Here is a 72,089-nt window from a genome sequence, read left to right as displayed (position 1 = left end):
GGCCCAAAAGGTGCTATAACATGAAGTATATAAAATAATCACCAAACATAAAAAAAGTGTGAATGAAACATGAAGTATAGGCCAAAATAAGGCCACTTTCAGTTCGGACCAAGGTCCAAAAACAGAAACCAAGAGGGCTATCAACTCATGCAAAAATGAGGCCAAATAAGGGATTGAACTATAAGTGACACATGGAGACACCAAACATTGTTGAGCCCTTCTCCAATGTTGAAGAGGGGCTCAAAATAAGCCTTATATCAGTTTACAACATGCTCGAAAATGAATTGATCATGGGTCAAAAATAGCATGCAAAACTATGACATACAAGATGGTCAATGAAGCAAGTGTATTATGGAGGGCTCAAACAGGGTTGAGCCCTTAATGAGAAGTGAAGATGAGCTCAAAATATGGCCCTCTTCAGTTAGGCTCGGAGCTCAACACAAAAAGCATGCATGGCTTACATATTGATTAAGAAAAAGGGTCAAAAGGGTAAAGGTGTTACTTACCCTTGAAGATCCAAACTTTTGTTGCTTCTTAGGTTGATTTGGAGCTTCTTTAGCCTTCAAGAATCCTTCCTTGTTGCTGGAGAGGAGATGGTGATGGTAGAGCTTGGTGGTGTAGAAGGATTGATGATTATGGAGTTAGGGTTTTTTGAAGAATTGAGAGAGAAGAAGATGGAGATGGCAATGGAGTCTTGGAGATGATTTTTTCTAACCCTTGTAGAGAAGGCCATCAGCTGGTTAAAAGGGCCAAAAGGGGGTGTAAAAGGGGGGTGAATTGGAGAGGAAAACTCTCTCCCAAAATATCCCCCGGATACAGAAAATATCTGGGGGATATTGCCCAACAGCTGGAAAGGGCACAGTGAGGAGAATACGGCCGGCCTCACACTTTTACAGGAGGTGGCCGGCCGGCCACACCCCCTAGCCGGCCGGCTAGGGGTCAAAAGGGTCACGGAGCTTTTCTGGCCGGCCATATATTGGGGAGGTAGCCCTATGTGTGTACAACACAACCATGTAATTAAAATTGCAAGAAAGTGGGTCCAAGGGGTTCAACAATGGCTCGGAAAGAGGGGTTCAAAAGGGTCAAGTTGAATTACTGGCCGGCCATGAACTTTTAGTGGCCTCCCAGATGTGTAGATCACAGATATGTGGTTCAAAGTTCGAGAAAAAAGGTCCAAGGGGTTCAACATTAGCCCGGAAGAAAGGGGTCAAAAGGGTCAGGTGACCTTAATGGCCGGCCACCAACTTTTAGGGGCCTCCCAGGTGTGTAGATCACAGATATGTGGTTGAAAGTTGGCAACACTACCCCTAGGGTGTTCAACATTAGCCCGGAAGTTGGAAAAACGGGCGCCGGGAGGCTCCGGAGGAGAGATAACTGGCTGCCGCAACAATTGCTGGCCTCCCACCCTTCAGTGACCTTCCCTGTGATAAAACAGAGGTACCTGCCAAAAATGAACGAAAACCGTTGCAAAACGAATGTTCCGGGGCCAAAACACGCAGTTCGGGGTCCCGAAAATGGGCTGTTAAGCACCGAAAATGGTATTCGACCTCGAAGTGGGTTTCTCAGCCCCCAGTGTCCCTCAAAATGGATGAAATAAGATGCATGCTAAAAATCAGAGCAATAGGAGATGGTTAAGCGGTCCCGAACCGAGGCACACGGCCTGACGGCTCCGAAAAACCGGAAACCGGGCTCCGAAATGGGAAAAATGGCCTACGGCCACCAAATGTAGCCCACGGGCATTGAGAGATAGTCTACGGGACCTCTCCCTTCCCTCAGGAAAAGAAACAGAGAAAACCGAGTCTGGTTCGCAAACCGAGACAAGGCACAGAAGAGGGTTCGGAAATCCGGAGGCGGGGCTCGCAGCCAAGACTCTGAAACTTCTGAACGAGCACATTATGCAATATCACCAAGTGCTCAACTGGTGACGTCTGAGTCTCAAGGTCGGTCAAAAATGGGGTGTCTACAATGGGTTGTTCCACTGCTAGTCTCTAGCCATTTTCGAAATAAATTCTGAATTAAATTTGTGAATGCACTTATCAACCACACAGGTAAAGCTCTGTTCAGATTCGTAAAACACTCTGTTCTTCTTTTGATTTTTTTCTTATATTTATAAATTTTAGACCAGAAGTTCGAATTGATGACAAAATCCTGAATGAAATCTGATTTATGAAATTGCTGTATACATTGTTCCATTGCTACTCTGTACCCATTTTTGAAATAAATTCTGAATGAAATCTGTGAATGCATGTCTGATTATATTAAATACCTATTGACTTGTCATGAAATCTGAGTCTGTGAATGAATAAGGAAAACTGAAATGGGTTCTGTGATTTTTTAGTCAATGATTTTTGTTATATTTTTTGTTATACTCAAGCCTAAATTTTTGGGAAGGAAATGTTATACTCAATACTCAATTTTTGTTATTTTTATACTCAAATGCTGAAGAGGATGTCCAATTTTTTGTTATTTTTATACTCAAATGCTGAAGAGGATGTCAATGATGATTCTGTTAGGACATTTTTTTTACAGAAAAGTATGTCCAATTTTCATGTGCATGTCAATTCTATTAAAACAGGATGTCCAATTTAAAAAAAAGTATAATCTTGTAAATTATTGATATAAATAAAGTATTCTGTGATTTTTTAGTCAATGAGGGAGAAAATGTCCAATTTTTGTTATATTTTTTGTTATACTCAAGGCTGAATTTTTGGGAAGGAAATGTTATACTCAATACTCAATTTTTGTTATTTTTATACTCAAATACTGAAGAGGATGTCCAATTTTTTGGTATTTTTGTTGTTTTTTTGTCCAATTTTCATGTGCATGTCAATTCTGTTAAAACAGGATGTCCAATTTAAAAAGAAGTATAATCTTGTAAATTATTGATATAAATACAGTATTCTCAAATTTCAAAAACCAACTGAAAATAATAAAACAGAAATAACTAGGATAATAATAATAATAATAAAATTAATGGTTACAAATGTAATCTCTGCAAGTGCATATGGGTTAATAAATACACTTAATCTGCTATACGTAAATAAAAAGATGCACAATACTTTTACAAAAATTCAATTTCGTTAATGGAATGAAAAATGGAATTGCGTTAGTCTTTGTACGTTTTCAAGCTGATTCATGTAAATTTAATTGAAATGCCTATTGATTACGGCTTCATATTTGACAATGTTTTGACTTAATTTGATCATGAATTCTTCATTCCAGTCATGTAAATACACGGTTACGTAGCCCTTTAAAATAGGATAAGGTTTGTAAAGGAAATTAGATCTCTGCTTTTCTATTATCACCTTCACACTGAAACCATGATAATGTAGCTTGCTTTTTTGTAAAATAAACTGAAGGAAGTTGATAATATACCTATCCAATATAGAAATGTGCTTAACGTATTTGGTTTACATAGCCTTGATATATGGATAACATAAACTAATTACTTGTATGCTTCATGGTCACGTCCCAATGTTTGTAAAGCGTAGCATGGCTTCATTCACCTCTACTGCAACTTCCAGTACATGGCCACGACGAATGTGTGCCTGTGGACATGGCCCCTGTATTGTTAAGATTTCCAGGTCCACCAAAAATCTAGGGCGTCCCTACTTTGCCTGTCCCCGCCTTGTGGTGAGTGACCCATTATTTACCAGTCATAACTGTATGAACATTAACTACCCATGAAACTAACAGTTCCATAATTTGAACTCATCAGCCCTGTGTCAGCTGCATTGGTTGGTGCGAAGAACCAAGGCGAGAGAACCAAGACTATGCGTCACCCAGAGACGAAATTGTCATGCAATTGCGGGCTGATGTCATAGACATTCAACAATCCTTGCGTGTCCTTAAGACCATTGTGTATGTGCTATGCATTGTCGTTGTCATTTTGTTGTTCTGTATGTAAGCAACGTTACGATGTTGTCAGTATGTAGAAACACATTAGTATGTTGGTACTATTCTTAGTATGACTTTAAGCTGCCTTTGCCTTCCTCCACTTTGAAACGGTAGACGTATTAATGACTATCATAACTATGTCCACTACTAACTTCCATGGAACCTGTGTATGTCTGTTATTAATGTGCGATGGTTATATGCTGGCTAATTTAGCATCCTATCTCTCTGTTTGTTGTTATTAATTAGGAGTGAGCATGGTCTGGATTGGACCGGATTGGGATAAAATCACGACCAATCCGTTATCTACGATTCCTAAAAAATCAGAACCAATCCAATCCGTTTAAATCTTGGAACCAATCCGTTTAAATCTTGGAACCAATCCGAACCAATCTATTTAAACATGGATTGGATCGGTTTAGGATCACGGATTCACATAATTAAATAACAAATATATATATATAACACTTTAATTTTATAAAAATATAAACATAGCGCTATATTAGTTCTACAATAGCAATATGTTTTTTCTAAAATAGCGACATAATGTTCTAGAATTTAAACAATCATAAAAAAACTGGTTTCACCATAAGTATTTAGACCATTACAAATTAAAACTAAAAACTAACAAACAAAAGTAATAGAAGAAGATATTATACGGGGTTTAGGTTTGAGTTTAGATTTTATATAGAATAAAAGAAGATACTATGAGGGAGGATGTATAATAAAAATATAGACTATTTGTATACGGTCCGGATCAGTTCCAATCCGGAACCGTGGGGTTCAATCTGGAACCAATACGTGGACTATGGATTTTTAATTCTTTAATCCGGAACCGAACTACGGATTCAAAAAACTAATCCAAACCTATCGGATTGGACTGGACTGGATCGGATTATGGATTTTACGGATTTCTTGCTCAGCCCTATTATTAATGTGTAATGCCATATGAGTTTGTATATAACAAGTCAAGTTTGCGATGGTAATCTTTTGTAACCGTACATTAGTAATGGCTTCCATACGTACTTCTCCGCGTACCCAATCCAAAAGCAAAGGCATTGTCACTGACAAGTCAAGCAGTGTTGAAGAAACACATAATCAGTTCAGTCACAAGGCCTCATGGGACAGTGACTCAATCTGAGTTTTCCTACTGTTGATTGCAAATGAGATTACTAAAGGAAATCACCCATTCATAGTCCTCAGCCAAGTAGGGTACAAGTCCTTGGCAACGAAATTTGAGAAAAAAACAAGAAGAAAACATGGGCCGAAACAGTTGAAGAATAAGTACATGAGTTTGAAAAAAGAGTGGCAAGCGTGGACAAAGTTGATGGATTCAAGCAAAGGAGTGTCAGGGATAGGGTTTGACTGTGACACCGGTATGTTTCAGGCACTTGAGGAGTGGTGGGACAAGATGGAATCAGTAAGTACATGTACAAATAAGTTTCATATTTGTCATTTAAAAGTACATTTTTAACTTTTTTAGTTAACTTTTAATTAATTATATGAAATGTAACGTCTTTCTCTTTTTTATATCTCTATTTCTGCAGATAAACAAGGTGTGTGCCAAGTTCAGGAAAAAAACCTAGGAACATCGTGAGTTTATGGAGACGGTCTTCATGGGGGCATCAGCTACTGGTAAGCACCATTAGACCCCGGGGGAGAAACTTCCTGAAGCTGCTGATGACTCATCTGATTCAATGCATAGTTTGAGAGCCCAGCCATTTGCTGATCCGATACCCGCAGGAGTACAAGACGTGGATTCAGATTCTTCATTGGAGCATGTTCCGATTGAAAAAGAGAAAAGGAGAAAGACACCATCAACAAGTGTTTCAAAGTCGAAGAAGGCAACAAGTGGAGCGTCAGTTATTGCGGAAAGCGTGAACAATCTGACAGATGTGGTGCGTACGAAGAATCAGCAGGTTACGGTGAGGCACCTCACAGACAACGAATCGCTGTATACTATTTCGGAGTGTATGCATCGCCTGACGAGTATTCCATCCTTGCTTGGTACGCTGTTATTCCACTTCGCCTCGACACTTATGGATAACGCCGATTACCGGGAGGTGATGATGTGCCAGCCTGATGACGACTCTATCATAGGGTGGCTTACACAAAAGCAGCTCCAGTGTACTGCGTCGACGCCTTTTGCAAACCTATTTGGGGCTCACCGGATGTGATCTAGCGGTGTTACGAGTGTTGAAGATGCCTGTCCTTTTCTTGCTTTTGAAAACTTTTACTTATGTTATTGTTGGCACTGTATTAAAACAGGATGGTTATGTGTGCATGTTTTTATTCCTTTGTTTTTGTTTTTTTCTTGCTAGCTATGGTGAACAAAACTTTTAGTTAAGTGCATGGGTTGACGAAATGGAAGCATGGTTGTGCATGGTTTTTGTGAAATGAATGGGATGCTTCTGTTTAAATTAAATGTATGGCTATTTTTTAGACAGGCATGGATGGATTTGCTTGGTAGCTTATGTATGTCTATATTTTGCAAATTTAACTGTTAGTTTACTTTGACGTCAACTTTTCTGGTTGTTACCGCTAGGGTCCCCATGATGCTTTTGTTTGAACAAGTTTACAATTTGTGCAATTTATATGAAATTATGCGTTACTAATGACATTGGTGACGACATTACTTACATTAAAAACAATGTCGGATTTTCTAATTGCAATATTTTAAATAATTTGAGTCAATGAATCACGTGCATTACTTACAGAAAGGGTGCCACTCTTGTAGGTTTCGCATCAATGAAGACGTGGTGAATCCTTGGGATGGAAGCAACAATGATGACTTAAGGGAAATGCTTAATCAAATAGCGGTCCATGTGCAACAAGAACACAACTGCACATTTCTACAAGCATGCCAGTATGCGACAGAATGGTACCAAAAACACTTGGCTAAAATGCCATGTCGCACTTCTATACTGACCGGGAATGCATGGATATATGAACTATATGCGGGCCATATGGGTTGATTTGAGAAAAATGTTTGCATGCCGAAGGAAGTTTTTGTCGCCTTGTGTGAGACATTAGTAAATGATTTTAGGTTACAAGTACCGCAACGTCCACATGGCTTAGCTGTTGAAGAAAGCGTTGCAATGTTTATCCATGTGTTAAAAGGGAAGCAAAATCGGAAAATCCAAGAATGGTTCCAATATTCGGGGGATACTGTGTCTCGGCACGTGCATAACGTATTAACTTCCATGAAAGAGTTCACTGTTGTTCATTGCCGGCTCACATACAATCAGCATCGTATACATCCATACGTGCAATCTAGACGGAAATACGTACCGTTCAAGGTACTACTGAAAAACATTATTGACATATAAATAAAGAGTGTCAGTTACTTTGCTTTTATTATTAACTGGTCGTCACGTACGGAAAAAACTATTGGTGTGCCTTCGTTTTAGCAACAAAATAATTGGGTTGTTTGCAAGACTGCATTGGAGCAATAAACGGAACACATGTAAGTACATGGATTATGGGGCAGATGCGGCAACATATTTCGGTAGGAAATACTGTCACATGCAAAATATCATGGCCGCGGTCGATTTTGACATGTGTTTCATATTCATTTCGTGCAGATGGGAAGGAAGTATGCATGATAGTCGCATCTTCAACGAGATACTAACAAATGACAATGTCTCATTTCCACATCCTGACGAAGGTAACACATGGCCATGAATTCTGCATTTATGGGGCAATAATTTTTTCTGAAACAGCGTAACTTGATCCAAAAGCACAATGTTTGTTTTGGGTGTCATACATTGTTGTCCTGTCCGCAGGCAAATATTATCTTGTGGATTCAAGCTACCTAAACCGGATAGGTTACTTAGCACCATTCAGAGGTAGCCGTTACCACCAACAAGAATACCGACGTATTCCACGGAACACGACGGCAAACACGCCAAGGGAAGTATTTAACAAAGTTCACTCTTCGTTACACAGTGTGGTGGAACGCACTTTCGGTGCCTGGAAAAATCGATGGGGGTTTATTCGAGACATGCCTCGGTATGACTTTGCAAATGTGCAAGTTCAGTTAGTAGGTGCGTCAACGGCATTACATAATTATATACGGCGAAACACAGGTAATCCAACAACTGTTCACCCAATTTGTGACGAGGAAGAGGCTATGACAATAGTAAATGCCATACCAGAAGTTGAACATGACGATGATGGTTTAATGGTTGGGGATGAGGACCCGCATGTAGCATTGGTGCGCCTTCGCATACGTGACAAGTTATGTTACATGCGTAATAACGGAATGTTAGGAAATATATAATAGTCGACCTAATTTTCGTAGGGTTGTAACATTGGTAACACATGTGGAACAGACTGTATTCAAATATATTATCATGTATCAGTAGAATGTGTTTACACGGGAATATATCCCGTTTCTGTTGCTGACGTGCCTAATTTTGAAAAACCAAAAACTACATAAAAAAGCCTTTTCGAAAAAGAAAACAAGGTGAAACAAATAAGAAAAAAAAAAACTAATACAGAAATTATCATGTGCGATGTCAATTAAAAACATAAAAACACAAGTTCAAAACAACAAAAAAACCAAAACAGACCTCATTTTTTGTCATGTGCCACGGCAATATATGATTTTTGACATCATTTTAAATAAATGACCAAAAAAAAAAAGTTTTTCTAAACAAAAAAAAAAAAACCGAAATTAGCATTTGCCACGTCATTTACAAATAAATAAAACATGTAAAAACTCATTTGTCAAATATAAAAACAAATTAATGTATACAAATAAAAAAATATTACAAAAACGTAAATTTAAAAAAAAAAAGAACGACAAAAATAGGCCTCATCCAAAAAAAAAGGAAAAAAAAACAAAAAACAGAAATTAGCATTTGGCACGTCATTTATAAATAAATAAAACACATGAAAATCCATTTTTGAAATATAAAAACAAATTAATGTGAGTGAATAAAAAAACGACAAAATCGTAAATTTAAAAAAATAACTACAAAAATACGCCTCATTCAAACACATTTTAAAAAAAAAAAACATGAAAACATGAAGTACCATTCGCCACGTAATTTACAAATAAATGAAACACATAAATAAATAAAAAATTTATTGTATACCAATAAAAATAAATAAGGCAAAAAACGTGAATTAAAGAAGAAGAACTAATTAATGTATAACAAAATTAAAAATGACAAAAACATAATTTTTTTTTTAAAAATGTAAGCAAAATACGCCAAATTCAAAATAAAAAAATAAAAAAATAAAACAAATTTAAGCAAAATACGCCAAATCCAAAAACAAATTAATGTGTAAAAATAAAAAAAAATGACAAAAACGTAAATTAAAAAATAAAAACGACAAAAAAATGCCTCATTCAAAAACATTTAAAAAAAACACAAAAACATAAATTACCATTTGCCAGGTAATTTATAAATAAATAAAACACATGAAAACTCATTTTTTTAAAATAAAAGAAATTTATTGTATACCAATAAAAATAAATAAGGCAAACAATGTAAATTACAGAGGAAGAACTAATGTATAAAAAAAGAAAAATGACAAAAACATAAATTTAAAAAAAAAAATGCAAATATGCCAAATCCATTTACCAAAAACAAAAAAAAAAAACAAAAACAAAAAGCAAATTCGGTCCAAACGGAGGCTGATGTGGAAGAGTTGGTTAATGTTGGTGACATGTAATGATATATGAAGGGTAGTTTAGTAATTTAATAGAAAGACACCTCACAAAAAAGTCAAAAAGTCAACCTACTTATCAAACGGAGGCTCTATCAACGTATTTTCTCTACTTTTTTACCAAATTTCTCTACTTTTTTACAAATTTTTTTTATAAAAAATTAAAAAATATACTTATTTAGAACTTTACAAATCACCCGAGTTTAGAATTGTATTTTTTATTATGAATTTTAAAAATATTTTTTTAAATTATATGCTTAATTATGAATTTTGAAATTTTTTAATTAGCATCACAATTCTAGCCTCGTTTGTTTCCAGAGATAGAATGGAGGTAATTGATAGTGAGGGGATTAATAGTGAGGGGATTGTTAGTGAGGGTTGTTTGTTTTCAGACATAGAATGGAGGAGATTGATAGTAAGGGGATTAATAGGCCCCGTTTGGTGTAACTGTTAAAATAGATTATAGATTATAACTTAACAGATTATAGATTATGACTTTAATCAGAAGCTGTTAATTTGTTTGGTGTAGCTGTTGGATTATAGATTTAAGTTGCTGAGTAGTGTTTGTTAAATAAGCTGTGAAGTAACTTTTTCAATTAATTTTTATTTTTTATTATTCACTACTTGTTTATATTTCTCATAAAAAATAATAATAATATTCTATTGTCCATTTGGGTCTTTTTCTATTTTTAAAAAAATAAAAAATAAAAAAAATTAAGAGTATAACTGTAAATTAACATGTCCACAGCAGAAGCTGATAATCAGAAGCAAGGGGTGAGTAGTTTCTCAGAATTAGCTTTTTTGACTTAAAATAAGTTGTTAGAATCAGAAGCTGTTTGAAATAAGTTTAACCAAACAGTCCAAAATAGCTTTTCAAAAGCCAGAAGCCATAAGTTGGCTCAAAAAAGCCCAAACAAACACCACCATAGTGAGGGAATTGTTAGTGAGGGGATTGATAGTGAGGGGGATTAATAGTGAGGGGATTGATAGTGAGGGGATTAATAGTGAGGGGATTGATAGTGAGGGGATTAATAGTGAGGAATTGTTAAATTATTTTTATATAAAATAATAAAACAAATAAAAAAATAAAAAAATTAAACATTAATATTTTTTTAAAAAAATCCCAATATATAAAAAATAAAAAAATTTCTAATCCCCTCACTATTTTTCTAATACCATCTCTACCTCCTCACTATGAATCCCCTCCCCAAGAGTATTAGGGTGTGTTTGATTGGACGGACTGGAAAAGGGAGGATTAGAATCCATCGGACTTGAATCCTGGGACTGTGAATCCCCCGGACTATTTGGTCGGATTGGATATGTATCCTGTGTTTATTTTTTCATGGGATTAGATGTCTGGATAGGACTATTTTCAGTGAATCCAACGTTTGGTTGGACGGACTGGATAGGATAAATGAACAAAAGACTATTTTACCCCTTTTCAATTGTTTACTATGTAAATAGCAATATTAAACATATCTTTAATATTTTAATTATTTTTAGTAAACATTAAACATACTAATGGTTAAATTTTGTTTAAAGATATTTAAACATACTAATATTGATAAAAAAATTTGACTGGTATAGATTATTTTTATTTAAACAAATAAAAATTTATTGTTGAAATTAAACATACTAATGGTTAAATGTTTAAATTTTTATTTAAACAATTAACATTGAAATTATTTTGATGTACAGATTATGTTTAAACAATTAACAATTAACAATTAAATAAATGTTGATGTATAGATTATGTTTAAACAATTAACAAATGTTGATGTAATTAACAATTAACAAATGTAGATGTAATCAAATGTTGACGTATTAAAACATAATTTAATAGATGTTAAATAAATATACATGTTGATGTACAGATGTTGAAATAATTTAATAAACATGTTGATGTACAAATGTTTAAATGTTTAAATAAAACATAATTTAAATAAATGAAATTATTTATTGTTGAAATTAAACATTTAATTGTTTAAATAAAACATCTATTAAAACATCTATTAAATTTAAACAATGAAATTAAATAAAACATAAACAAAATTTTAAAATAAAACATCAATAAAATATCTATAAAAAATTATTTTAAAAAATTAAATAAATAAAACATTAATAAAAAGTTAAATAAAATTATTTTATTTTTAAATTGAGACATTTAAATTTTATTGAATTTTATTAAATATAATACATAATTAAATAGTAGAGGGTTAAAATGGTCATTTTCGCATATAATCCAAACAGTGATTAGTCCCCCACTTTCTGTCCCACCCCCCCAGGACAGGATAGTCCCCCATATGGGGGACATAGAGTCCGGCCAGACATGGAGTCCACCGGACTAAAAAAAAATCAAACGACGGATAAGGTGCACTATTTGGATTACAATCCAAATAGTGGATAGTCCCCCCTCCTAATCCCCCAATCAAACACACCCTTAGTAATACCAGGGCATGTTTGATTGGGTGGATTAGAGCATGGGATTGAGATTATTAATCCGTGGGCCCAATTATCCTATGTTTGTGTTAATATTTTGATTTAGGATTATTAATCCAATGGATAATTAATCCAACAAATTTGTAGGATTATTAGTAATGGGGTAGGGGTGGGATTATTAATCCAATGGATATTAATCCAATTGGATAATGAATACCACACTAATTTAATAGGATTATTAATCCTTCACTATTAATCTTGTGAATCAAACATAGTAGTACCCTCCCCATCTCTCAAAACAAATAGGCCATGTTTGATTCACAACATTAATAGTGAGGTATTAATAATCCTATTAAATTAATGTGGTATTAGTTATCCCACCCCTACCCCATTACTAATAATCCTACAAACTTGTTGGATTAATTATCCATTGGATTAATAATCCTAAACCAAAATGTCAAAACAAACATAGGATTATTGGGCCCACGGATTAATAATCCCAATCCTATGCTTTAATCCTTCCAATCAAACATACCCATAAGGTATTAGTAATAGCAAGGTATTAGTTAGTTCCAAGGTATTAATAGTCCCAAGGCTATCTCTCAAAACAAACACCTCATATATTAGTCCTAAGGTATTAATAATCTTAATCCCCTTACTATAACGCCAAACAAACGGGACATAAAGGAGAACCAAAAGTAGTGTTCATTTTTTCAAATATTTTTGCACATTTCTCCCTAAAAATCCAAATAATCATAAAATATATGTACTAGTACATTTTTTTTTAAAAAAAAATTTATCTGCAAAAAGTAGATGACAAAATCCCATTGTCTTCCCGCTCATTTTCAAAGAAAACACCTCTTTCTGGACCTCCTCTAGGGTTTTGCCCGTCCCTCTCTGGTTCACAGCAAATTAACAGTGTGAAATTCTCCAAAATTAGCGAACAAAATGAGTGCTCCAATGGAGATCTCTCTGCAGAGCGCCACCGACAACTTCGGCGCCGATACCTCAGAGCAAAACGGCATCGTCGCAGAGCCGCCACCACCACCACTCGCCGAAGACAAAGTTCTTGTCTCAGGTCACATACGATTCGATCCCTCAATTTCTGTTTGTTTAATCGAACAATTTCATGGTGTTTTCAAGCTACAAGTTGCAACTTTTTTTTTTTCTTGTTTCAGTTGAAGTTTGCTTAAAACCCTCAAGCACAGCTCGGATCGAAGATGTCCGTTCAGCTGTTGAGATGTACGCTTTTATATATAGTGTAATTGCTTCATATTTAGTTATTGATTTGTCATTGAAATCTATGGGCTTTGTTTTTTTATTAGATATAATTATTAGTCACAATTGGGTTTGTGTATAAGAAATGGATAAGAGAAGATTTTATTTATTTTTTTTTCATTTTCTTTTCCCAAGATCCAAACACAGTGTATGTTTGGCTAAATGGGTTTTTAAGATTTTGATTCTATTGCTGTATAGAATGCTTGAAAAGAGGAGTTTGAGCTATATAGATGGTCCAGTTCCAGTGCCTCTAGACGATTCATTCCTGGTGGAAAACGTACAAAGGATCTGCGTTTGTGACACGGGTTCGTGTTTATTTTCTACAAATTTTAGGGTATCTGTTTGTTCCTGTTTTTGGGATCTGATATTTCATTGTTGGTTGTTGTAGATGAATGGGTGGCGAACCATGATATTCTTCTGTTCTGGCAAGTCAAACCCGGTGTGCATGTGTTCCAGGTGATCTGCTTTTCTTATGGTGTATCATGATTCATGAGTGTAATTATTTAAAAAAAAATCCATTTAGGATGTGGAAATAGCATCGATCTTTCAACATGGTGGATCTCTCTGTGAAACATAGATACGGATACATGATAAGGATAAGGGTATGACTCGATACGAATACGTTGATATGAAAAATTCTAAAAAAAGTCAGGTATACCGTATACCTGTCATAACATTAAATTGATCATAAGCTAGGCAAGGAGTATGGGTGTTCAATACAGATATAACACTCTTCTAAAGGTATTTGTGCTTCATAGGTTAATCCCTGCCTTGGATGCTATTCTTTTAAAGGAAACCTAAGGTAGCGTTTGGTAGAGTTTTGTAAATGTGATTTGAGAGTATGAGTTATATTTTGAGTTTGTGTGTTGTGGAATTATGATTTGAGTGTAGAAAATTTGTTTGGTAAAGAGTTTTGAAAATAGTTTTGGAAAAGAGGTTTGATTTGAGTGGAGAATTATTGATGTGACATTTGATATGTGATACAAAAATTTACAACTCATAACTAAATATACAATTCAAAATTATTTTAAAGCACATAAAAAATTTAAAAATTTTCAGAAAATATTTGTCCCGATTATGTAAATCAATTGCAAAAAAAAAAAAAAAAAAAAAAAATCTGGAAATCAGCCGGACATCCGGGTGGTCTACCGGGTGGTCATCCGGGTGGTCTTCCTTTGGACAGAAAACACGCCTGTGTGCGCAGAGTTCTCTGCAGAGAGTGTAGAAAATTGATTTGAAAACGTAACCAAACATCATGCTCCAAAACACACGTAGAAAATTGATTTGGGAATACAAACAAACAGAGCCTAACTATTTAATGTTTACATAAACTTTAACTGGCTAGAGTATTTGAGTTCGCAACTCACTGATAGGTGTTAATAATGCTTGCTTTTCTTGAATTGTATTAGTTGTATGTAGTTTCTTTAATGCTCTATTTGATTGTTTCCTCCTCAGCTTAGTGAGGACGGGCCGTGTGAAGAACTTAGTGGAGATGGACAACTTTCTAGCTTTAATGAATGGATTCTTCCAGCAAAAGAATTTGATGGCATGTGGGAAAGGTTTGATTTGCAATTTATCTTTCTGTTCTCATTTTAAAATGATAAATGTAAAAACTGGAAAACATGATTTATTCTTTTGCAGCTTGATCTATGAATCTGGTCTCAAGCAGAGGTTGTTGCGGTATGCAGCAAGTGCTCTGCTCTTTAGTGAAAAGGGTGTCGATCCTTTCCTTATATCATGGAACCGGTGAGGAATTTTCTGCTGATTTCATGAGTATTTCCAAACTAGATATTGTAGCTGTTAAAGAACTTATTCGGCAAATCATGGGTTTAAAAAGCTTTTGTCTAATTACTAGCACAAACTTTTATCTTGCAATTATTATTTTTCTTTGTATCTAGAACATTATTTGAAAGTTGCTTACAGAAACTTTTGGTTCTCAGTATATTATTTTCCAAACACTCAGCAAACTTAACCTTTGCAACAGAAATTATTTGTTCAAGACTATAAAATGGTACATTGTAAACTAGACATTTCATAGTGCAAAATCCTCCTCAAAGTCTTAACGTAGAGCTTGCAATTGAGAATGATATAGCTTTTCAGTGAAGCAACTGTTTAGGTATTAACAAAGGCAATTTCATTGTTAGAGCTGTTGTGAAACTGGTGTCTATATTTTTTGTGCAAATGCATATCTTCCTTTGAGTAGTATGAGTAGGCTGTCAGTTTGTCTTATATGTATTAAGTTCATAAAATCAGTGATTAAGAATCAATGGGAAGTAGGAAAGGAATATATGGGTGTGAAGAGGTATCTGCTTGTTTTTGCAACTCGTCCCACTGTTGAATACTATTCTTCAATGCTAACTCCAACAAATATGAAAATCTAATGACTGGAAAGTGTTAAAAATCCTTGTCTTTATTAACTTATATGACTATCCGTACTCCTCAACTGAAAGATGAGTGCCCATTGTAATTCAACTGCTTGTTCTATGCACAATAACAACCAGTAAAATAATTTGATCATTAAGGTCATTCTGAACATCCCACAGCATAGGTACTAGATTAGCAATGACGTTCACAAATATTTCATTATTAGGACAATTTACACTCTTCAAACTGTTTTTTGCTACAATTAAGTTCCCTACAGGCTACATTCTTTTCTTTTATGGCCACTCCAATGTTGGCAGTAAATCTTGAAGAAGAGTGGCCATCACAATGCTCTTTGTAATGCACCTGAAAAGTCTGCACTGTGGTTATTTCAATCTAGCACACTGGTTCACTCTTTTAAAATAGATTATTCACCTGTCAATGTAAAGTCTACTATTGACCTTCTGTTCTGTTATTATCACTTGTCTACTTGATCTTATGCTGTTGGCCAACAGGACTCTTAAAAGACTAGAATTATGGGTAAAATAGTTTGCCAAATAAGATCTAATGTGCGATCAACCTCAACACAGTTTGATCCCAATCGGTTATTGATTGTGGCACGGAAAGTTCTTCACTAATCCAGTTGTACCATTTGCAGCATAATTCTTCTGCATGGGCCTCCTGGGACAGGCAAGACATCTTTATGCAAAGCATTGGCTCAGAAACTATCCATACGTTTTAGTTCCAGGTTTTTCTTTATCTTTAAAATATTTGTTTGACCAGTATATTTGTAATAAAATGCACTAAGCATGCAAGGCATTCATCTTAGACTAATTTAACCTTTTGATTTACATTTTTCCAAGATCAGATACCCACAATGCCAACTCGTTGAAGTTAATGCTCATTCTTTGTTCAGTAAATGGTTTTCTGAAAGTGGCAAGTTGGTAGGTCCTATGACAATGCAGTTTTTGAATAGTTCTTTCAGCTATTGTTGCTTTCATACAAACTTGCATTTTGATTTAAATTGCAAGTAATTATTTTGTCAGTAGTTGTTCACGCGGTCACACCCTAATTAACATATAACTGATCAAGGCTTCATACCTTAACTTTGGTTACACATAAGCCCCGTTTCTTAGATGGGGAATTATGTTTTTTCTGGGGATTTGTTTTGCCAGAAAATAAGTTATGTAGCTTGCAGCATCACCATGTCATCTGTACAATTTTTTTATTTGTACCTAAATTTCCAGCATTGTAGTTGATAATTGTTCTATTCTAGTAGACAATATTTTTTGGTTAAAATCATCCACATTGAATGTTTTTTCTCAAAAAAACAAGTTGCTTGCCACATTCATCCCTTGTCAACCTTGTTACTATAACCTCACGCTTGTTACTATAACCTCACACGTAGACCACAGAGATTCAATATTTAGGGCTAAACTTGAACGGTTTAGATTCGGAGTCAATTCAATTTGTGAGTCATGAGTGTGTCATCCAACATTAGGATTCCTGTGTTGGACGGCTGGTCTGTTGGTGATTGGTTAATTAACACTGAGGTGCAAATTCTAACATGTTGCCCTCACGCATCTAATTTGATAAAAGTATTTCTTGTAATAGTACATTAGTATTGTAACTAGGTGAGACTGCAGTTGAACAAGCCAGAGGACATCACATTAGTACATTCACAGCACCAAAATCTTGCAAATTCTTCACTATATTTTAACCTACCGTGACATGATTCCGAACCAAGTCACTAATAAAAATAGGAATGGTTTGATTGGAATGAGGTATCCCATCTTTGCAGTTGTAAGTCAATTATGCAATATAAATTAAAAAAAAATTTGAAAAAATGATTTTTTATGGCTTATTTTATGCAACATACTCTCCAGTCAGGTGCATCTCAACTGTCATCAGAAATAACCAATTGAGGTACACCTCACCTTGGAAGCACATTAGTTGTTTTTATAAAATACGCTGACAATCCTGCAATATACAATGCTCTAATTTGTGATAGCATTACTTTTGGAGGGAAGCACATGTGAGTGAAAACTTGTATTTCTTGGTTACCATGTATGTTTCTGTTAGAGGTTATGTAATAGATTGTCTGATCACCTGTTTTTTACTAGAGATCAGCTCATGTGGCTTATAGTTTCACTTGTATCCTCAATTTTAGGTTGCAAAACTTTTCCAAAAAATTCAAGAAATGGTGGAGGAAGAAAACAATCTTGTATTTGTTTTGATTGGTGAGTACTACATTTTTTTTCAAATGTGGCCAGTTTTTTGCTCACCTTCATCTACCTTAGTTTGCAATCATTGATTTATGGTGATTCTTCAGATGAAGTAGAAAGCCTTGCTGCTGCTAGAAAGGCTGCTTTGTCTGGTTCTGAACCATCAGATTCTATACGGGTATATCTTGCCTTGCCCCCCTTCCAAGCTAAATCTAAACATTAGTTTAAGCATATTTTCTGAATAATGTGGTACACTGGCTTACCTTTTAACACATCTTGAAACTTATATGTGGTTTCTTAGGTTGTGAATGCCCTTCTTACCCAGATGGACAAGTTGAAATCTGCAACAAATGTGATAATTTTAACAACGTCCAATATCACTGCTGCTATTGGTAGGTCTATACAAATGTCATATCTTCTGGATTTCTTGGCATATACTCCTGAATCTTCTTCTTCTTCTTTTTATTTTTTTTTAAAATTTATTTATGAACTAGCTCTATGTTGCGTTATTTTGTGATGCAAATTGCCCATTGGAGTGCTAATACCAATATTAGCCAATGAATTTCAATTAGATCTACACGAGTTCCTTATAAAACTATGCGTAAACCCTAAAATATCATATTCCCAAGTGACATCCAGAACCAGTTTTTTGTGCCAGCAATTTTCCAGCTCCTCCATCTGTATATTGGTTGGATATTATGAGAATGAAAGAAAAATAGTTTGAAGATAATCTAACTTTAGATTGGGCACTAGGGGTCTTTGTATTGCAGCTTTCTTTTTTCTTTCTTGCGTCATTTTTGTATTTAAGGGTTTCTCAGCCACTAATATGTGCTCACTCTTTTCAACAAAATAGATTTTCTACCAAGGAATAAATTCACACATATGGAATGTATTTGTTGGGGTGCAGATATAGCTTTTGTGGATCGAGCTGATATTAAAGCATATGTAGGTCCTCCAACTCTTCAAGCACGTTATGAAATACTAAGGTCCTGCTTGCAGGAGCTTTTAAGAACTGGAATATTGTCAAATTCCCAGGTTTGGTTACTGAAAATGACTTCTTGTGCAGGAAAACTTAAACATTTTTCTAACCGATGAATGCTAACAAATCTGGAAAACTGTAGGGCGGAAATCATCTCATTCTTCTAAATTATGCTAGCTTGAAAGAGAAGCTGAATATGCCAGTAATGCAGGACTCTCAAAGCACCGTACATCTGTCTAAACAATTGCTTGAAGCTGCGGAAGCATGCGAGGTTAGGGTTGAAGATCCTTTTATTTGCTTAGTGAATTTAATAATTTTTACTTGCCAAACAGAGGAATTGAAGGGTTTGTTTGGTGCAACTTTTTGTAAGTTGAAAGTTGATAATCAAAAAATAGAAGCCAAAAGCATCCCTCTCTCCACCTTTCAAATAATCAACTTTTTCTACCTTATTTTAGTAAGTTAAAAGCCAAAGTTTTTTTGGGTGAATAGATAAAAGCAAAAGTAACACCAAACAATACTCAAGAAAAAGAAAAAGCCAGAAGTAGCTCACATAAGCTGCACCAAACAGCTCCTAGATGATCTTAAACAAGTGATTTTGTTTGTTTTGTTTTCCTCTCCAGGGGTTGAGCGGAAGAGCGTTAAGAAAGCTTCCATTCTTAACACACGCGGCTCTTGCTAACCCTTGCATTTGTGACCCTAGCAAATTCTTGGGTACAATGATTGATACCTCTAGAAGGGAGCGTTCCGAGCTACCTGAGTAGTGATCAGTACGTGTATTGTTCAATCTGAGGATTAACTAGATGATCATTAAGAGAGCTTTTGTTCTTACCCACATGAAGCTCTTGCCAATCCAATCCATTATGGTTGTGACTCTAGTAAGTTGTATACAGTGATAGGTACAGCTCAAGGCAAATGTTGTAGCTACCGGGGAATTACTCAACCCTTCCAAATTTTTTGTAACAACCCTTTGACTTGAAGGTCATTATATTTTTTATGCAAAGTGTTAGTAATGTTCATGTCTACTGCAGTTATGATCCATTAGTGTCTATCTTTCGTATGAAAGGAGAAGCCACAGGATAGCAGCAAAAAATATTCAAATTGCCACTAAACTATAGTATGTCTCAAGTCTAAAGAGTTGAAACAATGGGTGATTATGTCATATATATATAATTTGCGTTTCTTTTTAATCAAATTACTCTAATAAAAGTAGAAACTATTCCATTCCTTGCAATGGTATCAAGCAAGTTACTGTGAATAGAGCTCAAGATTAGTTGCCTCTGATGTTACATATACTCTTTTAAATATATGAAATAAATGTATTGACATGTCTAATTGGATGTTCACATAGTAAATATATTTAATAACTAAATTTTTTAATATGAAATTATTATCCATGAAAGGGTAATTCTATTAGTACACCACTCTCAGTAAATTAGTAAACACACTTTCAGTTTGAATTTTTTCTTAATTCACACTATTAATTTTCAAACAATACCAAAATGCCCCACACTCCAATCTCAAACCCTAACTATAACCCTAGAGACTAATAGTCATCACTGATCCCAACTTTTCAGCTGCGTCGCCTCTCCCAAGCCCCCTCAACTAGAAAGAATACAAAAAAATATTGCCAATATTTTTTGGCCTTGTTTGACAACTTATTATTTTAGCCTAAAAGACACTAAAAAGGTTAAAAAAATCAACAAACTATACAAAAGAGTCAAGATTCTATTTTTTCTTTACTTTTTGCATGTTTTTTTTGTAAAAAGTCAAAAGATTATCTCAAATATATTTAATTTTTTTATTTTAAATTTTAGCCAAAAAGTTATTAAAATAGTCCATTTTCAAATGAGGACAGGTCACAAATAATCTAAATGTAAAGCTTAATTGAACTTGAAATACAAAAAACAGAATGAAATAAAACAAAATCACATTGCACTCTATAGTGAGAGTAAAAACCTATAAAGATAACCTACCAGTTCTTCACCGAGTTCATTTGTACAACATGAATTTGAAAACAAATAAACTACCTCAAAGCAATGTCAAGCGGCAGTAGGAGCACTGCTGCTCTTTGCAGAACCGAAGAGACTGCAAATTGCCACATGCTTGCGAATATGATGAGGGCACTTGTAAAGCAGATCCTTGGCCTCAGAATGTCTACCCTCCTGAAAGAAAGCTTTGAAAACATGAAGGTATGCTGAAACAGACGGATGTTCCTTCACAGTCAATGCCTTCAAGAAATCCACAGCATCCTCCACCACCCCAAACTTCGAAATATATTGCACAAATGGTTCCGGGAAAGGCGGGTAGTTGTGTTTCTTCATTAGATGAAGGAGATTCAATGCTTCCTCGAGTTTCTTTATTTCTAGAAGCTTCTGAATTAAATTCTTGTATGTCGCTTGCCAAGGTCTCAAATGAGCCTTACTCACCATCTCCACAAGCAATTTGTTAGCACCGTCTATCCTATTCTGACTAAGAAAACCACTTATCATGACATCCAAGAGGTCACTATCGGCATCAAAGTTTTTTTCCATCATCTTCGCAAAACAAAACAATGCCTTGTCGACTTCATTAGCCGCACAATGTCCTTGTATCAAAATGGTCCAAGTCTTGAGGTCGGGAACGCATCTGCTAGCTTCCATCACATCCAACACCTTACATGCTTCTTCTAGTCTCCGAGCTTTACAAAGTCCAAACACCAGTTGGCTATAGGTGATGTTATCAGGCTCATACCCTGCATTTTTCATAGCCTCCACAATCTTCTCCGCTTCATCGAATCTCCCTATGCTTGTTAAAGACCTATGAATCCCATCATAATTACTCTTTGTTAGAGAATTCCCCGCTGCCTCGTGTTTCTTCACAACTCTAAACACCAAATCCATATCTGGACTACCACTCACAGCGATGGTACGCAAAAGCACACTACAATCCTGAACTAAGGGTTTATACGGACTATCCATCATAAGCTCGTAGAGCTCCACCGCATCCTTCAACATCTTGTTCTTCTGAAACTGCCTCGAAATCTTTATATAAGTATCAATATCCATTTCATGACCTAAACCCTTCATTTCCCTCACCGTACTCCAAAACTCCGCAATTGAATCGCCCTGACCAAGAACCCTAGCAATTGCATTATAAGTAACACTATTGTGTTCAAATCCTAAACACTCACTAACCCACTTGAAAAACCTCAAAGTTTTCAAAGGGTATCCTCGAAGATCCTTCAAAACCGTCAACAACAAATCATCTGACACGGAAATTTTCATCTCCCCTAATTCTCTCTCAACCTCACCGCACCAATCCGATTGAGTAACAACTTGAACCACCTTCTTCACTACACCATTCAAATCATTTTCCTTAGCCATCCTATTATACAATTGAGTCCAAGCCGTGGCATCAGTGGCCATCTTCGAGTTCCGAAGAACTCCAAGAATTGTTAGGTATGTTGTCTCATCAATATAAAACCCTAGTTCTTCCATTTTGTTAATGGTAGCCCAAAACTGCTTAATCGACTCTTTGTTACCAAAAATTCGAAGCACTAGACTGTAGATTGCAGAACTGGGTTTAAACCCATTTTTTTCAGAGACCCAATTGAAGAAATTCGAAGCCTTTTTTGGGGATTTTTCGAGTTTCTTCAAAATGTAGACAACAGTTTCGTGGGTCAGTGTTGGGTTAGTGTTTGATAACTTGTGTTCTAGCTCCTTGTACGAATCATTGTCCAATACAAGTTGAAGAATCGAGCTTGGTTGTGATGAGAAGAAGAGAGTTTGACGGGTAGAGAGAGATGGAGAGAGGTGAGAGAACTGAGTCCATACCTGAGGATTAAGCGAGTGGTTTCTGGGAAGCCGAGTCGAGTAAAGAGAGTTGGCGAGTCGGAGAGAACTCAGTATCGCCTTTGCTCTATTCATGGCCGCTTTGTGAACAAACTCACCCTCTCTCTCTCTTTCTGAGAATCAGATCAGCAAACAGAGGGGTTTTCTCGAGGGTTTAGGAAGAATCCGAATTGATAAAATTCGGGTCGGTTTTGGCATTTGATGGGTCAAGTTTTCCCAAACTCGTCAAAGGTTTACTTTCTTTTTTTAAATTTTTTTATTTTTATTTTTAAGATTCATAAAGTTTTACCCATTTGGCTATCTTCAATCCCTACTCTTTTATATATTGTGGTTTGATGGCCTTGTTAATTTTCTATTAATGTACATAAATATTTTGTGCATTATGGGAGATTAAATATTAATGATGATATATGTGTACATTGAGTTCTGATTTATACAATTGTAAAAATAATATGAGAAAGATATATGTAATTAACAAATATGAAAAAGATTAAGACATGTGACTGAATATGAATAGAAATACTGACACAATTGTTGGGAAAATAAAACTACAATTGTGGAATCGTTATTAGGAAAATGGATAACATGCAGAGTGTTCAAAGATAAGATATATTTCTTTTTGTGAGAACTAAGGTCAAGGTTAAGATAAGGTGTAAATAATCTTCATAATTTTTATATTATTTCAAAGGAATAAATACTTAAACATATGTTTATTTGATGGACTATAATACTACAAATTTAAAAAATTTATTCAAAAAATTATTAAAAAATATTAATATGTGATTTAATTTCATTACACACATGAACCTTATAATAAACACATTCAATTTCCACCACATATTCTAATCCTTAGCACAAATCTGAAACTACATTATGGATTCCTAAACTTAAACCACTAGCCAATATCGATGAATTTATTTCGTATGTTCGGCTTGGTATTTTCATCAACCACCAATGCTTCCGACCTCTAGTGGCATCTCCAGTGACGTGTCAGTTTCTCATTGACTGAAAAAAAAAATAATAATAATTTTTTTGGGCCAATCACAACCAACTCCCAGCATCGTCACTGGGGTCCGAAGTATTTTCCTTTCGTCAACCCATCCATAACATTGGGCCCCACTGATTCAACACATCAACAACATTGGGCCCCATGGATTCAGGACTAATGCCCTGTGGGCTCTCTCATAGTCAAGACTTTTAGACTATAACAATCTTTATACCAAACCCAGAAGCAATCCTAAGACAACCCAATAGACTCCACCATTTTCACCTGATTTTGTTAGCACATAATTAAAGTTTGACAAATGCTTTTAAGTCATTTTTTTTTTTTTTGCTTTAAAAAAAAAACAACAACTAGAGAAAAGCCAAGACTAAAAAAAGTTAAAGGTATTTGTTATTCATCTAAAAAAAAAGGATTTTTTAATTGATTTTTAAGTCCAGCTAATGGGAAAAAAAAAAAGAAGCTAAAATAGCTGACCAAAAATACTTTTTATGTCCAACTAATAGAAATTCTTTTTACTAAAATAACAGTCCAAAAGAGTTGAATTGTCAAATGACTTGTGCTTATTTGAACATTTTCTTTTCCTTCTCTTTTTTACCCAAATAATCACTTCCCAAATTGGTTTGTAACATTAGAAAAAAGAAAAAAGCAGTTTTTTTAGAACTGGAAAATGGAACCAAAACACCCTCTCAATTGATGTACACCGGGTTAAACACAGGATTTTAAATTATAAATTAAATAAATCACAAATTAATGTAACCAAACAGGACTCTGATTACTTTTCTTAATTTCCATCATGGGTTTCAATCTTTCCATCCCACAATGTTTCTTTTCCACATAAAATGTTCCACCATGGTCATCATCTTTTTTAAATCCTGTTTGTTTGCACTTTTTCTAGGTGTTATGCGCTGCCCAAAGTCCATATTCATTGCATTGTAGTCACATAATCAACCATTCTTTCTTCACAATAAAGCAACATATGTCCTACTTGTTTTGTTAAGGGCTACTTACATAGACACCCCTAATTGTCAATTATTATTTTGATTTTTTAAACTAAAAAAATTGTATAAATTTCTCTTTAAACTATTGATATCTTAAAAAAATTTAAAGGTGTTTATGGAACACGTTTAATTATCAAAATATTCTACACCCCTTATATCATTTTACCTCTTGTAAATATTATCTCCTTAAATTATCATGAAGGATCACTTTACTCTTCAACTATAGTGTACAATTAACTCTTTCAATTATTAAAATGTCAGGCACCCTAATGTTGTTAACAAAAACAATTAAATGACCAAATCATTTATAAAAAAAAAAAAAAATTGTAATGGTTTCTAATGGACTTTAAAGAGAGAATAAGTATGTGAGATATATAAAAGATGAGATAATTTAGTTATTTCAATGTTTTCGTTAACGGTATCAAGGAATGTGTGACATTTTGATAGTTGAAGACCTAATTGTATGGTTTTATAATTTAGAAATAAAGTAATTCATGATAGTTTTTAAGGGTGTAAAGTGATTACTTTATGATAATTGAGAAGGTCTTTGTGTAATTAGTGTTGTATAAATTGTGTATTTAAAAAAAAATAAACAGATTCATATTTAATTGAATTGATTTATAGAAAATCATGGGACTAAAACAAAAATAAGGAAAAGAAAGTAAACCGAAACCTGTGTGATACCACAATCTTCTTAAAAAAGATTCACCACCTCACCATAGATGCTGGAGGTACGTCGGCATTTGTCTCCTAAAATACGGTTGGAATCCGTTAACGCAGAAGCACCTTCTGTTTAGCTCCAACGAACTGACAATGGCAATATTCTCTCACAGGAAAAATATTACAGGAGCAAACTGACTATAATATGAGAGCAAATAATTTCTATGTTGAAACCAAGGAAAATGACCTTCTTTTATACACAATGGAAGAGGGTTGACTATAATATGAGAGTAAAGAATTTCTATGTTGAAACCGAGGAAGATGGCCTCCTTTTATACGCAATTGAGGAGAGAAGAGAAGCCTCTCAGTCATGAAGACTGGCAACAAATGCAGTCAAAATTGCCCAATAAGTTGGGCAAAATTGATGGACAAGCCTCAAGCCCAAGATCTATGGACTCGGCCCTGGGGGGCTTGGTAATTTTTGCATAACCAACTTGAACCATAATTTTGGCGTAAGCCCATTTTGAAGCATCCATAACTCATTTCCTTCGAAAATTTTGGATGCCTCAAAGGGATCATCAACTTATCAAAATCTTGAGATTTAAATACTCATTAATGCCTTCTTCTGCAATCAATGTAGAATAAGTGGTTATACACTATTCCCAATATCTCATTAATGAGGCCAACTTTCTGAGACAATTTCTCATTCAATTTTTAATGATTTTTGGTTATTTTTTTTGTAGTGTAAAGATCTTATTATAAAAAATCTAAACACATTTGATATTACTTTAACCGGTGGTTGATATCTATTTTAAGTTCACATTAAAGTTACCATAAAATTATTTTTTTCTAACAATTAACCCACTACTAAAGAATACTATAGTCATAAAATAACTAAAATCATAACACACAACCTTCAAACTCATGATTTATTCACAGCTAAAAGGACAGCGCGGGCGTATGTGATACACTTCGATAGTTAATGAGGTCTAATTATATACTTTTTTATTAATTCAAAAAATTAAAATAATACTTAATAATAATGTAAGAAATCTCCATACAAATATCATTTTTGTTAATTAACATGTCATTGTTAGGTCGTCCATTTTAAGACTTATATTAATTCCTTTTTCATGATTCTTTTAGGTATGTAACATATTTTAATATCGAGTCATAACTTTGTTTATGTGTGAGTTGCCACATCACAACTTTTTTTAATCAACTTACCTAATGTTGAAGTCTTCTCATGTCTCACAATGAATATAAAAATACTTATTTTTCTGTATATGCTTTTTTTTTTTTTTTTTTTTTTATTTTAATTTTTTCCTTTAAAGTCTAGGCCAGCTTTATCATTGTACTTACATGGTAATGACTCACACTCCATGTAAAGTGATCAAAGTAGAAACCTCATTTGACGTTGTACATGCATTGGAATTTGTTCATTTTGGGTATAAGAAAAAGATTAGAAAAAACAATATATATATTTGATCAATTTTTTAATTTTTTTCACCTTTAAAAAAAAATGAAGTGCAAATCAAAATTTAAAATAAAAGTTGACACCCTTGTAAGTTGTGATTGGTCTTAGACTTTTAGGTGCTACAAGGGAATCAATAAAAACTAACGAAGTGGGTTGATCATGATTCACATTTCTGTCTTTGCAACGTTAGCTGTGTTTAAATTGTTTTTCACTTAAAATATCATACAAATTAATGGCTCCTACTTTAATTAGTACTTATCTTGCACGTGTATTGGGAGTGTTAATTTTTTTTAAAGAATTTGTGGTTAGAGTTTATTTTTTTCTTATTACTTGTGTGAAAAAATAATTTAAATAAATTAAGAAAGTAATTACTTTAAAGATGGGTAAGATGCAACTTTTTTTTTTCCCTTCTTCTTCATAATTTTTATGAAATGCATTGGGTGGTCACAAGTAGAGTAGCAAGAATAGGAAAATTATACAATAATTTCAGAATATACGTGCTCAGTCTCTCATCAATTACTATTTATTATATCCCTTTATGTTCCTTAAATACCTAACACAAATAATTAATACTTCACCTTATCTACTAGAATAATGCTAGACTTCAAAAATTGTATCAAAAATTTTATCTAATGTCTCATATGGGAATGAGACTCACACAATGTGGGTCCCATACCCATGTCAGACATTTAGGGCTGGTTTGGCTTATCCTAAATAAATCAAAAAGTCAAAAAGTTACTCCAAAATCCAAAAAGATATCACTATTCACCAAAAAAAAAATAATAATAATAATTATTTTCTGCCCAAAGTACACACCGAATTGACCAAAAGCCGGCGGCTGTGCAGCTGCAGTGCACATACATGAAATGATTGGGTGTGATTTGCACACACACCGCTGTTTGGCCTGCGGGGGCTATCACGGTCCCGTTTTGATAATCTAAACCGTTAAATGTGTAGAACTCGTCGAGTACTATATGTCTGCAAAAAATCACATTGATCGAATATCGATAACTATATGATCAGATCAGTTATGTACGACAAATGGATGGTATTATAATTAATGATTGAAAAATAAATATATCTGATCAGATAGCTATCGATATCTGATTAACGTGATTTTTTATAGGTACATAGTGTTCGACGAGTTATACACATTGAACGGTTCAGATTATTAAAATGGGACCCGTGATAACCCCCACAGACCAAACAAAACCGTGCAGTGCTTTGTACAAAAAATAGCCAATAATTTCCAACTCCCATTCACACCTTCCGATTTGTACGGCTGGGTCACTATTCATCTCTTACGCACTCTTTTTATACAATTTTTTAATGCGCATTTTTTCATAAAAATCCAAAAAGTTAACCCAAACTTCCATATTTTTTTCTCAACTTTTTTAATCCAAAAAGACAAAAAGTGCACTTTTTTAGGACACCCCAAACCAGCCCTTAATAGAACTTTTGATAGAATTTTTGAGACATCTAGTATTTGTGTATCCACTAATCATACTATCATGAAACATTACGGAGTCTTTTGGAAAGCACTAAAAAAGCTAACTTTTAACTTTTTACTCATTTTGAGTCACATCACCTTTCATATTTTTTACTCACAAAAAAATAAAATAAATTAGAAAAATTAAAAAATTAACTTTTTATCAACTTTCTAAAACACTCCTACATGAGCGATCTCTCAAGCTACCAAATAATTGCCTGCGAGAATATAAGAAAGTGACTTGTGCATTTATGATACATTTAATTAAATGAAATTGATAGAATTCTTACCTATAGCGTTCTCTTACAACCCATAAAAGACATATAATGCTACATATCAATTACAACATGAAATACCAACAAGCACGTAGCTTAGCTGGTAAGGAGTTTTACTAGCTTAATCAAGATTTCGGATTCGAGACTTGGGAACGTAGCTGTGTTAAAACTTGGTTGGAAGAGCTTTGCCGCCCTTGTGGTCCTACCCGGCTCGAGCCGGATTAATCGGGGTCCTGAATGAACTTCCGGATATCGGTGATTTAGACCTAAAAAAAATAAAATAAAATAAAAAATTACAACATGAAATACACTTTCACTTTTATTGTGCTTGCAATGCAATGTGTGTAGATTTTAAATCTGTGAAGAAATTTGTAAAAAAAGAAAAAGAAAAAAAAGAAAAAGAACATTTGTAATAAAAGAAAAAAAATCATTTTTCAATGAGAACGACTACTTTTATGCCTATTCTTATGAACCAAGAATAACTGCAAATTGCAATTGAGTTGAACAACAAATGATTGGAATTGCTGCCTTAGTGGTCATGAGGAAGCAGTTAAATATCAGTAATGTGAGATTTAAATTCAAATAAATGAAGTAGTATAAGTTGATATAGGCTTAATTTCTTTTCTCTTTTTCCCACCTCTTCCAGTCCCTATCCACCAGTCCAATACACAGACACCTCAAACTCCAACTATCATCGTCGGTGATCCTGTTCAACCATTATTTCTCCAGCTGCAGACCTCACTCATTTATGAAAACATGTAAATCAAATATTTTTTTACAGATAAACATAAACATTCTATTTGATTTCTTAGGGCTTCTCTAATGATTGCTGTTATAATATTATCGCTATTGCTATAATTTGGTAATGAATAATGTTATTTTGCTAAATTATAGAAATAGTGTTTCAATGGTCACTTGCTATTTTGGTAATTTTCAACTAACTTTCACTCCAAGTTTGTAGGTGTTGTTTAGATATAGATTTTTTTGTGATTTTATTTTTGTTTATTTTTTGTTTTTTGTCACTTTTTTTTAACTATTTGTAAAAAAAATTATATATTTATATTATTTCCGACTAGACAAATATAAAAAATAAAAATAAATTTGAAAAATTAGGAAAAAAAATTAAAATATACTTCACTCCACCAAAAAATTTATTTTTCTGTTTATATTTGTTGATGTTGCATGTTTGACAGTTGTTATTTTACTTGTCAAATTTGAGAACAGAAATGACGTATGCCATCTTTGACAACTAGAATAGCAAGTCATTGGAGACTCACTTTTTGTCACTATTGCCAAATTGTAGTTTTGAAAAATATTTTGAGAGTTCTATTTGAGATACTCTTAGCTATAGGAGATATTTCAAGAAAATAAAAAGATGTTTAGATATCTAAATTCTACATTCTTTTTTAATTATCTAATCCTCTCATCAGCTCGGGAGAATGAATGCCTTACTTCATTTTTCGTTACATAATTAAATTTTTAATCATAATCAAACTATTAAAATTTGTCACTAACAAGTTAACAACAAAGGTGCCCCTAAAATTGACTTTGCATAAAGGAATTTTCTCACATGGTCCTCATACGGTAAAACCAACTTTAATAAAGGTCTCACCAAAAAAATGAAAAATTAAGAAAAAAAAAGAAATTAATATATATTTTTTATTTGAGTGAGAAAAAGGCAAGGGACCCTTTCTTTGTCCCATTAGCCACGTGTCAGCCATCTATCAACTTAGCTCTTTCATATGAGGAAGCCTTTCCAGGATGTCAGACACCATATTTTATCAGTTGATCACAAAAAGGCAAAACACCCCCCCTTCTCTCTCTCTAGCACTCTCTCTCTCTAGCACTCTCTCTCCTCCATCTAAACCTCACCCCTTCATTTTTTGTTAGTTGGGTTGTCCTTGAATTCCAATTTCCAATTCGACTTTCTCTTCTTTTTTTTCCCGGAAAAAAAAGTAAAGAAACTGACACATTCTTTTCTCTGGAAAACTGACGACACAAAATGGACTTCTGGACTTCAAGGGTTCACTCAGCCAAGCACCTCTCTGCTCTCCAAGCTGCTCGTCTCAACCACAGCTCAGGTACACTCACTCAATCACTCCTACAACATCTCATGACATACCCATCAGTTTCTTGGTAGTGTTTTGGCCCCTTTTTTTTTTTGGTGTTTTTGTTTTGTTTGTGTTATGAAATCACTGTACTATGTGACTGAGAGTTTATATTGGGAGATTTCACCATCTGGGTTTGAAGATTTTGAGTCAAATTTTTAGTGGAATGGTGTTTCTGGACTTGTTTTGCTTGTTTTTATTATTAAGTGTATGTCGGTATTCACATACAATTCCTTCTAACATCTATATCCCCAAATTTTCAATTTCAAAAAAAAATAAAAATAAAAAATGAAAACAATGAAAAGTTCGATTTTTCATAGAGTTTTTATTTTTGTGCTAAATTTTTTTTTTCAAAGATTCGAGAACAATTTTTTGGTATTTCTAAAAAGTGGGATTATTTTCAGAAATTTTTTTTTGAAAACAGTTGGCCAATCAAGTTTTGTGTGTTCTGAAAAATGAAAGCTGAAAGCAAAAACACAACCTACTATCTTAATTTTGTATTGGCTATGACTTGCTTAAAACTCTTGTAATTAACGCTTTATTTGATTTTTAAATATAGTTTCACTAGTGAATTATCAGTAATTAATAAAGAAGCTAATCTTATCCTTATAGAATTTGGAATCTATTTGATCATTTCTTCATTAGCACATTATTATATTCATGTGCAAGTACCTTGATCGGTGAAATACAAAACACAGAAATGAACAAGTGCACAAGAAAGATACATCACATGCACACTTGAAGAACACAAGATTTATGTGGTTCACTTAAACTAGGGCTATGTCTACGGCCGCTGCGATTTTTAATTACGAGAGATAGCTGCCTCCCCTAAACTATGAATACATTAAAAAAATTAGGACAACAACTCATAAGTGCAAAAATACTAGAAATACCCTTACTTCACGGTTGAGTGGTTAATGTCCGTACTTATCAGGATCCACACTACCCCCAACAAGTGTGTACCTGTGCTGATTTTCAATTAGCAAGATGTTAAAATTTGTCTGTTCTTCGAAGACCATTGGTCATTTCTATTACTGTTCTATACTTCTTAGTGGTTATTGTATATTGCATGTATACCTCAAACCTTTTCTTATTTGAAACAGATAATCATTTGAACATGGACGGTTTAGAAGGAGATGATGATGCAAGAGCTTACTTTCCATGCCCTTTCTGTTACGTAGAGATTGAAGTTCGAATTCTGTGCAATCATTTGCACGAAGAGCACTGTTTTGACTTAAAAAATGCGGTATTATAGATGTTTAAATATGATTACTTTAACTTGAGTTCTTTCCTATTTTGTGAATATATGGTGTAGGTAATAGTCGGATATTTGACATCTACATGCTTGATTCCGAGTGTATGTAATTAATTGTTGAAAATTACACTCAATTGGTGGCTTTATGCTATTCATCCTTAATCTCAGGTTTGTCCTTTATGTGCTGCAAATCTAGGGAAAGACGCAATTGGTCATTTTACCGAGCAGCATTCTCATTCAGTGAAGGTATTGTTTACTAAAATTGGGTCTTTATGTAGTTCTGTGAAAAAATGAATGTTGTCGTGAGTAATATTGTGTTCTTTTGCAGAGGAGGAAAAAATCTCAAAAATCGGGCTTTTGGAGTAATAGTTCCTCAATGTTTGGCAAAGATTTGCGTGAACTAAGCTCGTTTCTTGGTTCAAGTTCGATGAGTGGGAGGGGTAATGTACATGACTCTGCACCTGATCCACTCCTCTCACCATTTCTTTGCAATGTAACTCTTTCAGACCCTAAAGGTAACCAAGATGATGATTGTTCTAGTAGTGCCGGCTCAACCACTTCTATCGTGACAAGGTATCTTCATTTCCCACCGATGGATTTTTAACTTAGTTAATGTAGAAGTAGTAGTGTTTTTATATTTATGCATGACCTTTAAGGATTAAATTTTAACAGAATAGATAACCCTGCAAAGAAGGTATTGAAAATGAAACGGAATGTTTGAAATAGCATGTTTGACAATGAACCTTACCATTATGGATGTAAAACGTGGTCTTCAAGGTGATGCAGTTCGTGATCTATCCTTAAAAATTATAGATGCACTATTTGACATGTATTATGAATGTAGAAGTAGTAGTGCTTTTATATTTATGCATGACCTTTAAGGATTAAATTTTAACAGAATAGATAACCCTGCAAAGAAGGTATTGAAAATGAAACGGAATGTTTGAAATAGCATGTTTGACAATGAACCTTACCATTATGGATGTAAAACGTGGTCTTCAAGGTGATGCAGTTCGTGATCTATCCTTAAAAATTATAGATGCACTATTTGATATGTATTATGAATGTCAAATTGTGACTCGAAATGGCCTTGTACTGAACCATGAATCAAGAATCGAATCGTGAATCGTGAATCGTAAAGATTCAGTCACTTTTTCTAAATTACTTAGAAAAATATATCTACACACTTGGATGTTAAATATATCTTATAAATATAAAATATTTAGACTTAAATCAATGAAAATATTATTTTGAATGATATCACATGGTCTAATAGGTAAGAAGTTATCAGAGGTTCTTATGTAAGATTACCATCTTACATTTTCCTTTTTCTAGATATTGCTTATCATCCATTCTTAATAAAGAAAGGAAACAAAGACAAATTCTCAATTTTCAAGTAACAATAACGTAAGAACGATATTGATATTTCATAAACATACATACCTTTACAAGTAACAATAATCCAATAATAAGAAAGAATTAATTAGAATATTTTGTTTTAAAATCCAAAACATTTTAAAAGGTATATATACTTATTGTTCATAAAGTTTTTTTTTTTTTTTTTTTTTAAATTCTATTTTAAAAAGACTTGTAGAACCATTAGGTTTAATTGATCTCACCCATGTGATAAAATAGTAATAGATAATTCATATTGCAAGTTACTTTAACGTTAGACATCGTTAGAATATATATTATGATTTTTTTTTATTAAAAAAATGAGAAAAAAGAGTTAAAAACATGTTGGGTCTGATTGAATCTGATTGGATTTTATTAAAAACTCTCTGATCTCCAAAATAACAGCAAATCATGTATCTATATTGGTTATTTTCATATTAAACACTATTAAAAGTATTATGTTATTTTAATTTAAAAAAAAAGAGAAAAAAATAATTGAAATATGTCAAACATGATAGTTTCAAGAATTGTATGAATCGTAAAAGTTGGATTGAATCGTGAATTGAGCGATTCACTAAAGATTCATTTTCAAAATAGATTCACCTATAGATTTATATCGATTTTGCAAAAATTGCGAATTGAATCGCGAATCTTAAGATTCTGATAACAGAATGCGATATATTCAAAACATTTTTAGCAGAATCAATTTGATTGAGATGATAATTGAATACCTTTCACTTATGAAAAAGGGTGACCCAATGCTCATGTTTGATTAACCTTTGAAAGAACTAATGCATAAAATTGGTGTTTGCCAATTGTTGCTAGTATGTGGAGTTCACGTACCAATGAAATATCAAATTTAGAACCATGCCATGATAGGGAATGGCAAGCACCTTAGGAATTTAATGTTTGTATTTGTTCTAGGTGGAAATGTAAATACATTGAAAGCCAAGGTAGGAAATGTCTTTATATAGTAAGACAATGGAATTAAGTATGATCTAAAAATCTAGATGAAGATATGTTGTCCCTAGAATATGGCTTGTCCGAGTTGATACTAAAAAAAATTAAACTGACTCTTGGTGGGAATGGATATCGTGTCAATAATAATAGTCTTAAATCATAATCAATTATTTGAGGTAACACATTAGCATTAGGCACCCATTTGGGTTTTGGGTTTTCTTTTTATTATTTCAATATTAAAACTTAAGAAATATCATGTACCTGTCCTGGGTTGGCGGTCGGGATTGAGTGTAATTAGGAGGCATAACTTGCTAAAGGATATGGCGTGAGCTTCATAGCTCATAAGCCAAACACCCAACTTCCTAGAAATTAAAAAAAAATTACGTACTTGTTTTCAATATATTCTATGCCTGTGAGAAAATAAAAATTCATGTAATTCATCAAATTTCAGGCTAAACAAGTTTCTAATTACAGATTACTTGTACATGGCCTGATTAAATGTATCGGACTAATTTTATTTGATAGTCATTTTGCTATTAACTGTTGAAGGATACAAATATCTGTTATTGTTTATTTTGTACAGGTGTTTGATAATTTCATATGTCATAAGTACTTTTTTCATTGTATATATTTTCTTCCTGTCTTATGTTCATGCTCCCCATGTATTTGTTTGAACTGTTAAAAGTGTTTGGTGCTTTCCCCCTTAAAATTAGAGGTTAAAATTGGTAATCGAATGATATTGTTGTGAATCATATTCTTGGTGTAACTATGTCCTTTGTTAAAAAAATACTGTATTATTGATTGATATCTAATTGATGTATTACAAGATTGATATATTACAATTCCTATACAATCTATATATAGAAGAAAATGTGGTAGTAGGTGTAGTGGAGGTGATAGTGGGTTAGGTGAAGTGGAGTGTGTGGTGAAGTGGAGGTAGGTGAAGTGGAGTGTGTAGTGGAGTAGGTGAAGGTAAAGATGGGAAATTCTAATAGCCCCCCGCAAACTCAAGGAGGAGAGAAACTAACCAACTTGAGTTTGAAGAGAGTAACAAAACAAGAAAATACATAAAAATAAAAAAGGATAGGAGACACTGTATGGTCGTGTCAGACCGTTGTAGAAGACACTGTATGGGGTGTCATAACGTTGTAGAGGACACGGTATGGTGGTGTCAGACCGATGTAGAAGACAGTTTATGGGGTCATGTCGGACCGTTGTAGAAGACAGTTTATGGGGTCATGTCGGACCGTTTGTAGAAGACAGTTTATGGGGTCATGTCGGACCGTTGTAGAAGACAGTTTATGGGGTCATGTCGGACCGGTGTAGAAGACAATGTTGTGACAGTTTACGGAGTCTTGCTGGACCCTTGTAGAAACTAACCGGAATCAATGTCGGGACAGTTTACAGAGTCTTGTCGGACCCTTGTAGAAACTAACCGGAATCTATGTCGGGACAGTTTACAGAGTCTTGTCGGACCCATAAAGGAGCTAACCGGAATCAATGTCGGGACAGTTTACAGAGTCTTGTCGGACCCTTGTAGAAACTAACCGGAATCTATGTCGGGACAGTTTACAGAGTCTTGTCGGACCCATAAAAAATCGCATCCTCAAAAGGTGCGCCCAATTTTTCAAAAGGCGTGCCATCAAAAGGCGTGCCCAATCCATAAAAAGGCGTGCCATCAAAAGGCGTGCCCAAGTCATCAAAAGGTGTGCCGGACATGATGGCGAGGCACGTGGGCGCCTTGGCTGGCGTGCCCGTTTGTCGGCTGGTGGCAAGAGGCGCGCGATGCGCGTGGCTGCCTCGGCTATATAACCAAGGTTGAGGCAGAGGCTGTGCAAACCAGTTGGAAACCTCTGAATTTTGGCAGTCGGAAACACTCTGTAAACCCTGCTCTGAAACACTTAGCAACCCAAAAACATGGCCTCTTCTTCCCGTCCAGCTACCCAGAACCTGCTCACGCTCTTTCCAGAACTGAACGAGCCCACAAGAGAAATAACTGGTGCGGTGGCCTGTGAACCGCAACCAAACACCTCTGGTTTTGCTCCATTGAACTTTCCGATGCGGTCGGTGGAGCAAAAAATGGCGGTGCAAACTGATATTGAGGCCAATCAGTATACGCTGAAGTCATGTGTGGAAACCATGACGGCGGTCACAAATTTGTCGAACCGGCTGCAGAGTAGGACAAATGAGGTGCAGCATTTAAACTCCCAGCTGGCTCTGCTCCAACGCATGTATAAGGATGCGCGAGCAGAGATAAGCGTGCTAAGGGCAGAAAATAAGGAGCTGAAGCGGAAGGCCACTGTGATGTTCCGATTTGGAGGGCCGCCGTATGCTGCAGTGGAGGAATATGGGGGACTGAACGTGCTCGGTGGACAAGGAAACACGGAGGCAACACCGTCAAGGACCGCCCAGGACGGAGGCAAAAAGAAGAGACCGGCGGCAGAGTAGGGCGGTGGGTGGCCGTCTGCAGAAAAGAAAACAAATCTTTGGGTGTTGTGTTTTGTTGTTTTGTTTTTTTTTTTTTGTTTTTTTTTTGTTTTTTTTGTTTTTTTGTTTTTTTGTTTTTTTGTTTTTTTGTTTTTTTTTTTTTTGTGTAAAATTGGGATCGGGGTTGATCCCTGAAATGAAAAAAAATGACAAGGTTGTGGAATGTTGTTGGTGTTATGTGGTGTTGTGGGTTTGTTTAAGAATAAAAGAAAATAAAACAATGGATAAAGAAAATACATAAAAATATTTGTGGATGGAAAAAGAAAGATAAAAAAATAAAAGAAAATAAAATAAAATTAAAAGAGGGATAGAGGAAATATATTATAATAAAAAAATAAAAGAAAAGTGCCCATGGTTGTGGTTGTATGATTGTGAATTCTGAGTGTGTGCATAAAAATAATAAAAAGAATAAGTGGAGAGAGGGTTGTATGTGTAAATAAAAGAAGGATGGTGTGGGGAATATTCCCTTTTGAGGCGCACCAAGCCCGAGCCTTCTCTTTTTTTTTCTTTTTTTTTTTTTTTTTTTTTTGTCAGAAACCACTCGATGATGTCCACCATCCACATTGTTTTATTTATTTATTTATTATTATTATTATTATTATTTTTTTTTTTTTTTATTTGGTGGGGTCAGAAACCACTCGATTATGGCCACCATCCACATCCATCGTGTCCTCCAATCTCCGTTCCCTGTATTCAATATATTCTCCAGCAGTGGAGATTTGTAGAGCGACACTGACCATGTTCTTGGCTACTGCCTATGACAAGGTGTCTGAAGCTTGGACCAGATCGTCACCAACCTCATCAGAGCGAAGAAGATTTCGGATTCGATTGGGGTTGGATTTTCGCCGCCGCAGAGCTCGACGAAGCGAGGGTAGATTGAAGGGCCGGCCTTGAAGGCGAGTTGTTGGTAGAGAATGCTTTCGGGCAAGGAATGGAGGGTGCGAGAAGGGTTGCCTGACCGTGTGCGATGATCTCGGCCGTTGATGTCAAAACTCCATCGATGGCGTGCCCTAGCGATCCATGAGCCACCGACGCGCCGACCGCGATCGACGACGGGAGAGCCTTCACGGCGCGGCTGGCGACCTCGCGAAACACCGCTGTGTCCTGCTGAAGACCAGACCCGAATACCTTGAGATCGCGACGATAGGGCTCGATGACCGACGCGGATCTGGTAGCGAAGGTCTTGATCAGACCTCCGAAGCGCATTTGGGTGGGTTATCGGGTAGCGGAGGATCCGATTCCTCTGCTAAATGGATCTGAAGAAATTCATGAATGAGACGATGAATTAGGGTTAGGGTTTCTATGAGATCTTCTTCGGGGTTGGTATGAGAGAGATTGCGATTGAGAAGTGGATTCATGGTGAGACTGAGATTGAGGTTGGATCTGGGTTTGAATTTGAGTTTGCTCACCCATGGAGGATAGTTTCCGGAGTTGGCAGCCATTGTAAAGGCAGAGAAGAGCTTAATTATGGAAGAAGGTATGTGTAGAAGGTATGTGTAGAAAAACAAACAGACTAGGTTGAGGTCCGGCGGGCGGCAAAGGTGAGGTTGCCGCCCGCCGGGGAAGCGAAAATAGTAGGTTCTAAACCTGCTCTGATACCATGTTAAAAAAATACTGTATTATTGATTGATATCTAATTGATGTATTACAAGATTGATATATTACAATTCCTATACAATCTATATATAGAAGAAAATGTGGTAGTAGGTGTAGTGGAGGTGATAGTGGGTTAGGTGAAGTGGAGTGTGTGGTGAAGTGGAGGTAGGTGAAGTGGAGTGTGTAGTGGAGTAGGTGAAGGTAAAGATGGGAAATTCTAACATCCTTCAATATATTAGTGTAGCTATCATTTCATGATTTTTGCAGACCGCATTTTGAACCAAGAAGTGAAGTGTGAATACCTTGATTTTGTGTTTTTTATTGCTACAATTGCAACATCGTAACGGAAATCTTACCTTTTGATTTCCAGAGTTCTTAGCCTTTATTACTTCATCCAGTTAAATTCAACAACTTTTATCTTCATGTGTTTGAAGAAAAAAGAGACCAAAATTTTTTGGCCCATACCTTACCTGTAACAGCTTGGGTATTCGCCTCTTCACTTGGAAATTGGAAACTGCTCTAGTTTCTCTTAGTTATACAGTTACACTCCATAAATAAAATCAGCATATCATGTCATGTTATAGTTACCTGAACTGTGGGCAAAATCCTATTTCTTCACCTAAAATTATTCTTAAAAAGTTTCTTTAGTCTTGGGACTAAATATTTAGTGATGTGAATGGGCAGACATGTGAGTTGTGAAACAAGAGTAGATGCTTAACCCCAAGGGGTTGGCCGTTGGCCGAGCGTTAAAGACCTACTGATAAGATCCAAGGTCTCGAGTTCGAGTCTCCAAAGGGGCCATTGGAGATTTGTCCGGTTGTTAGCTTCAGGGCCTCCAAAGATTAGTTCTTGGCTGGAGGCCCTGGATTATCAACAAAAAAGAGTAGATGCTAAGTGACAATGGGATATGCTGATTTTATCTATTTATTTTTTTGCACAGCACTACCTCAGCAATGTCAGATGAACTTCAAGAACAGGATTACGAGGAGAGAAGGCAGAGAGCCACATTCTTTCAAGAATTGATCCTATCAACCATTTTCTAGGAGTTGCTAGCCGATACCCCTTTTTGGACTTCAATGGTTCGTTCACCAATTCAGCCATCAACAATACTGAACCGACAGATACCAGATTTTATTCCCCATGCTTTAGTAGAAAATCAACCCGCATAGATTTGGTTTTGAGAGAATTTTCTAAAAAAAACCCAACAAGTGTTAATCTGTTTATGGCTTTACACTAAAGGCCATTGTATCTTCTATCTGTCAATCTTTCTACAGTACTCTGGATGACTATTATATATGTATGTATGTCTATGTAATTGTGTATCTGAAACCTGTAAGGAACTGTAACAAAACCTCGACGGTTAAAATTTTACTACTTGATGGTTAAAATTTTACTACTTGATTCAGAGTTGAACTTATGCATTTTTGTGTGATATTGAAGACGGGTCCATTTAGATAGTAAAGTTCATGCAGCTGACTGTAAAAAGTCGCATAAAACTGTGTTAGAAATTTGGTTATTATATGCATTTGTATCGAACAAGACACGGGTTGGTGCTCTTAATTTTTTTTTTTTTTTCATGAGCTGTGTTAACGTCTGCCACAAACATTGATTGAAACTAGGCTTATGTTCCCAGCAAATCTACTTCTGCTATTTGATTAATTATGAGTTGCACCAATCTCTGTGTTTGTTTGGTACAAATGGATTTAAGTTTGTAAGAGTCTCTAGCATTGCGTTTGATTAAGCTTACCGAGTGTTAACTTGCTCAATTTTCTTTGACCACCTCGACTGTTCTAGATATTGTAGAGCTCCTGATTCTCGGTTCTTGGCAACTAGGGCGGCTAGCTGATAGACTTGGCTTGTGTGCCACCCAATTTGTTCAATCAAGTTGCCCCTGCTTCCAAAACCCGTATTTGATGATGGTTGTAGTTGATTTGGGGTTGTGGTGGTTGGCACGGCTGGTTTAGGCAATGGGGGTGGGTGGGTAGGCATGGTGGTTAGGGGTTGTGGTAGGCGGTGGGTGGAACTGTGGGAGTGGTGGGACAGAGTTGTGGGGTGGTAAGAGTAGAGAGAGAGAGTGGTGGTTTGAAGCGATGGAGGAGCGGAGTTGCGGTGGTGGTGGGAGTGATGGTTTAGTGGTGGAATGGAGTTGTGGGGGTGGTCAGAGAGAGAGAGAGAGAGAGAAAGAGGGGGGTAATACAATAATTTTTTTTTCATGTTATTAAACGGTGTTATATGACAGGAGAGGACAGTGTGATTTCAAAAAATAAGGGAGTGACAATGTGATTTTCAGAGTTATACAGCGATTTGAGTGTAATTTACCTAAACTTAAATACCATAGAACTAATGGCAGGTTTTTTTTTTTTTCCTCTTTATACCAGATGAGCAGAGCCCTAGTTTCACATTAGGGATCTGGAAATAACCAGGCAATATATATGCATCACTAACATGGACTTCTATTTAATGGGTTTTCTATGATTCAAGGGTTGCATTCTAAAACATGCTAAAGAAACAAAAGCCCTTCCACAGGTTTCACAAAAACTTTTATGTACTGTGCCATTTTCGGTCTATGTTTATATTTACAAAATATTTTGTTAAATTGTTCTAGCAAAAAAATTCTAAATCCCCCCCCCCCTCTCTGGCCACCACATCTAGCCACAGTCGTCGGTGACCTCCTCGGGTAATCAATTCCGGCAACCCCCTTCAATCATTACCAATGACCTTTGGCCACCTCTTGCCAAAAAACACCTTTGGCTACCATCTTCGACCATTGATAGCCTTTGGCCACCACCTTCGACTGTCAATAATCACCTTCGGTCATCACTTCCCGTGTCTAACAACCACCACCAACCACCGGCTGTTCCATCTCTTGTTAGAAATTACTTTCGGTGGTCGACAAACACATTCGAACACCCTCACTTACTTTCAAAATCAAGTTTTTAAAATACGCGTGTATCAAACAATTTTTATTCACATTAAATAATAATAATAAAATGTTTAATGTTTTTTGAACGTTAAAACACCAAAAAGTTTAGATTGTTTAGAATTGAAGAAACACACATTGCTGCTTAGGGTGTTACGCAATCAGCATATCACAAAAGATTTGACATCTTCGTGGTTTCAGACGAGGAAAAGCCTAAATAGTTCTCTAAAAAAACACTCAGGCTTGTTTGTTTTGAGAGATAGAGTTGAAATTAGGATTGAGATGAAATGAAATGGGAAATTTGGTTATAAATCCTCTTTACCTTTCTTTCATTGTTAAAAGAACTAAAAAAAAATTTATACTTTCTAAATCCCTTCATAATTATAAAGTCTTACATAAAGGACAAATTTATTATTTAAATATTTTATATGACTATTATACCCACTCTCTTCCCCACTCTCTTCCTTTCCACAGATGGCCTCTTCAAGAAGACCGGCGAGCTCTGCAACTTGTGCGGCACCAAAGCCGCCGTCATCACCTTCTCCAACGCCGGTAACACCTTCACCTTCGGCAACCCCTCCATCGACTCCGTCCTCGACCGTTACCTCTCCATGACTTCATCATCCTCCAGAGCCTCCGCAAGCTTCTCTTCCCTCTTTCGATATAGGGTTTCAACTCAAATCTGTGCACCATAAACGATTCCGATCTCTAATCTCCCGAGATATATAGATATATCTATATATATGTGTGTGTTTGTGTGTTTTGAGATTTGAATTCGAATATATAGATTTTTGAAAGCTCAAAGTTTTAAAAATCTGAAAAATCTGAAGAACCGGGGTATGAAAAATTGATATTTCTCTAAAATTTTCAAATTATAGGCCTGATTCAAGGATTATAGGCATGATTCAATATTTTTCAAAGTAAACATCGATTGATTCAAGGATTATAGGCCTGATTCAAAGCTCATAGCTCAAAGTTTCATCGATTTTTCAGAGTAAATATCAAATTTCATTTGATAGAACCAGAGTAAAATTTTACTCTGATTCTATTGCTCTGTTTTTTTCATTTGACAGAATCATAGTAAAATTTTACTTCTATACAGAGTAAAATTTTACTTTTATACAGAATAAAATTTTACTTTTAGGTTCAGAATCTTACAGTTTACTTATTTTTCAGAGTAAAATTTTACTTTTATACAGAGTAAAATTTTACTTTTAGTTTCAGAGTGTAAAATTTTACTTTCATACAGAGTAAAATTTTACTCTGAAATACATAGTGAAAATGTAGAGAGAATGATGTAGAGTAAAATTTTACTTTTAGTTTCAAAATCTTACAGTTTACTTATTTTTCAGAGTAAAATTTTACTTTTATACAGAGTAAAATTTTACTTTTAGTTTCAGAGCGTAAAATTTCTCTCTCATTCAGAGTAAAATTTTACTTTCATACAGAGTAAAATTTTACTCTGAAATACATAGTGAAAATGTCTTAATAGGAGAGCTGATAGATATGAGGGTAATATAGTAAAAGAAACAAGTTTTAAAATATCAAGGGGTTTTGAAAGTACTTATATAATTCTTGTCCTTTTGAAAGAGAAATTAGATAGTGAAGGGGCTATGACCAAATCCCCCAAATGAAATCCACTAATATTTGTTTTGAGAGATGAAGAGGAGATTCATAATCCCCTTCAGATTAGGATAGGTCTTGAAGAGGGGATTAAGATGAGAGCTTAGGACTTGGTATTAGAAAATAGTCCACCGGACTAATTTTTTTTTTTATATATATTTTTTATTTTTTACATGTCAGGTATTTTTTTTGAACATTAATGTTTAATGTTTTTGTATTTTTATTTATTTATTTTATTATTTTATATAAAAATAATTTAACAGTCTCTATACTAACAACTATCATCAAAACAAATATAATTTTACATATGAATTTCTTCCATTCTACTTCTAAAAAACAAACGGCCCCTTAAAGCATCTAGTGAATCTCCTTTAAATTAATCGAAAACAGCCACAAACCAAACAGAAAACCAACACAAACCAATTAGCAGCATGTGATTGATTTCAATTCTCAATCAGCAAAACTGAAGGCGACTCGAGTGAATTCAGTGACGAACTTTTTAACCAAATCAATTACACCCCTAATGTCAGGAATCCACAATCAATTAATATCAAGGACCATGGACGATAAATCAAGGAACCTTAAGACACAGAAGTGAAAAACTTCATTTCCATAAGCAACAGATGACATAAATATAGCTATAGCACAATATAATTAATCATATGACCAAAACAATTAAAGAACTCAGCAAGATTCTACGGCACTGAGAAAATGATCGACCAATTACAGTAATTTGCATGGTATTACCATGGACAAACCGAAAGTAGCCAGGGGAGGATTTTGCCTCTCAGATATGATCGTGTGTTAACAAATGACTAGCACATTGTAAACCACGTTCCAAGAATGATTAACACAGAGAGAGAGTGCTAAGCAATAGAGAATACAAAAAGCCACTTCATAAAGTGCCAATAACAATGTAATACTAAGTTCAAGATCTATCTGTCCGATTGAATTATAAAATTAGCAAGATCATCACTTTAAATAACCTCCTTGACGACTTAATACAAGATCGATAAATGAACCTTATTTTCAGACAACCAAATGGGGTGGCACTTGAAATATTTGCATAGCAACCTTAAATATGCTTCAAAAGCTTGCTATGATGGAATAAGAGCAGCTAACAATATAACAGTAAGGAGAACTCTGATAAATAAATAACTTATGTATATGCTTCGCTAAACATCGTATTATATCAATGGAAATTTTTTTTTTTTTTGAAGAATATCTTAGCACTCAACCAAAATCTGCCTAGGCCACTCCCATGTCACCTCATGCATTCATATTTGACACCCAACAGTGTTTCTCACAGATTTTTCGATTCGACTAATCAGCCTGTCCACCATTCCCTATCGAAGAGGACAGGATTTGTAACAAACAGTGCAGTTCTTATTATAGCACTGATAAGGATGAGTACAAAGTGATGTTAGCGCAATGAGCAAGTAAACTGTGAGAGAGATAGAGAGGAAATGTACTCCATTAAAAGACAATGAAACAAAATAGAAAAGAGCAACCACTCTATGGATGAGAGGGAGAGAGTAAATGCACTCCATTAAAAGAAAATGAAACAAAATAGAAAAGGGCAACCCATCTAAAGATGAGAGACTTCTTCCCCCATGACACTAAGAAAAGCTTAACTAAAGTACAGGTTTACTTGTAAATTTATAAGGCTTACAGTAGGCGTCTGGTCTGTGGAGATAGATAGCTTGTAAAGGCCCAAGAGCATGCAAAAATTAATCATCAAAAGGTAGCGACCGGTTAATGATTATCATGCAACAAAAACTTAGTAGATAACATTAAATTGCGCAAAAGTAAAAATTATACTGAACTTCACATTTTCTATATACAACTTGATTACTTAACCATTACACGATACCTTTCATCATAAGCCCTGATGTTAAACAAATAAAAATAAAAATCCAGCCATTTTATGAGCTCAAGACAAAACTAACATAATTGCTAAAAAGCTCTAACCCAAGATATTTCCTTATCTATATAGTTTACCTTCATTCCCAATTCAAATTGTGGTTTTTACTTCATCAATATGAAAAAACAGAAGTGCATTATAACCTAAATGGAGCAGAGATTTAGCGCAAGTATTGTATATTAGATCCAAATTACCCTCATACCAATTCAAGGGTTTAGAGTAGAAGCCAAACCAATTGAGCACATGAATTAGTATCCTCGATAGAGTGCTAGGCATAAATGGTAAGCACCCACCAATTTATGTGGATGCCTAAATAATTTAACTCTTACTTCATTCACTTTTCCCTCCACAAATACAAAATCCAAACATAGCCTAGAGAAAATAAAAATTAGTTTACATGGAAAATTAACATGGCCAAAAGTTGCAAAATGTTCTCAATCTCTTCAAGCGATCAAAAGTTTTGATCACTTTGTGATCATCCATAGCTCAACAACATCCAAAGCAAGAGACAACAAAAAAGTACATCACATTAAATCATCATAAGAACATTGTCCAGCTAAACTAAACTAAGAGGCATAGCAATTAACCAAACAATGCAGCATATATGACATTGGGATTCAAGATGTTCTGTAAAACAGAAAAGAGAAAAAAAAAAAAAAAAAAAAAGTTTCAGAAAGTTAAAAGATATGAACTTTGCAACCATACAAAAGCGAAGAACAAAGAAGCTCAACTTGGGCATCACTCGATAATGGACTGAATAACGCCAGCTCCGACAGTCTTCCCTCCTTCTCTGATAGCAAACCTCATTCCCTGCTCGCAAGCCACTGGCATAATAAGCTCAACAATCATCTTGACACGATCACCGGGCATAACCATCTTCGACTCCTCATCCTTATCATTCATGATAGAGGTCACCTTCCCAGTGACATCAGTAGTCCTCATGTAAAATTGAGGCCTATAACCCGCGAAAAACGGAGAATGCCTCCCGCCTTCTTCCTTTTTCAACACATACACAATCGCTTCAAACTTCGTGTGGGGCGTAATAGTCCCGGGTTTAGCCAAAACCATCCCTCTCTGAATATCAGCCTTTTGAATACCTCTCAACAACAAACCCACATTATCACCAGCCATAGCCTCATCAAGAATCTTCTGAAACATCTCAACCCCAGTCACAGTAGTATTCCTAGTATCCTTCAAACCCACTAAATCTACCGTCTCACCGACCTTAACCATACCCCTTTCGACCCTCCCGGTGGCAACAGTCCCACGACCCGTAATCGAAAACACATCCTCAACAGCTAATAAAAAGGGCAAATCAGTTTGTCTTTGGGGAATTGGGATATAACTATCAACAGAATCCATTAACTCATAAATCTTATCAACCCATTGATTTTCCCCTCTTTTAATACTAGGGTTTGCCATTAAAGCTTCTAAAGCTAAAAGAGCCGAACCAGATATAATCGGAACATCATCACCAGGAAATTCATAAGAAGATAAGAGTTCACGAACCTCCAATTCGACCAATTGAAGCAATTCCTCGTCATCGACCTGGTCTTGTTTGTTGAGGAACACAACCATGTTGGGGACTCCGACCTGTTTGGCTAACAAAATGTGTTCTTTGGTTTGGGGCATGGGGCCGTCGGCGCCGGAGACGACGAGGATGGCGCCGTCCATCTGGGCGGCGCCGGTGATCATGTTCTTGACGTAGTCGGCGTGGCCGGGGCAGTCGACGTGGGCGTAGTGGCGGTTCTCGGTCTCGTACTCTACGGTGGCGGTGTTGATGGTGATGCCGCGAGCTCGTTCCTCCGGGGCGGCGTCGATCTCGTCGTACTTTTTGGGGGCGGAGTTGCCCATGGAGGCTAGGGCCATGGTTAGGGCGGCGGTGAGGGTGGTTTTGCCGTGGTCGACGTGGCCGATTGTGCCGATGTTGACGTGGGGCTTTTTGCGCTCGAACTTGCCTCGGGCGGCGCGGACGGTGAGGGAGCGGCGGCGGTGGTGGCGCGTGGGGGTGGGAGTTAAGAAGAGAGCTGGGTTAGTGATGAAAGAGGTGGAGGAGAGGATTAGCTTTGTACGGAGAGTGGGGTTTGAGAGTGGAATAGTGGTGGGGGTGGTGGAGGAGGAGGAGGGTAATGAAGGGTATATGAGCTTTGAGGAAGGTGTTGATGTTGCTGCTGCTGAAATTGCTGCCATGGTGGTGGTGGTGGTGGTGGTGGTGGAGGAGAGAGAGGGAGGGGAGTTTAGAGAGAGAGTGGTGGAGAGAGAGAGAGAGTGAGTGATTGTGTTATCTTTTGGGAAGAGAAAAGAGGACCTCATACTCATGCTCATGTGGAGGGTTCTATCCATTTCTACCTCACAGTCTGATGATAAAACACAAGGGACAGACGGAAAGTCGGGAACATTAAGGGTACGTTTGGTTTGTGTTTGAAAGATGTGTTTTAGAGATAAAAAGTACGAAAAGTTGTTTGGTTTGGTTTTTTTCAAAAGATGTTTTGAAAAATTATTTTGAGAGAGAGTTTTGAAAAAAGTGATTGATTTGATTGTGTGAGAGAGAGATTTGTTTGGAAAACTTGTTTGGTTTACAAGTTTTGAGAAATTTTTTTGGGAAAATTTGTTTGGTTTGATTACTTTTAAAAACTTATTTGTAGAGAAAATTTCTCAAAATTTTTTCCGAAATACAAACCAAACGAACCCTAAATTTTTTTTTTTTTTTTTTATTTTTTATGAATATCATCATAAAAAATTTATGATTTTTAAATTATGTTAATTAGTGTATAATATTTTATTTTAAGTATGATTTAAAAATTATAAAATTTTTATAAATATTTTTATATATATATATTTTTTTTTTGCGATACCTAACATTGCTGCGGACAGAAGGTATCATGGAGTTTCTGTGAAATTTAAGCCATGTGCTGACGTGTCAATATTCAAATTTAGGGTGAGAAGCCCAATTGTCCTGGCTTTAGCCCACCTGGTACTGGATCCTCACTAGTTGAGTATCTCCATTGTGTGGATTCATCTCATGCTTTTCTTGACAAGGCAAACCATTCCTCTCATTAGGGAAAACTTATTACTTAGGTGGTGTTTGGGAAGCAAGTTCCCAAATTTTTTTCTCATTTTTTCCACTAAAAGACAAAAGTTTTGCAAAACCAAAAAAAACACATCCAAACAAAATATCACATCCAACCCCATAATCATTTCACTTTTTCTCTCACAAACATCACATCCAACCACATAAAAACCCAACTATCTTCCCAAACACCAAAAATTTTTTATCTCATAAAAACCTACATCTACTAAAATCTACATAAAAACTCACTTCCCAAACACCATCTTAGTCTTGCAGGGTCGCGTGGTCATCTTCTACATTAATCATAATTTATTATATATTTTTATATTTTTTAATTATGCGATACAAATTTCTAAGTCTTATTTCTCTATTAATCACAATATTATTGGAACATCATGGGACAGGATTCAAGACTAATCAATAACTTCTCCTTATTGAAACTTACAAAATAGATTATTTGTATAAAAAATCATATTAATTAAAATATAAAGAGCTACTTTGAATTGTATTTGTCTAAAAAATAATAGTTATTGATATTCAATTAATTTGATTTTAATAGAGATACTTTGCTTAGAAAATTTTATAAAATTAAAGATTCGAATTATTGAGATGATTCTATGATGAGACCGTAAAATAAATTGGACAGTCCAAGCCTGGTCATCCAGTTACATTAGTGATTAGAGATTCAGATTCACTACCTTTTATTTTCCACCATAGTCCACGGGATTGGATTACTAATCCTGTGAGTCCCACATAATTCATGTTTGTTTACAGAAATGGTCATGGACTACATGTTCCTCTTGTGTGGGGATTAGCAATCTAATGGGAAGATGGTATTCAAATTCAATCTCATGATTAGATATGAAATGACTGTTTTGTATCTTATTTTACAAAAATAACAAAGATGGTGTTTGGGAAGTGAGTTTTTATGTAGATTTTAGTAGATGTAGGTTTTTATGAGATAAAAAATTTTTGGTGTTTGGGAAGATAGTTGGGTTTTTATGTGGTTGGATGTGATGTTTGTGAGAGAAAAAGTGAAATGATTATGGGGTTGGATGTGATATTTTGTTTGGATGTGTTTTTTTTGGTTTTGCAAAACTTTTGTCTTTTAGTGAAAAAAATGAGAAAAAAATTTGGGAACTTGCTTCCCAAACACCACCAAAGTTATCTTTTATATAATGAAAATTTTACATAATTTTATATATTTTCAAACCAACTAATATCATCATACTATTACATAAATAAATACAATTTATCTTATATTTTTAACTTAATATCATTACAATGATAATTTTTTTGTTCAATCATACTGTACTAATAATTCCATCTGATATAATCCGTTAAACAAATGGGCCCTAATATATTCTTTTGAGCGCGGCCTAATGGGCAGTAGAAAAATAAGGTCGTAAGGTCAAATTCTAAGCTCCTTGTAAAAAATTTAGAGATACAATTTTATTTGAACCGTAATCCACAAAGATATGTTTTCAGTCACTTCTTACAATTACAAGTGACTAGAAGGTGAAAATAATATTCCAGATGGGTAAATCCCAGTTTTGAGCAAAACAAAATTTATTTATTTATGTATTTATTTTCTACTCGGTATAGCAAAACACCATGGCCCGCCCTGAGCTAAGGCGAGTAAGGCCTGTGCCTACCAAAATAAGGCCCCAAATTTTGAAGATCCATTATATTATCAAGTTTTAAATAAAGTCCAATTATTGTTAGATGCCTCAAAAACAAAACAACCCACTAAAATAGAAGCCCTCCAAAATAAAACAGCCCACTATAAAAGGCCCAAATAAAAATATGTTGCAGGCTTATATTAAAAACAAATAAAAAAATTAATCCAATTGAAAAAACAAAGGGCCCAAATTTACTCAAGCAAACTTGAGTGGCCACTAGCAAATTTTTTTTTTTTTTGGGCGTATGTACAAGGGGCCCAAATTTATAAACTCACCTAGGGCCCCTGAATTTTCAGGGCTGGCCCTGCAAAACACATTCACTGTATTCATATTGGTAACCAAGTATGATAGAAATCAGATACAATTTAACAATGCAAAATAATTCATAAACTACAGAAGTAATCTATTAATACAAGTTAGAAAATGTAACAAAATTGATTATCACCCTCTTGGAATCGCGACCCTTCGGCCTAGCCATTCGTGCACATCACTTAGATGGGCCTTGGAAAGCAACGTAGGAAAGAGCAAAATTTGTGCGAAAATTAGGAAATTAAGAAATTCAAAGGAATCCAATTAGATTAGATTAAATTTGCTCATGGGAAATGAAATCTTGCATTACCTTTCACAGAAAAGAGAGTTGAATTGAGGTTTTTATTTAATCTATTGACATTCACGGGACTTGAACCCGCAGCTTCTACCTTATTAGGTTGGATTATTAGATCACATATGTGAATTTCAAATTTATCTAATGTTCAATATGAGGATCAAATCAAATTTCAACTATAACTTAATTAAATTGAATTCAAATTTTCAAATTTTGCCAAATCCGATACAGATCTACACACATATGTGGTAGTAATGTTCTACATCATTCACAATGTGCCATTTGTCTCCCAAAAGTAGTGAATTCTACTGATTTAATTAATAATAAATAAGTTTGAATTTGCCTAGAGATTTCCAATGTAGTATGGCCTGTTTTGATTCACTTTCATGGTGATGAAAATGACTTGTGATTTTGAGTATAAAGATGGAAGCATAGAAAATAAGACTCTGTTTGGGACACGTAATAGCTTCAGGTACCTCTAGTTGCCTGGTGGTGATCGTTATGTATACTTAATCAATCCTACACCAAAAATAGACCTCACTACTTATTTTCATTTTATTTTGAAAACAATTTTTAAAAATTCAGAAAACAATTGGGTATCCTAAAAAGTGTTTTCAGAAAAATTCCTCGAAACCGGATCCGTGTCAATCAATGCCAAACACTAGTTTCCCGAGCAACCAGGCTAAATAAAGAGTGCCTCTATAAATAGGACCATAAAATAAATTAAACAATTCGAACACAACTTGTATGCAACTCATTAAAACCTCCTTCAAGATTTGATTGTTATATAGGCTCCGTTTGGCAAGGAGGTTTGAGACTATTTTAGTTATAAAAGACAAAATAGGCTATTTTAGTCACAACAAACAAAACATCACATCCAATCCATAATCATTACACTCTTCTCTCACAAAAAAATTCAAAAAAGTCAAAAAACTCTTCCCAAACTAAGCTTTTTAGCCCATGTTAAAATAGCCAAAAAAGCCAAAAAGTCAAAAAACCAACCCACTTCCCAAACGGAGGCATAAACAAATTAAATTCATCTAGTTAAATTTTTAAATTAAGTTTGAACAAACTATTACTCAACTCAACAAATTTATATGCACTACAAAAATAAAAATAAAAGTAAGCTACTTGAATTTGACTCGCTATCAACTCGATTAAAGCCCATGTAAAGATCGACTCGAAAAACAAATAAGTAAAACTGAATACATTTTGAAACTCGTCAAGTTTTCGAGTCAAACTTGAACAACTTACTAATCAACTCAATTCGTTTACGGTCTACTGTGACAAAATTCAATCTCACTGTCCATTCTTCTCAAATAGTTAGCTTTCTGTAGGGGAAAATGGAGAAATGAAAATAATATCTATCAGATGACCTACCTACCTGCTCCGCATACCATAAGGCCATGTTTGTTTGGGCGGACTGGATTAGCATTCCCATGACTAATAGTCCTAGGACTACGAATCCGTTGGATTATGTATCCTATCTTAACTAATAGTCAAGTTTAAAATAATTAGTCCCCACTTCAATTGTTTAACCAAACATCGGATTAATAATTTTATTGGACTATTAATCCAATCCAAATGTCTTCATTTTATGATTCGTAAAACAGATTGCTGAAAAAAGGTTAGAGCATTCGCAAAAATTGAGAAATTTCTAAGAGGCTCTTTTATCCTGCATACGTGAGATTATTTTGTTCAAGGTGAGGGGTGGGACAACTCATCCAGGAAAATGGATTTTATCAAAAAATGACTAAACTACCTTACTAGGGATGACCTATCCCGGGACACCTAATCCTATCCTTGAACCAAACATGGCCTAAGGATTTTAATGAAGAAGTGGAAGTAAGAATGATTGCTTCTTCAACATGACGTATGGGGGGGAATAGATCCCCCTTTTTGAAGCAGTCATGTAGGGGGGAGCAATATATCCTCCTTCACCCAAACAAAAGGATGATTACTCCAAAAGTTGTCCACATGATAACTAATATCAAACCTCATGAAAAAAACTATCATGAATACTAAATTTCAACTGCAATGGCAGAACAAAGAACACATGAAAACTAATAGATGGGTAATAACCCTTCAACTTCTACAATACTTCTTTATTTTTCAAAAGTAACAAACCTTCTTTAATACAAAGAACATAATAAAGCACACCAAACAATAGATTTCATCCTTATGGACCAGATAAAATGGGGATCAAAATCGAGGGCAGTTAATACATGCTCCTTCAAGGCCGCAAACATGAAATCCATAAAACTGAAAGATATAATTAAGGTTCATCTCAGCAGGCACATTTTGAAGGCAATCAACCTTTCTTGTTGCTAATACATGGACTATAAACCATATGTACAAATATACAATCCATGAAAATTTGATGACTTGTACCAACTATAGAAAACTACAAGCATATTAAACTTTTGTATGGATGACATGTAAAATATGCATTAGGCATTGGCAAAACGTATATGACATCAATGGTATTGAGCCAATGTCTCACCTCAGTGGCATCATGTAATCTTCTACCTTACGGGAAAGAAAGATCGTGCTGGATCTTCAAGAATGATTTTATAAAGAAGATTTCCACAAGCATAAAAAATTTCACAAGCTATAACCTGCACCGTGTCTCCCAAACTTGCTGCAATACCCATGCCAGATTTGGTGTTTCCCTTCACAGCATTCAACCTCTCTCTGAAGATATATACGTTTTTCAGCCATGGACTCCTGTTTTATCCAAGTTATATTCCACAGTTGAGTTGGAAATGTAATACAGAAGCACTCATATCTGCGAATTAGACCCTTAATTTGAAGAATTCCCCGTAGAACATTGCATTTGACAACAGAATTTGTAGTCGGAAATCTTTAGGTTACAAAAGCTGAAAACTTTGTGACGAGTTTCTAGAGGAAGTTCCTTCATGAGATCTGATACAGCCAATTCATTCTTCATCTTTAGTTGATCTAGCTCCTTTTGCTGCTCAAACAACAGATGCTCAAGTTTCTTTGCAATGATTCTGGCACCATCTGAATCAATATCACTTAGGGTTTCATTGTTATCCCCCAATTTGCGTGATCCATTGCATGGATCGAATTGTGAATCAGTGGACACACCGGCTTGTTTCTTTTTCATATTAACCATGTGCTCATCCTTCAGCTGTTCAAGTGAAGCAGCATCATTTGAATCCCCAGCTTTCAGGCTACCATGACATTGCTCATTTTCTTCAGTCAAGCTATCTCTAGGGGTCAATGAATCTTCCAGAGACGGGTTTGAAGGGCCAGGCATAACTGGAGAGTTTCCACCTACTGTTTTGGGTGAGTCTGACCAGTACTTCCGACCTGAGGGCAATCGTTCCAACACAAGACTACCAGTAGAACGAGCAGAACCATCTGTGGACGGAGAAGTAACATCCTTACCTTCAAAGGCGGAGCTATCAGAAATTGCAACTTCACTATCGACATTAACTCCAGAAAGCTCTGTGGGTGTCCAATCTGGAATATATGCACGAATTTCAGAGTCAATCATCGCAGCAATAACTGATACATCGTGATCTGTCAGGTCCAGCTCCTCAACCATTTCACTAGCAACAATGAGTGCTGTATCAACCTCAGTATCAAATGGGAAATGTATATTCCGAATATGACCTGGGAACACAAGGAAAGGTTTCAATAGCAAGATTTATGAATGCTAATAAGCATAGCATTCTCTTGAAACAAAAATTACAAAGACTGAAAGCAACAGAGATAATTAACAACCTGTGGAATCAGCTATTCTTAGTTTCAGAAATATAGTGTTCAGGTCCTTCCTTTGACCCTGCACCATGAAGTCTCGACTGAGACTGCCCTCAATAACAGAGTCCTTGGAATCTGTCAATTTGTTGTGTCAGAAGCTAGGGGGACAACAGAAATTGTAAATGATTTTTCCAAAGTTTACCTGCTGCATTAGGATTGAATGGTAAGGATCGGCCTATCATTTCAATATCTTCATCTGACTGGAGAAAAGGATCCATTAGAAGTTCCCTTGCAGGCAATCGGAGAGAGACTTTTCCAATACATTTTTCAATAAATGCTTTGACTCCAGGATCCTTTACTTTTGCCAATGATGCTGGCTTGATTCCCTTTGGCGAAAAAAAGACAAGCATAATTAAATTTTTTTTACTCCAACAGTACAAAGGATATCTCATTGGCGATATTTAACAAGCTTTACTCAACTCCACTCAACACCACAAAGCATTTGCACCAGCCACATGATGTTGGCTACACTAATTTAAATAGAATGAGCTAAAAAAGGAGAAGAACATAAAATAAAAAAATAAAAAATAAGAAGTATTACTTGTACAATAAATGCTACACCAAGCCCAAATTCCAACTGAATAAAACTAACACTCAAAATCTTTTCCATTATTCTCATTTCTCTAATACTCAACTCCAAGCAGAACCAACAATTTGCTTGCAAGTTGGAAGTTAACAACCAAGGTCAGTAGTTCGCCCAAATTCCAACTGAATAAAACCAACACTAAAAATCTTTTCCATTATTCTCATTTCTCTAATACTCAACTCCAAGCAGAACAACAATTTGCTTGCAAGTTGGAAGTTAACAACCAAGGTCAGTAGTTCGCCTGAAGTCCAGCCAGCGAAACAAATGCTGGGGCTGATAGTTTAGGTTTCGTGCCAGCTATAACACGCTATTAAATCTATTTGTTTTACAGCCAATTCAATTATTATATATATACATTTATAAAAACAAGAGAAGATTAATTAGAATTACACACAAGAACACAGACAAAAGTGCAGCAAGGAACCAAATACACGTACCACAACAATTTTCAGAAAAAAATAAAATTACTAGAGATGTGAAGTTCATCTACTCATTGATCACTCAGACCCCAATAATGTATGAAGTAATCCTATTTGATTACTGGTTTAAATCATTTCAACTGAAGCAAAAAATTGGTTTGCTAATAAATTCTTGAACTTAGAAATTAACTAAAAGTCATTCATGGGTTGACTCAACGTAGGTTGTGCTCTACAACAGGGGACACAAATATGAATTATATCATCATGAGTACCACCTATATGCCATATGAGGACTGCAACTACAAAAATATGGAATAGCTAAATGCATCAGGTATATGCTTGGGTTGAGTTGCATATATTGGGTCATCCATCAACCAATCCTTAGTTCTTTTAATACTAAATTTGCCCCATTTTTACCAATTCTATGTTGTTCAATCAAGCCAAAGACTCAGATTGTCCCAATCACTTCTACTGAAGTAAACTAGTTAAGAAGGTATGACGTCTGACCTAAGAAGCATGGACATGAACACGTGACACGACACGGATACTGCACGGACACACTGACACGCTAATTTTCAAAATATGCAAAACACGACACGTGGGGGACACACATGAAATGTATAATTTTATATATTTATTATATGTTATATATATAAATATATCATTCAAAGATAAAAATGCAATATGACACTAATTTCTATAAATTTATATGGGTTCTGTTTTATTATTGTATCTTTAAGTTATTTTGTTCAAACTTATAATTAGTTTCACATGTGTCTAATTGATAGATACGCGTGTCTAAGCGATTGGCATGTGTGTCCTCCAAGTGTCCAAAGAGTGTTTGGATCATTAATAAAATTTAAAAAATAAGACACATTTTGAAGAGTATTGGACACGTGTCCTAAGAGTATTAGTGTCCGACACGGACATGACACGGACATGACACAGATACGCCACCTTCTTAGACGTGTTCGTGCTTCTTAGCATCTTACCAACTTCCAATTTTACCACAATACTGAATTCAGATGGTTTTGGTCATTTAAATAAATCCAACAGCATCCAACCAATCAAGAAGTCATAGTCGAACCCAGTTCACAAGAAAACCACTTACACTAGGACCTGGGAGAGATAAATGGTAGACAATTTACCCCTACTTTTTTAGAGGTTGATTCCCGTGACTCGAAATTGCACCTAGTGCTGGGGCGGATAGTTGTTCCCTTAATTCCAGTCAAAAAGTATCGAAGCAAAAATGAATTTTTTATTAATACAACCTACATTTTTTTTATGAAGGATAGTCTATATTACACGGACTCTTCAAAACAAATCAAACACCTGTGTCGGACACCCGACACTCGAATAAGGGTATGGGATATGTGTCAGATACTTTTCAACGGACACTTCTAATATAACTATTATTATATGTATATATTGTTGTATAATTGTCATAAATGTCTTTTGACATTTTAAGTTACATATAATACCATTTTATCTTACATGCTTGATTAAAAATATAAAAATAAGACATTTTTTTACAGAGCCCGCATACCTTTAAATTTATGGTTTTATGAGTCCAATCTCTACATACATATCCGCACCCGAAACCTGTACCCGAGTCCATGTAACATATCAAGCATATATAAATCATTGCATCAAACATATAGGCCTTCATTTACCAAATGTAGAATTTTGATAGGACAAGAGCATCCCAATGGCCAATAGTCAAGCAAATAATTAGTGAAAGAGTGCTCTAGCATATGATGTTTTTTTATTATTAGTAATGAAGATTTACATAACGGAAAATACCATATTCTATGCTTCAACAAAGAGAACTAGCATCCACATAGGCATTTTATCCAAAGATTTTTATCAGGATTCCATACCTTAAAACTTAGCAAGTGTGACAAATGTAAAATTCCACGACAAATTTAGGAACTCAACAATGAGAGAGGATATCATGGAATGGGAAAGTAATGGACAAAAAAATCACAAACGCCTTACTGATGTGACTTTCTTGTATATCTGAGCAGCATTCACGCATTCAACATATGGGTACTCGAAGGTCACCAACTCGAGCAAGCACATACCAAAGGCATAAATATCTACAAGCTCGTTGTATTCCTCCTCATAAAGCTCCGGTGCCATAAACTCAGGAGTACCTAATATCACAACAACACTACATCATTACATCCAATGGAGAAGACTAAGTGATAAATTCAACACCACAAAAGAAAGGAACAAAGAAGTCCTCACCGATGACGCTGTGAGCAGAACGTGCCTGGCGAAGAATGGTTGCGAGTCCTAAGTCTCCAATCTTCACCTCACCTTGGTTTCCATTGACAAAAATATTGTCACACTTTAGGTCCCGATGGATGACAGGTGGGTCATGACTGTGAAGATAAAAAAGGCCATCTAATATCTGCCTAGACCATTTCTTTAGTGCTCTCAAATCAACATGCTTATGTTTCTTACGATATCTATACAAACATATTAGAAAAAGGAAGACAAAAAAGAAAAAGAAAAGATTAATCGTTACAAGACCAAGATGGAAATAGAATTTCATAGCCCTGTTTGGTTGCGTTTTTGTTTTCCTCGTTTTCATTCTTCATGTTTTGAGAACAAAACAATGAGAAGTTTGAAAACACTCATAGTTTTTATTTTTGCACAAAAACAGTTCAAAAAATCCAAAGCCCAAACAACTTTTTCATGTCTTCTAGAAAGTGGGATATTGTCAGAAATTTTTTCTAAAAACAACTATCCCTACCAAGAAAACAGAAAACAAAAACACAACCAAACAGTACAATGTTTTAGAATGAGAGAACATACTGTCTCAATGTCCCAGAAGTGAAAATCTCAGTAATGAAGTTGATATTCTTATTTTTGGCATCAACCCATGAATTGTAAAACTTAATAATGTTCTTATGTTTAAGAGTCTTAAGCAAATGAACTTCCGAATACAATCGTTCCAAGTCCTCGGAATTCCGTAAAAGATCTGCAACCCTAACTTGATTCCAAGCCACTTCAATTCCTTCCAATTCATCAAATGCCCTGTATCTAAATTCCCACAATGTTCATCAAGGAGAGACAATAAAGCAAATTTTCAAATCCAAACTATGCCACAGCAAAACAAAAATCACAAAAACCAAAACAAAAAACAAAAACCCTCATAAGGATACACCTTTTTGAATGCCCCTTTTCCTAGGACCTCTTTATACTGCAAATTGAATCAGAAAATGGACTTAGATTGAGAAAAAAACAAAAACATGAATGTAAATGACTCAAAATATCAAACTAAACACTAGGGTTTGTATATACTGACCCGGCCATATCGACCAGAAGGGTCGGACTCGACGAACTCGGCTACAGGATCGTCCAGGTCTGGTTCGGACGAGGAGTCTTGGGGCATTCTCTGAGCAGATTAGAAAACACGCAGAGTTTAGAGAACACGAATTGGAATATGTAATGAGATAAAGTTTCGAAATTCAGATTGTTGTTTTGGGATCAGAGTCGGATCAAAATAATCGAAACGAGCGATCCAATTTAGGGAATTCAAGGCCAATATGAGATGAAGATGATTGTATATATATAGCTCTGTGTGTATATATATATATATCAATGGATTCAAAGAGGTAATGATTATGAAATTCCAGAGAGTCAGGAGAGAGATAAGAAGAAGAAGAAGAAGAAGAAGAAGAAGCAGCAGCAGAACGTGTGAAAGAAGGAAAAGTGTGCGAGAGACCCTTCTCTCAAAATTTTATTTTTTTAATATAAATTTAAAATTACACTAATCTCACTTAAATTTTGTAGAAAATACATATAAGCTATTAAGCTCACAAGTTTAGATTCATTGTATGAATAAAATTAATAGGGTAAATTACAAACACAATTTTTAAAATATGAATTGCTTGATTTAAAAAATTATAAATATTTTATTCTTAGAATTTTTTATTTAACAAAATTATTTAAAAGAATGAAATTCTTAATTTCTTTCTCATACAATAATAAAATTATATGAATTATTAATTGAAATATATTTGTTATATCATTAAAAATTATTAATTGACTCGATAATTTATTAATAAAATGATTTATTTATTTTGAAATTATAAATCTCAGTGATGGAAGGTAATTTTTCAAACTACAGGGGTGATTTGTATTTTAAGCCAACCTTAAAGGGTATAATAGTAATTTATCAAAAATAATAAAAGAAATTACCAATAAAAAAAAAAACCTAGATTTAACCTTTTAACCTATTTTGAGGAGTAGGTTAAAAGTCTAATTTTTTTTACTTTTAAAAAAAATGCAAAAAAATTAAAAAATAATATGACTTAACAAAATTAAAAAATTAAAAACTGACTTGTCTATCTGTTGAAACATAAGATTTCAGTCAAAAAAAAAAAAAAATCATTAAAAGAAAGTTAATCCTTTTTTTTCCGTAAAAAAAAAAAGTCAATTATTAAAATAGGTTTAATTTTGGATTTATTTTCAATCAAACCACCAACCTATTTTCATTAAGTAAATTGATGAAAAATAACATTTTAATCATTAAATTCAACTGAAAATAATAAGAAAAGGATATTTTAAACATTTTTCATACATCTATTGATTTGTAATTAAAACACATTTTTTTTTATTAATTTTAATTAACAGAAATTGATAAGATGATATAGATTGAAAACATAGTTTAAAATTATAAAATTAAAACGCAAAATTTATTTATACAAGAGTCAAACTTTGTTTATTTATTTTTTATTTTTATTATAAATAATATCATCATCTCTCTTAAATTAATATCATCATCTCTCTTAAATTAAAATACTAATGAACGACTTGTACTCAAAGGTACTCCCAACACAAATGAAGCTCTATAACCGTAATGCAAATTAAATAATAAGGTGTCGTTGGGTAACATTTATATTTTCAGTATTTGTTTATATTTATAAAAATTTTAAAAATTCAAATAAAAATTCGTTTGGTAAAATTTTTGATTTATAAATCAGTGGTCTCAGTTTATAAATTTGGACAAAAAATGAAAACACAAAAAATGTGTTTCCATTTTGATTTCAGTTTTTTTTTTTTTTATCACCCAACAGTAGCCATCACCCGTCACCATTTTCCACCACCGTCTTCTGCTATCACCACCCACCACCCACCCTCCACCACAACCTGCCACCACCACTCACCACCCACCTGCTACCACCAGCCACGACCCGCCTGTTGGAAAATTTGAATTTAAATTTACTCCAATGGTTGTATCTCTTGAGATGAAAAGGTGTGTCCTTTTGAAGGATCATAACCGTTCTGAAGAGTCACATAGAAGTCTTTATATTCCATCTCCCTCACTTCATTTTGAGAAGAGAATTGTCATTTTTCTTCTTCACTTTGAATTTATTCTTCATATTTCCTGAGTCTAATTTTCCTATAAAGAGAGTACATACACATCGAAGTTCGCTAGACTTGCAATAGTAGTGTTGCTAGTGCAAGACATTGATCGTTTTATCCTGGGAGATAGACGTCCATTGAATCCTAAGCACCGGTGGGAGGACGAATCTGTCTTAAGGAGAGAGTCTCACACACTCGACTCGATCAGGTTTTATCTATTTAGTTTTATCACGTTATTGTATCGATTTATTTCAGTTTTGGGTTTGCCCAAAAATCGTTTGCATAATTTTAAATTATATTTTCCATATAGTTTGGGACTAATTTTTCTAACAATCTTAAGACATAAAGTATTGCTTCCCCCCACAAGTTCTGAGGTAATCCAGAACTAATTAACATGGCATTCATCATTTCTTTTAAAGTCCTATTTTTCCTTTCAGTAATTCCATTTTGCTGAGGTGAGTAAGGAGCAGTGGTTTGATGAATTATTCCATGTTCTTTACAAAACTCACCAAAAGGTGATTCTTATGAAAAGTATCCTGCCATACTCCACTAGGTTTACCTAGATATAAGAATCATTAAAATTTTACTTAACCTCAAACGCTGCAGACATCACTTATTTTACTTTTTCCATAAAAGATTTCAAGGCAACATATAACACCATAAGACTCATTGCTAATTAATTAGAATTACTACAAATTAATATGCACATGTAAATGACATCTCTACATTTGTATAATGCATCAGGCACCATATATACCATATGCTTGGTTTTAAAAAACAAGAAAAACTAAACATGTCTTAAGTTAATCAAATAAAATTATTAATCTGACTTAAAACAGTTAAAGATCTCATTAAAGGTAAAGCCATTCCAATGGATTAAAGTCAGAAAAGAGACCAAATATTTGTCAATAGACAAACCAAAAATCAAAAGAATCTGAGTTTCTCCATAAATATAATTCGAAAAGTTGTAACTTTTCATCCCGGTTATGTCTGCAAGTAAAGACAAAAAACTGTTTTTATATAGGCAAACCAAATCTTATACAAAGATCATAAATATATATATATATATATATCAATAATGATTGAGACTACTAAAAGTGATTACATACTTTTTTCCACCTCTGGTTTGAATTGATTTAAAATCACAAATGTCACTATGAATTAATTCAAGTGGTTCCGTACTTCTCTCAATTGAATGAAAAAGAGTTCTAGATAATTTTGCCTCAACACAAATTTCACATTTATGATTTGAATCAATGTCAAATTTAGGTAAACATTCCATATTAATTAATCTACGCAAAGATCCATAATTAACATGTCTTAGTCTACCATGCCATAAATTTGAAGACTCAAGCAAGTAAGAAGAAGATGTAGTATTATTAATAACTATTTCAAATATTTAATTCTGTGAATTTGGTTTAATTTATTGTAGGACCAATCTTCTGTGTATATAAACAACTTGAAATAAATTCAAACAAAACAAATAAAAAACATACCAGATTTATTTATCGAACCCAAATAAAATTAAGACCAAGTCGAGTGTGTGACACTCTGTCCTTAAGACAGATTCGCCCCGCTACGGTGCTTACGGTTGAATGGCGTCTATCTCCCAGGATACAATGATCTTCACAAATTTATAGAAGCACTTCAAATAAATTTGTTCGACGAACCAAACCTATGTTCTATCTCTCTGAAAATTTATTCTTAAATCTAAAATGAAGAATAATGCACTAAAAGAAATTTTGATAGCAAAAAGACGAAATTTGAGACTGTTTTTTCCATCCCCAAAACTGTTGGAAATACCAAATATTTATAGGCAATTATAATAGACCCGAAAAGGTGCAAAAAGTGTTGCCCAACTGTTTTGAACAGATTTAATCCAAATGAACAGGTGCACTCCTTAAGTCAAACAATTTGGACCGTTTGTACAGGAACAGTTTCCTTTCCAAATAATTTGACAAGTAGCCAAAGCACAAAATACTAAACTGTTTGGAATATAAAAATCTGTTTCACCTTTATTAAATAAATTATTTTGAATATATATATATATATTAAATTATTGAATATATATATATTAAACAAATTTAATAATTTAATAAATAAAGTAAGAGGTACAAATTTTAGGAAACCACTTAGGAATCCAAAAATTTGAATTTAGAATTAAATTAAATTCCCACAATTACAAATTTTAGGAAACCACTCAGGAACCCAAAATTTGAATTTAGAATTTAAATTAAATTCCCACAATAATTTTTATTGAAAAAATTCAAAGGAATTTTATCTAAAAAATTAATGTTAAACTCGAAAACGACGTCAACTTCTCATTCACTCATAAATGGTTTTGACGTTCCGTCTTCACCGTGTGACTTGTCACATGGCAAGGAACACGTCACCTCTTCGGACCTACCCCAAAAGACGTTTGGGGCCCACTCAATTTTGAGCTAATTAAAATATGCCTATATTAAACCAATTTTCCAACAATCCCCCACATGAATGGAATTTGACGGAGAGAAAATGCAACAACATGATCTAATCAGAGAGTACAGAAATTGAAAATATTCTGAAAAGGATAGGTAGCTTTTGGCTTTGAACCTTCCCTTGTGAGACACTATCGGATTTACTAGTTAACCAGTGAACATGATGTCTTGAACTGTTCAGCCGTTTGTGTAAACCAAGACAATAGAACCCACACAGTATATTCCCAGACACAGTTTAGTTCTCACTATTGTGTTCATTTTGGCCCTGAACAACCTGGTCTTTCATGAGTGCTCTAAAGACTTGTAGCCCTTCACAAATCTTATAGAACCGGCCCAGTTCACACTCACATAGGTGATTCTTATGAAAAGTATCCTGCCATACTCAACTAGGTTTACCTAGATATAAGAATCATTAAAAGTATTACTTAACCTAAATCGCTGCAGACATCACTTATTTCATCATAGAAATGGGTAGGAGTTGGACTCCACAGTGATCCTTCTGAGTCAATCACAACTCGGTTGTCCCTTTGAACCTAGATCTTGGGATCTCCAGTCAACTAGGTTGGGTTGCCGTTGTGGTAACTCTTATTTAATAGGCTTAAGTCCCATTCCCCTCGATGAATTTTCAACTAACTCTCTTGCTAACCCTTTGGTTAGTGGATCCGCTATGTTGTCTTTAGACTTAACATATTCTATGGAAATAATTCCATTAGAGAGTAGTTGTCTTACGGTATTATGTCGACGACGAATGTGTCGAGACTTACCGTTATACATATGACTCTGTGCTCTACCTATTGCTGATTGACTATCACAATGTATGCATATAGCAGGCACCGGTTTTGGCCAAATTGGAATATCTTCAAGGAAGTGGCGAAGCCATTCTGCCTCTTCCCCTGCTTTGTCTAAGGCTATGAATTCAGATTCCATAGTAGACCTAGCAATACAAGTCTGTTTGGAAGATTTCCAAGATACAGCCGCCCCACCAAGAGTAAAGACATACCCACTGGTGGACTTCGAGTCACTAGTATCCGATATCCAATTTGCATCACAGTATCCTTCAAGTACTGCTGGATATCTAGTATAGTTAAGCCCAATGTTACGAGTAAATCGAAGATATCTTAGAACCCTTATCATTGCTTTCCAGTGTTCTACTCCCGGATTACTCGTATATCTACTTAATTTACTTACTGCATAAGCCATATCTGGGCGGGTGCAGTTCATCAAGTACATTAAGCTTCCAATAATTTGGGCATACTCTAATTGAGAAATACTTTCCTGTACATTTTTAGAAAGATACAAATTAACATCTACAGGAGTTCTAGCAAGATGATCATCATCTTTGCTGAATTTGTCAAGTATTTTCTCAATGTAATGAGATTGTGACAAAGCATATCCTTCTGATGTTTTGGTAATTTTCATATCAAGAATTACATCAGCAATGTCCATGTCCTTCATGTCAAAATGTTTATTCAACATTTTCTTAGTAGTTTTAATCATATCATTATTACTACCAATGATGAGCAAATCATCTACATAGAGACATACAATAACATAACCTTTGTCTGTGTTTTTAATGTAAACACATTTGTCACACTCATTAATTTTAAATCCATTTGACATCATTGCCTTGTCAAATTTCTCATGCCATTGCTTTGGCGCTTGTTTTAAACCATATAATGATTTAACCAATTTACACACTTTCTTTTCTTTCCCTGGAACAGAAAACCCTTCTGGTTGTTCCATGTAAATTTCTTCATTTAACTCACCATTTAAGAAAGCGGTCTTAACATCCATTTGATGAATTTCTAGATTATATAGAGATGCAATGGCAATTAGCATTCTTATGGATGTTATTCTAGTAACCGGTGAGTACATGTCAAAGTAATCAAGACCTTCTTTTTGTCTAAATCCTTTGACTACAAGTCTTGCCTTGTATTTGTCAATTGATCCATCCGCTTTCATTTTCCTTTTGAAAATCCATTTATATCCAAGAGGTTTACAACCTGGTGGTAAGTCCACTAGTTCCCAAGTGTGATTTTGCAAGATGGATTCAACTTCACTGTTGACAGCTTCTTTCCATAAAGGAGCTTCAGGACTGGACATAGCCTCTTTAAAAGTTAAAGGCTCATTTTCTAACAAATATGTTAGAAAATCTGGACCAAAAGATTTTGAGGTTCTAGCACGTTTACTACGCCTAAGTTCCTCTTCCTCATTTTGATCTAACTCTTGTTCTTGATCCTGACTAGTAATAGCATCAAAAGATCTTTTATTAGTACTAGTCTCTTGTCCAGTCTTCTTTGGAAATACATGTTCAAAGAAAGATGCATTCCGAGATTCAATAATAGTATTTACATGCATGTTGGAATGTTCTGATTTATGAATCAAAAACCGATATGCACTACTATTCTTGGCATAACCAATGAAAATGCAATCAATGGTCTTAGGACCTATCTTAGTCTTTTTAGGACTAGGAATAGCCACTTTAGCCAAACACCCCCACACTTTTAAGTATTTGTAGGATGGTACTCTTCCATGCCACAAATCATAAGGTGTTTGATTTATTTTCTTTCGGGGTACTTTATTTAAAATATAATTAGCAGAAAGTATTCCTTCCCCCCACAAGTTCTGAGGTAATCCAGAACTAATTAACATGGCATTCATCATTTCTTTTAAAGTCCTATTTTTCCTTTCAGCAATTCCATTTTGCTGAGGTGAGTAAGGAGCGGTGGTTTGATGAATTATTCCATGTTCTTTACAAAACTCAACAAAAGGTGATTCAAATTCACCACCTCTATCACTTCTAAGTTTCTTGATTTTCTTACCAAGTTGATTTTCAACTTCATTCTTATATTGAATGAAAGTTTCCAGAGCTTCATCTTTGGTTCGAATTAAATAAACATAACTATATCTAGTATAGTCATCTATAAAAGTGATAAAATACTTTTTCCCACCTCTAGTTTGAATTGATTTAAAATCACAAATGTCACTATGAATTAATTCAAGTGGTTCTGTACTTCTTTCAATTGAATGAAAAGGAGTTTTAGATAATTTTGCCTCAACGCAAACTTCACATTTATGATTTGAATCAATGTTAAATTTAGGTAAACATTCCATATTAATTAATCTACGCAAAGATCCATAATTAACACGTCCTAATCTACCATGCCATAAATTTGAAGACTCAAGCAAGTAAGAAGAAGATGTAGTATTATTAATAACTGATGGTACAACGGTCATTACATTTAACTTGAAAAGGCCATCAGACATGTAACCTTTTCCTACATACATCCCATTTTTGGTAAGTACAAATTTGTTACTTTCAAAAATTAGCCTAAACCCATTCTTACTCAACAAAGATCCGGAAACTAAATTCTTGCGAATGTCCGGTACATGCAACACATTGTTGAGAGTGAGTTCCTTTCCTGATGTCATCTTGAGTACAATCTTTCCTTGTCCTTCAACTTTGGAAGTTGAGGAGTTGCCCATAAAGAGTTGTTCACCATTGTCCACTATAGAATAAGATGTGAACATCTTTTTGTTGGCACAAATATGGCGAGTAGCACCAGTGTCCAACCACCATTCTTTAGGATTTCCGACAAGATTTGCCTCGGAAACAACTGCAGAAAGATTTATGACATCTACACCATTGGAAATTATATCCATTTCGGTTATATCGGCTTTAGTAATCTTCTTACTTGTTCTTCCTTTGCCTTTGCAAAAATTAGTTCTTAAGAACTTCTCTACCTTTTCACTATTATTCACTGGCACAGTCCCAACAAAAGGAGAAATTGGCGTAATGGCAATTACCATACCAGTACTGGTTTGAACATAAGTTTGACCAGTTTTAGTAGCCATAAATTCTAAATTATAAAATAAAATTATAATTAGAATTTTATACTACACAGAAAATTAAACCATAAACACAGAATTTAAATTCCGTAAAAATAAAAGAAACAAGAATGTAACTTTTATTTTCCAATTAATTTGAAAATAAAATAAAATTTTATTTAAACAAATTAATTCCACACAGAAAATTAAATTCTGTAAAAATAAAAGAAATAAAAACTATAACTTTTATTTTTCAATTAATTTGGAAATAAAATAAAATTTTATTTAACCAAAATAATTCCACACAAGAAATTAAATTTTGTAAAAATAAAAGAAATAAAAACTATAACTTTTATTTTTCAATTAATTTGGAAATAAAATAAAATTTTATTTAACCAAATTAATTCCACACAGAAAATTAATTTCAGTAACACTTCAATAATTAAAATACTGAAACAGAATTTTAATTAATGAAAACTCAGAAAATAATTTCTAAAACCCAAAATTAATTTCTGAAAAAATTTCACAAAAATATATTCTGAATTGTTAATGACACCAGTATCGTACTACTAGTTGTTGTCAAAGAAAAGAGACAGTATATTACTACTATCTGTCAAATATCATATAACCACTATTTGTTTTTCCAACCAGAATATTATTTTGTAAATTCACAGAAAATATTTTTTTTTTCCGAAATTATTTACGAAGAATGGAAAAAGGAAAACAAACGAAAAATTCTGTAAACAGAATAATTCGAATCTGTCTTAAGATTGTTGGAACAATCTTCTGTGTAAATAAAATAACTAGAAATAAATTCAAACAAAATAAATAAATAACATACCGGATTTATTTTGTCGAACCAAATAAAATTACAAGACCAAGTCGAGTGTGTGACACTCTGTCCTTAAGACAGATTCGCCCCGCTATGGTACTTACGGTTGAGTGGCGTCTATCTCCCAGGATACAATGATCTTCACAAATTTATAGAAGTACTTCAAATAAATTTGTTCGGCGAACCAAACCTGTGATCTATACTCTCTGAATATTTTTTCTAAAATTAGAATGAAGAATAATGCAAAAGTAAAAAAAAAAAACAGCACAACAATGAGATCAAATAAGACAGATTTTCGGATGTGAAAAACTTAGATACCAAACCTGCTAGAATAGATGGTATATATATAGGCAGGAAAAGGTCCGAACAGGTACCAAAATAAAGAAATGAAAAGGTGCCTTATTCAATTCAAATAAAGGTGACTCTTTGATCTAAAATTCAAATATTTGAAGAAGTGTTCCGTTAGAGAATAAATCTGTAGGTAATTTATTTATTTAAACTATTTATTTAAACTATTCATACTTGGGAATTGGCCACACCCGGTATTAGTCATTTCTTTTTTGTACTGCAAAAGCAAGTTATAAAGTCGAATTATATTTTAGACAAATTAGTATTGTGATTATATTCACAAAACAGTTTACATCTTGTTATTTAGTTCAAGCACGCCAATTAATGATATATTTTGATTTACCTCAAAATTGTGTGGGTGTATTAATATTTTTGTGTAGTTATACACCAGCAAGAGAAATTACGTTTCCTTGGAATGCTTAAAATGTGGGGGTGCTTGAAGTATTTTACCAAAATAACGGTTCCGATTGTAGGTCCATAAAGAATCTCAATTCTTTCTATAGGACAAAATTGGAGTAGAAGCAAAAATGGTTTCATTAACTCCTAAGAAACAACTCTATGTTTATTATTTTAAATTTGAAAATGGGAGTGACATAGAGTAACAGTAAGTCTTGATGTAATCAAAGACTTAATATCGTAGGACATTTGCTGTCAGTTGTGAATATTGTCTAAGAATAATATAATGGATCCACTAATGATATATAATTGAGAAGGTCAAACGAAAGATAGCGGCCGCTAAACAAAAAGTTTGACCTGAGAGCAAATGGGGGAAAGTTTATCGAGGGGAATGTGATTAAAGCCTATTACATCAAGGTCATCATAATGGTAACCCTACTTAGATGACTGGAGATCCCAAGAACTAAGTTCAAAGGGACAACTAAGTTATGTGTGGCTCGCCAGAAATCACTAAAGGAGTCTATCTCCTATCCATTCCTATGATGAGAGTGATATCTACAACATGTGTTGTATGTAGAGGATTTAGGGTAAGCTATGCTTTTAATGATCACTTATATCTTGAAAACCCTAAAGGGGTATCTTTCAAGAGGAGTATTTAAGAGACTCGAAATAAGGATCACCTATATGAATGTGAAGGGGCCGCTTCTATGAGAATTGATAAGGCTGAATTTTCTAAAGCACTCATGAAACACCAGGACTTGCCCAAGGCCAAAACGGGCACAACCGTGAGAACTAAGCTGTGTTTGGAGATATTGTGTGTGAATTCTATTGTCTTGGCTTACACAAACGGCTGAACAGTTCAAGGCATCACGTCCACTGATTAGCTAGTAAGTCCGATAGGCTTTCACTAGGGAAGGTTCAAAGCCGAAAGCTACCTATCCCGACGCAAGATATTTCCTTAAATGTACTCTCTCTTTGTCTGCATGTTGTTGCATGTCCTTTCCGTAAATTTCATTCATGTGGGGGATTGTTGGAAAATTTGAATTTAAATTTACTCCAATGGTTGTATCTCTTGAGATGAAAAGGTGTGTCCTTTTGAAGGATCATAACCGTTCTGAAGAGTCACATAGAAGTCTTTATATTCCATCTCCCTCACTTCATTTTGAGAAGAGAATTGTCATTTTTCTTCTTCACTTTGAATTTATTCTTCATATTTCCTGAGTCTAATTTTCCTATAAAGAGAGTACATACACATCGAAGTTCGCTAGGCTTGCAATAGTAGTGTTGCTAGTGCAAGACATTGATCGTTTTATCCTGGGAGATAGACGTCCATTGAATCCTAAGCACCGGTGGGAGGACGAATCTGTCTTAAGGAGAGAGTGTCACACACTCGACTCGATCAGGTTTTATCTATTTAGTTTTATCACGTTATTGTATCGATTTATTTCAGTTTTGGGTTTGCCCAAAAATCGTTTGCATAATTTTAAATTATATTTTCCATATAGTTTGGGACTAATTTTTCTAACACCGCCACCACCAGCCACCACCCACCTGCCACCACCACCCACCTCTTGCCGCTACCACCACCACCACCCACCTGTCATCCACCCGCCACCACCCACCACCTGCCACTATCATTCACTGCCTGCCACCACCACCCGCCACTTACTTGCCACCATCACTCACCACCCACCTGCCGCCACCATTCACCACCTGCCACCACCAGCCACCCACCTGCCACCACCACCCACCACTCACCACCGCCACCACCACCCACTTGCTACCACTTACCACCCGCTACCGTCACCCACCCACCTACCCACCACCACCACTACCCACCACCACCACCCACTCGCTACCACTTACCACCTGCCACCGTCACCCACCCACCCACTACCACCACCACCACCACCACCACCACCACCACCCGCCACCCACTTGCTACCACCACCACCACCACCACCACCTACCACCCGCCACCACCCATCACCCGCCACCGTCACCCACCCACTCGCCACTACCCACTACCACCAACCATCCGCCACCCACCCGTCACCATCACCACCACCACCACCCACCATCGTTACCCACCCACCCACCCGCCTACCACCACCACCCGCCACCTACCTGCCACCCACCACCACCCGCCATCGGCCACTCACCACCCACCACCTACCACCACCCGCCATCTGCCACCCACTTGCCACCACCACCACCACCTCCCACTCACTACCACCCACCACCGTCACCCACCCACCCACCACCAGCTACCCACCACCCATCGTCACCACTTTCCACCACCGTCTTCCGCCGCCACTTGCCACCACTTGCCATTTCTCACTCTTTTTTATATTTTTAAATTTTTTTAAACATTTTGTCAACTACCAAACGCGTTTGTAGTTTATGTTTTTCTAAAAATAAACAAAAAATAAATGAAAACCAGTTTATAAAATTTTTATAAATATAAACTAAAAACGTAAATGTTACCAAACACACTCTAAATGTATAAAAATTTCAATGATTTAACAATTATATATTTTAGTAATATAAATTAAATAATCTAATTGAGAGACAATATTTCAATATAAAGTTTAGAGAAATGCTATTCATCATTATTGATACAATCAAAAGTCATGTCTATGTGTAGGGCCTATATTATTTAATAAATAATAAAACTAATCAGGCTAATTAAAAAAACACATAGGACGTTAATAGTACAGTATAATGTGTCGGTGATACCCTTCCAATATTTATAGTTATAAAAGTTACAACTTATTAAATTAGCAATACTAACATTTTAACAACAGTGAAATGTAAAAAATACAACTCTTTTTAACCTTTTAACAATTTAACAAATTGAAAATGACAAAATCAGAATATAAAATTTAAAATATCATACAATAGTATTCAAATAGAAAATGACATTTATAAATTAAACATTATTATGCCAACTTAATTAGTGGTACGTATACCACATTCAAGTTTTTCAATGGAGCTATGAGAACAAAGTTGAAAACATAATAAAATTGCTAAGTGAACGTTAAAGATCAAACTGTCAACGTATCTCATACTAACATCCCTTGTAGCACATCTAAGCTTACTATGTTCATAAGCCAACAACACTTAAACTATTCTAATTTATATAATTACACAATGATTTTTGAAAATGTCTCTCACACACACACTTGGTTAGTAACTAAATCACCAAAACAATAATTTTAACATTCGAGGATTCTAAGAAAATAAAACATAAATCAATTTCAACAGTTCAATAATTGTTATCCTAAGTAGACGTTATTTTTGCTTCCTCACTTCTTATTTTTCTCCAACAAAAATACTTCTTATCTATCATAAACTTATATTTGTTGGCTCATATTCGTTGGAGGAGACCACGGGCACCAATCCTTTTCAAATATGGCAGGCAGGGTATTGAAAATATAGACAACGGTCGCTTTCGATAAATCGTAATTCAATTTTCTGAACCGTGCACAATAACTTGCATAGTAGTTTTCTAATAAAATATTTGAATGTATAGTGATTTTTCTACTAAAATATTTGAATGCACGGTAACTTCTCTATTAAAATATTTGAATGCACAGTGACTTTTCTATTAAAAAATTTGTATGCATAGTAAAATCTCTTTAAATAAGATTTATAAAATATATACCCTTTTAAAATCTTTATAATTATTATAGAGATTTTAGATACATTCTAAAAAAAATAATTAACCATCCTATGTGAGTATATCAAATTTTGTCCAAAGAAAACAACTCACTAATATCACATTTGTCAAAAGAGTACAACCAGTCAACATCAAATTTGCC

General features: G+C 34.7%; 5 protein-coding genes across 5 annotated transcripts; 2 read left to right on the top strand and 3 right to left on the bottom strand.

Annotated features, from left to right (window-relative positions):
• The first annotated feature begins 12,810 nt into the window (after positions 1–12,810).
• On the top strand, positions 12,811–19,877 carry LOC114290201 (pachytene checkpoint-like protein). The gene is made up of 14 exons (XM_082866351.1): positions 12,811–13,090; positions 13,191–13,254; positions 13,489–13,595; positions 13,679–13,746; positions 14,746–14,849; positions 14,932–15,036; positions 16,310–16,399; positions 16,520–16,595; positions 17,822–17,891; positions 17,984–18,054; positions 18,178–18,268; positions 18,784–18,911; positions 18,998–19,126; positions 19,476–19,877. Exons 1-14 carry the CDS (start codon positions 12,961–12,963, stop codon positions 19,614–19,616), a joined length of 1,374 nt encoding a protein of 457 aa, XP_082722477.1. The 5' UTR covers positions 12,811–12,960; the 3' UTR covers positions 19,617–19,877.
• Positions 19,878–20,718: 841 nt separating this feature from the next.
• On the bottom strand, positions 20,719–22,970 carry BIR6 (Pentatricopeptide repeat (PPR) superfamily protein). The gene has a single exon (XM_028234097.2). It carries the CDS (start codon positions 22,758–22,760, stop codon positions 20,895–20,897), a length of 1,866 nt encoding a protein of 621 aa, XP_028089898.2. The 5' UTR covers positions 22,761–22,970; the 3' UTR covers positions 20,719–20,894.
• A 7,126-nt stretch (positions 22,971–30,096) lies between these two features.
• Positions 30,097–39,793, top strand: LOC114290199 (protein DEHYDRATION-INDUCED 19 homolog 5). Its single transcript, XM_028234096.2, has 5 exons — positions 30,097–30,668; positions 31,799–31,941; positions 32,119–32,196; positions 32,279–32,523; positions 39,329–39,793. Exons 1-5 carry the CDS (start codon positions 30,590–30,592, stop codon positions 39,429–39,431), a joined length of 648 nt encoding a protein of 215 aa, XP_028089897.2. The 5' UTR covers positions 30,097–30,589; the 3' UTR covers positions 39,432–39,793.
• Positions 39,794–45,362: 5,569 nt separating this feature from the next.
• RABE1B (RAB GTPase homolog E1B) lies at positions 45,363–47,246 on the bottom strand. The gene has a single exon (XM_028234095.2). It carries the CDS (start codon positions 47,196–47,198, stop codon positions 45,594–45,596), a length of 1,605 nt encoding a protein of 534 aa, XP_028089896.2. The 5' UTR covers positions 47,199–47,246; the 3' UTR covers positions 45,363–45,593.
• Positions 47,247–52,443: 5,197 nt separating this feature from the next.
• On the bottom strand, positions 52,444–58,794 carry WNK3 (WNK family serine/threonine-protein kinase 3). The gene is made up of 8 exons (XM_028234094.2): positions 58,322–58,794; positions 58,179–58,216; positions 57,829–58,056; positions 57,256–57,479; positions 57,004–57,161; positions 54,143–54,326; positions 53,965–54,075; positions 52,444–53,853 (listed from the first exon to the last, which is right to left on the bottom strand). The coding sequence occupies exons 1-8, from the start codon at positions 58,406–58,408 to the stop codon at positions 53,015–53,017; spliced, it is 1,869 nt and encodes a 622-aa protein (XP_028089895.1). The 5' UTR covers positions 58,409–58,794; the 3' UTR covers positions 52,444–53,014.
• Positions 58,795–72,089: the final 13,295 nt, after the last annotated feature.

Source organism: Camellia sinensis, chromosome 4, assembly GCF_055761805.1.
Source record: "Camellia sinensis isolate YWXY chromosome 4, ASM5576180v1, whole genome shotgun sequence".
NCBI classification, from domain to species: domain Eukaryota; kingdom Viridiplantae; phylum Streptophyta; class Magnoliopsida; order Ericales; family Theaceae; genus Camellia; species Camellia sinensis.
This window is presented reverse-complemented; position numbering and strand designations above follow the sequence as displayed.

What these genes read in the sequence shown, in the direction of transcription:
- LOC114290201 (XM_082866351.1), top strand. Translation starts at nt 12,961, where the DNA reads ATGAGTGCTCCAATGGAGATCTCTCTGCAGAGCGCCACCGACAACTTC. An exon ending in CCGGTGTGCATGTGTTCCAG is followed by an intron (nt 13,747 to 14,745) that starts GTGATCTGCTTT and finishes TTTCCTCCTCAG; the next exon opens with CTTAGTGAGGACGGGCCGTG. An exon ending in GAATATTGTCAAATTCCCAG is followed by an intron (nt 18,912 to 18,997) that starts GTTTGGTTACTG and finishes GGAAAACTGTAG; the next exon opens with GGCGGAAATCATCTCATTCT.
- WNK3 (XM_028234094.2), bottom strand. Translation starts at nt 58,408, where the DNA reads ATGCCCCAAGACTCCTCGTCCGAACCAGACCTGGACGATCCTGTAGCC. An exon ending in ACTTCTGGGACATTGAGACA is followed by an intron (nt 57,480 to 57,828) that starts GTATGTTCTCTC and finishes ATGTTTGTATAG; the next exon opens with ATATCGTAAGAAACATAAGC. An exon ending in TATACAAGAAAGTCACATCA is followed by an intron (nt 54,327 to 57,003) that starts GTAAGGCGTTTG and finishes TTTTCGCCAAAG; the next exon opens with GGAATCAAGCCAGCATCATT.
- LOC114290199 (XM_028234096.2), top strand. Translation starts at nt 30,590, where the DNA reads ATGGACTTCTGGACTTCAAGGGTTCACTCAGCCAAGCACCTCTCTGCT. An exon ending in GTTTTGACTTAAAAAATGCG is followed by an intron (nt 31,942 to 32,118) that starts GTATTATAGATG and finishes CCTTAATCTCAG; the next exon opens with GTTTGTCCTTTATGTGCTGC. An exon ending in ACCACTTCTATCGTGACAAG is followed by an intron (nt 32,524 to 39,328) that starts GTATCTTCATTT and finishes TTTTTTGCACAG; the next exon opens with CACTACCTCAGCAATGTCAG.
- RABE1B (XM_028234095.2), bottom strand. Translation starts at nt 47,198, where the DNA reads ATGGATAGAACCCTCCACATGAGCATGAGTATGAGGTCCTCTTTTCTC.
- BIR6 (XM_028234097.2), bottom strand. Translation starts at nt 22,760, where the DNA reads ATGAATAGAGCAAAGGCGATACTGAGTTCTCTCCGACTCGCCAACTCT.